The sequence below is a fragment of the Rattus norvegicus genome, chromosome 9 (assembly GCF_021556685.1).
Source record: "Rattus norvegicus strain SHRSP/BbbUtx chromosome 9, alternate assembly SHRSP_T2T, whole genome shotgun sequence".
NCBI classification, from domain to species: Eukaryota; Metazoa; Chordata; class Mammalia; order Rodentia; family Muridae; genus Rattus; species Rattus norvegicus.
The window spans coordinates 12,258,208-12,330,296 of record NC_141542.1 but is presented as its reverse complement, the minus strand read 5'-3'; the positions used below and the strand labels follow the sequence as shown (position 1 = coordinate 12,330,296).

Below are 72,089 nucleotides of genomic sequence, written 5' to 3'. Positions count from 1 at the left end.
TCTTATTTCTTTCATTAGGTATTTGAAGTTTATATTGTAGATGCCATTGTAAATGTGAATATATTCGTGATCTCTTGGTGTATTTGTTGGTGTTGTATAGAAAGGCTCCTGATTTTGTAAGTTGACGTGGTGTCCTGCCATTTTGCTGAAATTGTCTAGACGTTTTCTAGTAGCATTTTGGGATCACTTAAATGTAATATCACATCATCTGCAAATTGAGATAATTTAACTTCTTTTTCTATTTGTACCGCTTTCTTTAATTTCCTTCTCTTGCCACATTATTCTGCCTAGAGAGAAGCATATCTTTAATTTTCATGAATCTGAATCCTTCCATTAAACATGTTTTGTCTTTTTGCCAAGGATCTTCAATTTATACTTGTGAAGTTTTGGTCTCACTTCTCCTTTGAGGTATGTCCATATGCAACCTGTTCCCTTCTGTTTGTGTCTTAGCTAAGGTTTTACTTCTGTAAACAGACATCATAACCAAAACAACTCTTATAGGGACAACATTTAATTGTGGCTGGTTTACAGATTCAGAGTTTCAGTCCCTTATCATCAAGACAGGAGCATGCCAGCATCTAGGCAGTCTTGACACTGGAGGATCTGAGAGTTCTACAGCCTTCTGAAAGCTTCTAGAAGACTGAATTCCAGGCAGGTAAGAGAACAGTCTCTCAAAACCCACCCCCATAGTGACAAACTTCCTCCAAGCCACACTGCCTAATAGTGCCATTCCTCGGCCAAGCATATTCAAACCACCAGTTTGTATGTTTCACTTCACTTTTTTTTTTTTACTTTTTAATTGCTTAGCTTTATTACTTTCATGCCATTTATACTCTTACATATAATTTCAATGCATCCATTGTACATTTATTTATTTATTTATTTATTTTCCATTTTCCAATGGCTGGTGTGTTGGGGTCTGAGACATAGATGGAAGAAAACTGGAGCTGCAATGAATGCAGACTTTTTATTTTTCATTTCCACTGACCAATAAACAGAAGTACAGGTGCACCCAACCCCGGACATGCATTAACTCATCATGAGAAATCTAGGTAGGCTAAGTAAGGTGAGAGAATGTTTGTCACTCCCAAAACTATCTGGAGAGGAAGAGTGGAGGGCTGGCATTGAGATACAATGTGGACAAGCTAAGTGGTCTCCGTCTGAAAGTTGGCATTCATCCACAAACGTTAAAAAAAAAATAAGAAAAGGCTGTAGATTAAAAAAGAAACAGAAAATACTGCTTTCATAAAGATCTGATTGCCTTGGCACTGGCCCTGTGGGCAAAATCAAACACCCTCCTCCCCAGCTGTATCACAGGAGGGATGCTGGGGTTTTTAAAGGATGGAGCCTAGGGGATAGCGGTTCAGGTACAGATGATGTACTTTCAGACAATGGTCTGTAAAATCCAGGACTGACTGGTCAAGGTGACTGAAGGTATATTAGATATTTCCCCACAAAAATACTATTTGGATGCTCCCCGCTCCCTCCCTCCCCGGATGGGACACATCCTCCTATTTTTTTTCTTTTCTTTTCTTTTCTTTTTTTTATTTTTTAATCCCTTGGGCAATACATAGCCTCACTTCCAATTTGAAACAAGTTAGTATAGGATACAGAGACAGAGAGAGCTTGAGACCGGTCCTTTGCGAGTGACCTCTGACGGCCACGCTTTGTTCGGAGCTGGAGACCTGTGCCTGGGGGGCCTAGCCGCGGAACTGGGCGCCTCAGAGGCCGCGAGCGTCTCTGTGGACCAGGGCGCGGGCTCCGCACTGCTAGGTTTAGAATCTGAAGCCGCCTGGGCCGCGTCGCTTTTCGCCTCGCGGCCAGCGGCGGGAGCCTCAGTCTTTTTGGCCTCGCCCCCCTCCTGGGGCGCGCGATCCGGCGCGCGGGTGCCCTAGGCGCTCGGCGCTCGCCTCGCCGGCCTTGGGGGCCTCGCCGCCCATCGCGGGCCCGGGCCAGGCCGCCTCCTGCTCAGGCACTGGCCGGGGCTCGGGCTGCTCCTCCGTGGCGCCCTCGCTCTTCTCGGGCTGGGCCTTGGGCGCCTCCTCCTTACCGGCCGCCTGTTGGTCGGCCTCCTTTTCCTCAGCCCATGCCTCCCCATCTGGAGTGTGCTTGGGCTTCTCTGCGCTCTCCTTGACCTCAGTGGTGTGGGCGGCCGTCTGGGGTTCTCTCTCCTTTGGGGTCCCCTCCTCCTCGGTGCCCGTGCCTTTAGCCTTCTTGTCTTTGTCCTTGGCCTTCTCCTCATTCACATTGTAACCCTTCTTGCTCAGCTTGCCTCCCATCATGGAGTTCCTCTCCTCAGAGGAGCCGATGAGAAGAGTTCACTTCACTTTTTTAAAGTATGTGCTTGAAAGTCACTCAGTCTATTTCATAGCAAGTGTTTATGATTTCTCAAGACTGTGACTGCTAGAGAAATAACTCAGTGGTTAAGAGCATGTGTTCCTCTTGCAAAGGACACAAGTTCATTCAATTCCTGCACCTACATGATAAATCACAACTATAAATCCAATTCCAGGAGGTGTACAAACAAACATACAGGCAGGCACTCACACATTTCAAACAAAAGATGAACAGAAAAGAATGCATATGTATATGGACTTTAATTAGTTCTGGGCCCTTAGTACCTCTACCTGCGAAGAATGAATCAAAGTTTCAGACCTTTTTTCTTCCAGTGGTAGGTACTGAATAATCCTCAAATGATATCTCAAGCAGAAATATGGTACCATCACTTTAGAATATTATGTGGATAATGTATCGTTTTAAGGAATTCTACTTTTAAAAGGTAGTATTTGCTCTATCTCTTTCTCTCTTTGAGTCTTTGAGTGTGTGTGTGTGTGTGTGTGTGTGTGTATGGTGTGTGTGCATGTGTGTGTGTGTGTTATAAAGTGATGTGGATGTGTACAATACACATGTGTGCTATGTTGACTGTCTTGCAAAGGTTATTAAGATTGTATTTAACCATGCCCTTTTGAGTTTTGCATTTGTGTAGTTTTAACATATGTCATATAGGTCCATGGAGGTGAGTGATTAATTATTAGAGTTCTTTAATAATAAATACCACTGATGGGAATACTGAGGGACACTTTTTGGTTCTATGTTAGTGAGGCACATCCGTATTTCATCGAGTAGAAAGGAAGCTGAATGTGCACACTGTAAGTAGCCCAGCAGGTTACACTGCTAACTGTTCTAAGTTAACCTTTAACCTAGGTGTAACACAGATGGAGACTCAAGAGCAATGCAACAGCCTTGTGTATGTGTGAATCATTCACTACACAGAGAGAAGAATGCTGGATGTCTGACTAAAATGCAGTTTAAAGATTCAGTGTGTGGGGAAGTCCCACACCCGCGGATCCCGGCCCGCAGCAGCTCTCTGCTCCCAGACCCGGTGAGAGAGAGACCCAACCGCCTGGTCAGGTGGGCACTCCTGAGGCTGCAGAGCGGAAGAGACCACCAACACTGCTCACCCCTGCCCACATCCCTGGCCCAAGAGGAAACTGTATAAGGCCTCTGGGCTCCCGTGGGGGAGGGCCCAGGAGCGGCAGGACTTCTGCGCCTGAGACACCGCCGGATCCTGAAAGAAACAGACCGGATAAACAGTTCTCTGCACCCAAATCCCGTGGGAGGGAGAGCTAAACCTTCAGAAAGGCAGACAAGCCTGGGAAACCAGAAGAGACTGCTCCCTGCACACACATCTCGGACGCCAGAGGAAAAAGCCAAAGACCATCTGGAACCCTGGTGCACTGAAGCTCCCGGAAGGGGCGGCACAGGTCTTCCTGGTTGCTGCCGCTGCAGAGAGCCCCTAGGCAGCACCCCACGAGCGAACCTGAGCCTCGGGACCACAGGTAAGACCAAATTTTCTGCTGCAAGAAAGCTGCCTGGTGAACTCAAGACACAGGCCCACAGGAACAGCTGAAGACCTGTAGAGAGGAAAAACTACACGCCCGAAAGCAGAACACACTGTCCCCATAACTGACTGAAAGAGAGGAAAACAGGTCTACAGCACTCCTGACACACAGGCTTATAGGTCAGTCTAGCCACTGTCAGAAATAGCAGAACAAAGTAACACTAGAGATAATCTGATGGCGAGAGGCAAGCGCAGGAACCCAAGCAACAGAAACCAAGACTGCATGCCATCATCGGAGCCCAATTCTCCCACCAAAACAAACATGGAATATCCAAACACACCAGAAAAGCAAGATCTAGTTTCAAAATCATATTTGATCATGATGCTGGAGGACTTCAAGAAAGACATGAACACACTTAGGGAAACACAGGAAATCATTAATAAACAAGTAGAAGCCTACAGAGAGGAATGGCAAAAATCCCTGAAAGAATTCCAGGACAACACAATCAAACAGATGAAGGAATTAAAAATGGAAATAGAAGCAATCAAGAAAGAGCACATGGAAACAACCCTGGATATAGAAAACCAAAAGAAGAGACAAGGAGCTGTAGATACAAGCTTCACCAACAGAATACAAGAGATGGAAGAGAGAATCTCAGGAGCAGAAGATTCCATAGAAATCATTGACTCAACTGTCAAAGATAATGTAAAGCGGAAAAAGCTACTGGTCCAAAACATACAGGAAATCCAGGACTCAATGAGAAGATCAAACCTAAGGATAATAGGTATAGAAGAGAGTGAAGACTCCCAGCTCAAAGGACCAGTAAATATCTTCAACAAAATCATAGAAGAAAACTTCCCTAACCTAAAAAAAGAGATACCCATAGGCATACAAGAAGCCTACAGAACTCCAAATAGATTGGACCAGAAAAGAAACACCTCCCGTCACATAATTGTCAAAACACCAAACGCACAAAATAAAGAAAGAATATTAAAAGCAGTAAGGGAAAAAGGTCAAGTAACATATAAAGGGAGACCTATCAGAATCACACCAGACTTCTCGCCAGAAACTATGAAGGCCAGAAGATCCTGGACTGATGTCATACAGACCCTAAGAGAACAAAAATGCCAGCCCAGGTTACTGTATCCAGCAAAACTCTCAATTAACATTGATGGAGAAACCAAGATATTCCATGACAAAACCAAATTTACACAATATCTTTCTACAAATCCAGCACTACAAAGGATAATAAATGGTAAAGCCCAACATAAGGAGGCAAGCTATACCCTAGAAGAAGCAAGAAACTAATCGTCTTGGCAACAAAACAAAGAGAATGAAAGCACACAAACATAACCTCACATCCAAATATGAATATAAAGGGAAACAATAATCACTATTCCTTAATATCTCTCAATATCAATGGCCTCAACTCCCCAATAAAAAGACATAGATTAACAAACTGGATACGCAACGAGGACCCTGCATTCTGCTGCCTACAGGAAACACACCTCAGAGACAAAGACAGACACTACCTCAGAGTGAAAGGCTGGAAAACAACTTTCCAAGCAAATGGTCAGAAGAAGCAAGCTGGAGTAGCCATTCTAATATCAAATAAAATCAATTTCCAACTAAAAGTCATCAAAAAAGATAAGGAAGGACACTTCATATTCATCAAAGGAAAAATCCACCAAGATGAACTCTCAATCCTAAATATCTATGCCCCAAATACAAGGGCACCTACATACGTAAAAGAAACCTTACTAAAGCTCAAAACACACATTGCACCTCACACAATAATAGTGGGAGATTTTAACACCCCACTCTCATCAATGGACAGATCATGGAAACAGAAATTAAACAGTGATGTCGACAGACTAAGAGAAGTCATGAGCCAAATGGACTTAACGGATATTTATAGAACATTCTATCCTAAAGCAAAAGGATATACCTTCTTCTCAGCTCCTCATGGTACTTTCTCCAAAATTGACCATATAATTGGTCAAAAAACGGGCCTCAACAGGTACAAAAAGATAGAAATAATCCCATGCGTGCTATCGGACCACCACGGCCTAAAACTGGTCTTCAATAACAATAAGGGAAGAATGCCCACATATACGTGGAAATTGAACAATGCTCTACTCAATGATAACCTGGTCAAGGAAGAAATAAAGAAAGAAATTAAAAACTTTTTAGAATTTAATGAAAATGAAGATACAACATACTCAAACTTATGGGACACAATGAAAGCTGTGCTAAGAGGAAAACTCATAGCGTTGAGTGCCTGCAGAAAGAAACAGGAAAGAGCATATGTCAGCAGCTTGACAGCACACCTAAAAGCTCTAGAACAAAAAGAAGCAAATACACCCAGGAGGAGTAGAAGGCAGGAAATAATCAAACTCAGAGCTGAAATCAACCAAGTAGAAACAAAAAGGACCATAGAAAGAATCAACAGGACCAAAAGTTGGTTCTTTGAGAAAATCAACAAGATAGATAAACCCTTAGCCAGACTAACGAGAGGACACAGAGAGTGCGTCCAAATTAACAAAATCAGAAATGAAAAGGGAGACATAACCACAGATTCAGAGGAAATTCAAAAAATCATCAGATCTTACTATAAAAACCTATATTCAACAAAATTTGAAAATCTTCAGGAAATGGACAATTTCCTAGACAGATACCAGGTATCAAAGTTAAATCAGGAACAGATAAACCAGTTAAACAACCCCATAACTCCTAAGGAAATAGAAGCAGTCATTAAAGGTCTCCCAACCAAAAAGAGCCCAGGTCCAGATGGGTTTAGTGCAGAATTCTATCAAACCTTCATAGAAGACCTCATACCAATATTATCCAAACTATTCCACAAAATTGAAACAGATGGAGCCCTACCGAATTCCTTCTACGAAGCTACAATTACTCTTATACCTAAACCACACAAAGACACAACAAAGAAAGAGAACTTCAGACCAATTTCCCTTATGAATATCGACGCAAAAATACTCAATAAAATTCTGGCAAACCGAATTCAAGAGCACATCAAAACAATCATCCACCATGATCAAGTAGGCTTCATCCCAGGCATGCAGGGATGGTTTAATATACGGAAAACCATCAACGTGATCCATTATATAAACAAACTGAAAGAACAGAACCACATGATCATTTCATTAGATGCTGAGAAAGCATTTGACAAAATTCAACACCCCTTCATGATAAAAGTCCTGGAAAGAATAGGAATTCAAGGCCCATACCTAAACATAGTAAAAGCCATATACAGCAAACCAGTTGCTAACATTAAACTAAATGGAGAGAAACTTGAAGCAATCCCACTAAAATCAGGGACTAGACAAGGCTGCCCACTCTCTCCCTACTTATTCAATATAGTTCTTGAAGTTCTAGCCAGAGCAATCAGACAACAAAAGGAGATCAAAGGGATACAGATCGGAAAAGAAGAGGTCAAAATATCACTATTTGCAGATGATATGATAGTATATTTAAGTGATCCCAAAAGTTCCACCAGAGAACTACTAAAGCTGATAAACAACTTCAGCAAAGTGGCTGGGTATAAAATTAACTCAAATAAATCAGTTGCCTTCCTCTATACAAAAGAGAAACAAGCCGAGAAAGAAATTAGGGAAACGACACCCTTCATAATAGACCCAAATAATATAAAGTACCTCGGTGTGACTTTAACCAAGCAAGTAAAAGATCTGTACAATAAGAACTTCAAGACACTGAAGAAAGAAATTGAAGAAGACCTCAGAAGATGGAAAGATCTCCCATGCTCATGGATTGGCAGGATTAATATAGTAAAAATGGCCATTTTACCAAAAGCAATCTACAGATTCAATGCAATCCCCATCAAAATACCAATCCAATTCTTCAAAGAGTTAGACAGAACAATTTGCAAATTCATCTGGAATAACAAAAAACCCAGGATAGCTAAAGCTATCCTCAACAATAAAAGGACTTCAGGGGGAATCACTATCCCTGAACTCAAGCAGTATTACAGAGCAATAGTGATAAAAACTGCATGGTATTGGTACAGAGACAGACAGATAGACCAATGGAATAGAATTGAAGACCCAGAAATGAACCCACACACCTATGGTCACTTGATTTTTGACAAAGGAGCCAAAACCATCCAATGGAAAAAAGATAGCATTTTCAGCAAATGGTGCTGGTTCAACTGGAGGGCAACATGTAGAAGAATGCAGATCGATCCATGCTTATCACCCTGTACAAAGCTTAAGTCCAAGTGGATCAAGGACCTCCACATCAAACCAGACACACTCAAACTAATAGAAGAAAAACTAGGGAAGCATCTGGAACACATGGGCACTGGAAAAAATTTCCTGAACAAAACACCAATGGCTTATGCTCTAAGATCAAGAATTGACAAATGGGATCTCATAAAACTGCAAAGCTTCTGTAAGGCAAAGGACACTGTGGTTAGGACAAAACGGCAACCAACAGATTGGGAAAAGATCTTTACCAACCCTACAACAGATAGAGGCCTTATATCCAAAATATACAAAGAACTCAAGAAGTTAGACCGCAGGGAAACAAATAACCCTATTAAAAAATGGGGTTCAGAGCTAAACAAAGAATTCACAGCTGAGGAATGCCGAATGGCTGAGAAACACCTAAAGAAATGTTCAACATCTTTAGTCATAAGGGAAATGCAAATCAAAACAACCCTGAGATTTCACCTCACACCAGTGCGATTGGCTAAGATCAAAAACTCAGGTGACAGCAGATGCTGGCGAGGATGTGGAGAAAGAGGAACACTCCTCCATTGTTGGTGGGATTGCAGACTGGTAAAACCATTCTGGAAATCAGTCTGGAGGTTCCTCAGAAAATTGGACATTCAACTGCCTGAGGATCCAGCTATACCTCTCTTGGGCATATACCCAAAAGATGCCTCAAAATATAAAAGAGACACGTGCTCCACTATGTTCATCGCAGCCTTATTTATAATAGCCAGAAAATGGAAAGAACCCAGATGCCCTTCAAAAGAGGAATGGATACAGAAAATGTGGTACATCTACACAATGGAATATTACTCAGCTATCAAAAACAACGAGTTTATGAAATTCGTAGGCAAATGGTTGGAACTGGAAAATATCATCCTGAGTGAACTAACCCAATCACAGAAAGACATACATGGTATGCACTCATTGATAAGTGGCTATTAGCCCAAATGCTTGAATTACCCTAGATCCCTAGAACAAACGAAACTCAAGACTGATGATCAAAATGTGAATGCTTCACTCCTTCTTTAAATGAGGAAAAAGAATACCCTTGGCAGGGAAGGGAGAGGCAAAGATTAAAACAGAGACTGAAGGAACACCCATTCAGAGCCTGTCCCACATTTGGCCCATACATATACAGCCACCCAATTGGACTAGATGGATGAAGCAAAGAAGTGCAGACCGACAGAAGCCGGATGTAGATCGCTCCTGAGAGACACAGCCAGAATACAGCAAATACAGAGGCGAATGCCAGCAGCAAACCACTGAACTGAGAATAGGTCCCCTATTGAAGGAATCAGAGAAAGAACTGGAAGAGCTTGAAGGGGCTCGAGACCCCAAAAGTACAACAATGCCAAGCAACCAGAGCTTCCAGGGACTAAGCCACTACCTAAAGACTATACATGGACTGACCCTGGACTCTGACCCCATAGGTAGCAATGAACATACTAGTAAGAGCACCAGTGGAAGGGGAAGCCCTGGGTCCTGCTAAGACTGAACCCCCAGTGAACTAGTCTATGGGGGGAGGGCGGCAATGGGGGGAGGGTTGGGAGGGGAACACCCATAAGGAAGGGGAGGGGGGAGGGGGATGTTTGCCCGGAAACCGGGAAAGGGAATAACACTCGAAATGTATATAAGAAATACTCAAGTTAATAAAAAAAAAAAAGAAATTTGTAACAAAAAAAAAAAGAAAAAAAAATCTCCTTATATTTCAGCTACAATAAAAAAAAAAAAAAAAAAAAAAAAAACAAAGACAATCACGAAATTTGCAAGCAAATGGATGGAGCTAGAAAATATCACCCTGCGTGAAGCAACCCAAATCCAGAAGGATGGCATGGTACAGACTCACTTATGAGTGAACGTTAACCATGAAGTACAGGGAAGCCATGCTACACTCCACAGAAGGAGGGTCCGAGGGAGGAGGCCTGAATCTCATTCACAAGAGAAATGGAAGTGGATGGAGGGAGAGAACTGGACAGGAAAGGTAGTGAGGAGGGGAACAGAAATTGGAATCAGGTGTCTGGAGAAGGGATGTGGTAGAACGCTGGCAGTGAGAATGATAATTGGGGGAGGGCATCTCTGGGAGTAACTGGAGACCTGGGATGAGGGAGGTTCTGGGGAGTCTATCCAGGTGACCCTAGCTGAGATTCCTACTAGTGGAGGACATGAAGACTGAAATGACCACCTCCTGTAGCCAGGCAGTACTACCAATGGAGACAGGAAAATAGCAACCCATTTGCAAAACCTTCAATCCAAAATTTGTCCTGCCTACAAGATGCACAGGGATAAAGATGGGACAGAGACTAAGGGACTGGCCAATAAATCACTAGCCCAACTTGAGACACATCTATCCCATGTAAGAAAGCCAATCCTTGACACTATTAGTGATACTCTGTTATGCTTGTAGACAGGAGTCTAACATAACTGTTACCTAAGAGGCTTCATCCAGCAATTAATGAAAACAGATGCAGAGACCCACAGCCAAGTATCAGGAGGTACTCAGGGAGTCTTGTAGAAGTTTCCTAATTCTAAGACCACATACAGCATAGCCTACCTTTGCATCCCTTTCCCCTAACTGGGCTGCCATGTCTAGCCTCAGTGGAAGATGTGCCTATGTGACTTGATTTGCTAAGGCTTGCTGATAACCATCAGAAAAGGCCTCCCCTTTTCTGAGGTGCAGGGTAGAAGGGGTGGGTGGGGGAGGGGAGAGGGAGGACTGGGAGAAAAGGAAGAGAGAAAAGCTGCAATCTATAATAGGGATGCAAAGAAACTAAATAATTAATTTTAAAAAGAAAAAATAATAAAATAAAATACAAGTTTCCAACAATAAATTTGTTTCTTTAATATTAAAAAAAAAAAAAAAAGATTCAGTGTGTGTGTGTGTGTGTGTGTGTGTGTGTGTGTGTGTTCATTTGTTTCTATGGTAGCAAGCACAACATGGATCACCTTATTCCAGTACAACAGAAACTAGTACGGGTACAGAATTGCTCACAGAACTGAGAGAAAAATAACAAGGACAGAGAACAAGGCAAATGTGGGGACCCATAAAAAAAAGTTCCCAAGTGGTCATCGCCAAAGTATCTCTCATAAGTTGAGTGGGTTGCAATTTAGTTTGCTCATAATTCAAATCTGTGAGCAAAGCATATGTTCTACCTAGATGTGGCCATGTGTATACATTTTGGTCAGGGAACAGTGGGGCTCCTGATTGGTACCAAAATCAAATAGGGTGGCATTGTTAAGAATTTGCAAATTTTGTGTTTTAGAGGGAAAACACCCAGACATATTGTAAGAATGAGCTTTCATCTTAAAATTAGGTGTAGGGATACTGGGATACTTCAGACTTCTGTGGCTGCTGACCATGATTTGGCTCATACTCTAGCTTAAGTATGGTTCACCAACTTCAGATGGTTTATGTGATTGTATGACATTTGAATTTCCAGGAACTTTTCATAGGGTACATAAATGTGAGGGCTGGAGAGGGTGTTGGTACTGTTGGTCCTTAATGGGGGTTGTTTATAATTTGTAAGTAGTTGTGATCAAAGAAGAAACAAAAGAAAAATTCAGGCATCTCTATCTCTCTACCCTCTATAACCCTGTTGCCTTATCTAATGTTATGAGGTGAAACCAGAGAGAAGGGGATAAAAAGTGCGAAAAAGAAGAGTCCACAAAATAGCAAAGACCAAAAACATACACACAGAAACATAGCAGTCACACACATACAAAAACACACACAAAGACACATGTGAGTGCTATGATACTGAAAGTATCTTAGGAATTGTACTCATGAGGTTCTATAAGTTAAACATAAAAAAAAAGTTCATTGGGGCCTTAGTGACAAAACCAAATCTCTGCTAAATGATGATTCTCTTAACACCCCCAACTAGGCAAACATGCAAATACGCACCAGGCAAGTCATTAATGGTTCATTTCCTATCAACCAACAGGGTGCTCCAGGTCAAAGCACAATGCAAGGTGGCAGGATTTAGACATCGACACTTCAAGAAAGATAGATCATGGTTTACACTAATGAATTCCTGAGTTAGCACCATCTCTTCCCACTTAGAGACTTGGCATGTTTGGAAACATCTATAGACCTAGGATTTAGAGAAATAATATGTATGGGACCATGAATTTTTCCTGACACTATACAGCCTGTAAATCATAGAAGCGAGACACTCGCGATTGTTTCCAGTCCCTTCTGCCAACCCTCACTGCCTGACATTCAGCAGCAGGACCTCCCTTAAAGGTAACTAAAAGATTCAATGTCTGTAAAGGCCTTGACCACAAGAATTCACATTTTCCTCTTGGGTTATTTGTCTTTTTTCTATCTTTTATGTGACTTCTTTGTAATTAACAACATTAGCTACTTATTACCCCTTATAAATTGTGTCTTTATAATTTGACATATCCAAGTTTCCTATAGAATTTCTCTCTGGAACCGAAAATATATAAATATTTACACTGTTTGAACTGTCACTTCCTGCAGTTTCTTTGTGTTATTTCTTGCAAGGGTTTCTTTGCTCTTAGAGAAATGAATTAACTCATGACTTTGTATTTAACCTGTGGATTTCAGTCACAGACATTCTCAGGAATTCATGTTAATGGTCAACTGGAAAAAGGCATAGCTGTACTTTGTTGAAATGTTACACTGTGCTCAAGTGACCTGAATTCCAGTACTGATGTAAAGCAGTGCTTTGAAATGTTACTTTCTTGTATACATCATATGTATGTATGTGGAGTGGTGCCTATTAATGTTTATGAAGATTTTTCACAAGTGTATAAATGTGAAAGCAAGAAATGTCAACCTTGGGTGCCATTCTTCAAGTGTAAGCCTCCTTGACTTTGTTATTTAAAAAATCACTCACTCACTCTCACACACATACACACATATACATACACACACACCACACTGCATTTGCTACTATGTGCCTGTGGAGGTCAGAGGATAATTTGTGGGAAGCAGGTCTCTCTTCCAACCATGTGAATTCCTGAGGATTGAACTCAGACCATGAAGGTGCATGTCAAGCCCCTTTACCTTGTGAGCCGGTTTACCCTTATAAGTGCACCCTTATAACAGGATGCTCTAAAACTCATGGACATTCACTTTCCTCTACCTCCAGAGTAATAAGATGTCTGGCTTTGAATACTATAAAGGATGAATGGTAAATTCTTCTAAACATTTAGAAAAGAAACTGTGATAGTCCTCTATCCTCCTTTCCATTTTGGCAGAGTTGGGGATTGAACCTAGGACATCCTGTGTCAAATACTCTACCACTGAGCTACAGGTCCTGCTCTCTAATTCCTGTCAGAGGATAGAAGTTGATGGTATCCTTTCTATTCCAGTCTCTGAAGCCAGCCTTTCATAAATACCACATTCAACAAAGAACAGAAACAACAAAGGTATCTGTCACAAACAAACATTCAAAGCATAAAACAAATCAGCACATTGTCCAGATGTGGTTTGGGCAAGCCTGCCATGTCAAGACATAAGTTGCAGAGGAAGAAGGATCGAGAGTTCAAAATGACCTTAACCTTAATAATGAGCCGGAGGACAGCTTAGACACTGCACAATAGGAACTGTCAATGGAACAAAACAACCATAAAGCACATTTCCCTGGACTTCTTATCCTTTACCAAAGCTTTCCAGTACCAGAGGGATTGTTGTGTCTTGAGGGGCTTATCATTGGTTTACAGGGGAAGGAACAATGAAGAAGCAAGAGTATACTGTCCTTCTGTAGCTACTGATGGTGCTGGGTTTCTTAATGGACAGGAGCAGGTAGAATTATCTATACATCAACACAACAAACATGCTGAAAACATCACATGCAGAATATATCAACAATAAATTCTAAAGGAAAAGCCATATCGCACTCTACCACAATCCTAGTATTTGTCCATCAGTCTGTCTGAGTGAAGGCTCCCTCTGGGATTTCTTCATCAATGTTCCTGCCAGCGCTGTCTACAGTTTCAGGCTTTATGGAACACATATCAGGCCTTGGAGTGTGTTCAAACAAGGTATACACCTTCCTAAGCTCCACAGCAATTGGAGAAAAATTTCTAGAAGGATCCAAGGCTCAGCAACACTGGACAGCAGCATGGGACTTCCACACGGTCAGAAGTGGTCAGAGGTCTAGAAACTCAACTTTACTCAACTCACTGCTCAGCTTAGGGCACAGTCATATTCAGGCCTGCAGCCCCATGCCTTTCACAGGACCACACCCACTCCGAGTACCCTGAACAGCCATTTCTGCCATCCCTGCCCTGGGCACACTGGTGGAACCCTGAAACAACACCACCTCAGGATAATAGACCACACACCAAATTGGCTAGGAAGCTTGACCCTTCTAGAATCCTGCCCAACTTCTTGTAATTGCCTGAGGTAGTACTTTCAAATAAAACTACAATCTGGTGGTACCTCTCCCCAGATCCCAAGATCTCAGCTAACACAAGGAGAGTGGTAATTTTCCATAGTATACTGGTAACCAAGTGCTTAGGAATCACATGACTGACCAAAAATCTGTTTCTGTTGTAGTGATTTACTAAGAAATTTATGTAGATATAAGAGTGAAGGATATTTGCATTTTAGGATAATGTTAAGTTAAATTATTTGTAATCCATAATATATAAGCATGAACTGTTACTAAATAAAAATGTGCATTATCTGTGTTGTTCTGTTAACCTTTTGCATGGTGTCAAACAATATAAGGGGTGGGATGAAGACATTCAGATTCCAACTTTTTTTTATTTATTTATTAACTTGAGTATTTCTTATTTACATTTCGAGTGTTATTCCCTGTCCTGGTTTACGGGCCAACATCCCGCTAGCTGCTCCCCCCCTCATCCTCCCCCAATTGCCACCCTCCCCCCAACAATCACGTTCACTGGGTGTTCAGTCTTAGCAGGACCCAGGGCTTTCAAGCTTTCCAGTTCTTTCTCTGATTCCTTCAACGGGGGTCCTGTTCTCAGTTCAGTGGTTTGCTGCTGGCATTCGCCTCTGTATTTGCTGTATTCTGGCTGTGTCTCTCAGGAGAGATCTACATCTGGCTCCTGTCTGCCTGCACTTCTTTGCTTCCTCCATCTTGTCTAATTGGGTGGCTGTATACGTATGGGCCATTTATCAATGAGTGCATACCATGTGTGTTTTTCTGTGATTGGGTTAGCTCACTCAGGATGATATTTTCCAATTCCAACCATTTGCCTATGATTTCATAAAGTCATTGTTTTTGATAGCTGGGTAATATTCCATTGTGTAGTAGAACCCCATTTTCTGTATCCATTCCACTGTTGAAGGGCATCTGGGTTCTTTCCAACTTCTGGCTATTATAAATAAGGCTGCTATGAACATAATGGAGCACGTGTCTTTTTTATATGTTGGGGCATCTTTTGGATATATGCCCAAGAGAGGTATAGCTGGATCCTCAGGCAGTTCAATGTCCAATTTTCTGAGGAACCTCCAGACTGATTTCCAGAATGGTTGTACTAGTCTGCAATCCCACCAACAATGGAGGAGTGTTCCTCTTTATCCACATCCTCGCCAACAGAAAAACACACATGGTATGCACTCATTGATAAGTGGATATTAGCCCAAATGCTCGAATTACCCTAGATGCACAGAACATATGAATCTCAAGAAGGATGACCAAAATCAGAATTCTTCACTCTTTCTTTAAAAGGGGAACAAGAATACCCTTGGCATGGAATAGAGAGGCAAAGTTTAGAACAGACGCAGAAGGAACATCCGTTCAGAGCCTACCCTACATGTGGCCTATACATATACAGCCCCCAAACTAGATAAGATGGATGAAGCAAAGAAGTGTAGGCGGACAGGAACTGGATGTAGATCTCTCCCGAGAGACAGCCAGAATGCACCAAATACATAGGCAAATGCAATCTTAAACCACTGAACTGAGAACGGGACCACCGTTGAAGGAATCGTAGAAAGGACTGAAAGAGCTTGAAGGTGCTTGAGACCCCATATGAAAAACAATACCAACCAACCAGAGCTTACAGGGACTAAGTCAGTACTTAAAGACAATTCATGGACTGACCTTGGGCTCCAACCTCATAGGTAGAAATGAATAGCCTAGTAAGAGCACCAGTGGAAGGGGAAGCTCTTGTTCCTGCCAAGATTGAACATCTAGTGAACTGGATGGTAGGGGGGATTGCGGTAATTGGAGAGGATGGGGAGGGGAACAACCATAAAGAAGGGGAGGGCGAGGGGTTGGGGGATGTTGGCCCATAAACCGGGAAAGGGAATAACAGTTGAACTGTAAATTACCCAAGTTAATAAAGATGAAAATATATATATATATATATATACATGAAATGAAAAAAAAAGAAATTCATGCATTTTTTTATGTTTTCCAGTTTAGTGTAATAAAGATTTTTAAACTATATCTTTATGATTCTCTGAATTTCCTCAGTGTCTGTTGTAATGGCTCTCTTTCACATCTCTAATTTTCCTAATTTTGATTCTCTTTCTTTTCTGGCTAATTTGTCTAAAAGTCTGTCAGGACTGTTGATTTTTTAAATGAAATAGTTCTTAATTTCACTGAGTTTTAGCGTATTGCTTTTTTTGTTTATTTCTATCTTATTAGTTTGATCTCTGTGTTTGACTATTTCTTTCTATCTGTACTTTTGGGGTATTGCTTCTGCTTGTTTTTCTAAAGTGTTCATGTGTATCATTTGCTTATTAATATGAAATCTTTCCAAGAGTTTTTGTGCAGACATGCAGAAAGTCAGAATGACCTGGATAAATAGTCTGCATGCTCTAAGAAAATCAGATGTCAGCCCAGTCTACCTAGTAAAACTATCAAACATAATGAAAGATTAAAGAAAAAATATTTCACAGTAAGGACAAATATCAACAATTTCTGTCCACCAATTCATTTCTACACACGGCACTAGTTATAGACCAAAAGAAGGCACAATGAGTAAATAATCCCAAAATAGGTAGGCAAAAGATGATTAAAAAGTGAGTCAGGAACACAAAAACAACAGAAATTCATAAATACTCAATAATAACTGTTAATATTTTTAATTTCTTAATAAAAAGATACAGAATAAGAGATTGGATTGAAAAGCAGGATCCTGCTCCCTGGAAGAAGCACACTTCTCCATCAAGGACAGTTACCATCTTAGAGTTAAAGAATAGAGAAATGTACTCAAGGGAATGAGGACAAGAAGCAAGCAGGCTAACTATTTGATATCTGACAAATATACTTCCAACAAAAACTAATTAGAAGATATAAGGGAGGAAGCTACATACTCATTAAAGGAAAAAACTACCAACAGGATGTTACAGTTTTAAACATTTCTGTACCAAATGTAAGGGCACCCCCTTTCATACTACAAACACTACTCTATCCAAAATTATATGTCGAGCATCACACAGGCATAGTGACTTCAGGACCTACTTCTAACCAATAAGCAGGCCACCCTGACAAAAGCTAAACAGAAAAACTCTGGAGTTAATTACATCATACATTGAATGGAGCTAATGGGACTCTTACAATGTTTTACCCAATCATTAGACACTAAATTTTATTTTGGCAGTTAATGACATTTTATCCAAAACTAAACACACTATTAGGAGAAAAAGTAAGTCTTCATGAACATAGGAAAATTGAAATAACATCTGACATCTCATCTTGTTAGTGCAATTTTATAATTAACAGTTTCTTGTTTATCTTGGTTATCTTCCAAGTACATGAGACAGAGACTATAAGATTTATTTGATAAGCTTTACAGAACAATATCTGAGTAGCTATTAGTCTATCTAACCCTCTAAGCTAATCTGACTACCTCTCAGGGAAGATTCCCAAGATACTTGCATTTTAGTATTGATTTGGCTCTCTCTGCTCTGGGCACTTTTCCAGGTATCACTCGGACTCTCTCTTTGTGTTGACTTTTCTTTGACCCCTTTCTTTACTCCTCTCCACTCACTGGAATCGGAAGTCCACCTCTGTTCTCTCCCCTGCTCAGTCATTGGCTGATCAGTTTTCATTGACAAATCAGAGAATAAATGGGGAGAAATAAGTATATATCAGCGAGACAGGAGATATTGGAATAAGCATTACAATGCCATGTCTGGATTACAAGAAGTTACGGGAGCAGAGAAATCAACATTTGAATACAGTCATGCCTATCTACTTAGTGTGTTGTGACTGATTTCACAGTAAATAGACAACTGCATACTTGCAAAGTTACCATATGATCGATCAGTAAATCATAACATATTTATCATATGATGCTGCCCAATATATACATCTGGTCTTTAATGTTAAGTTTAAAGTGTACCACAAAAACCATGTGCTAGAAACAATCATCCCACATTCATGCATGAATGCTATTTAGAAGGGTCCTTGAAAAGTAAATAGGATTGGGTGAGAATACATAAGGCAAGAACAAGAATGTTTCCTGTTCTTCACTGTGTGATACCTCTGCCTCAGAGGTCACAAGGTTCTCTATTCTTCATTTCTTGATAAATTACCTAGTCTAGGCTATTTTGTAATAGGAAGAGAAATCAAACTAAGACCCTGCTATGTAGAGGGTGCCACCACTGAAGGTTTTCAGGATAACCATGTTTACCAGCCAGTAAGTGCATCTGAATGGACAGAACCAAGGGAGCACATTGTCCTATTGCACATTCTTTTATCTTACCTGTCTCCAGAATTCCACTGTCTTTTACAGAAGCAGGAGATAGGACTATATACTCAACCCAGGAGTTTTGGGCCATTTCTCTTAAGATTTTGAGAGCGGTAACAACACATGCAGTGTCAAGTTTTAAAAATCTTAAGATTTTTAACACTTCTTTCTTTGAACACTCCTCCATGTCTGATACAGTTCCTAGTAATCAACCAATATTTAATGAATAAATGGCCATCATCACTAATTACTAGAACAATATCAGTATTTCTTTCCATCTTTTTATAGAATTCAAAGCCTCCTATTACCTGTTCATAGAATCTTTTGGCTTTCTAACTAGAACATGTTGCCAGAAGCTACTAGACATCACCAATAGCCCCCTAAAGTCTCAAAAGACATAAGTGTAGTGCACTGTTCTCCCTCCCTTGAACAGAGGCCCTCAAGAAGAATGTTTCTGTCACTTTCCTCCCACGTTGAGAATTAATTCAGCCTGCATGCTCTTTCCTCTAGAGGACAAAAGTCCAACCCTGATTTCAAACATATATGTGGCCAATACTATCAAAAGTAAACTTATTAATCATAATACAACATGGCAACACTGAGGGGTGATTTCCTGAAGAAAGCCACAGCATTCATGCCAAGATGTTCTGGTGCCTCCAGGATGGGGTCAAAGTGTGTGGATTCCTGTGCTGCCAGTTAACCTTGGATCAGGGAATTCACTAATCTGAAGGAGGACCTTTGGAAGAGACTGTTAGAAAAGCAAGACGTGCATCTGTTCTGCTTACTATCCTTAGACACACATACTGCTTGTGCTTAAACACTAACTGTAAGTAATTAAAGATAGCATATAGCACCGACTTTACTTAGTCCTTTAAATGAAATGCCATTAAACACTGAATAGAAAATATGCTGTTAGGCTGAAGAGATGGCTCAGCCATTAAAGGCTAGGCTAACAACCAAAAATGTAAGAAAATAGATTACACATTTTGAAAGATGAATAGGATTGTTGGCTCTTCAATTGACAAGGGCAAATTTCAAATGATGTTGGCTAACAAGAAAAATGTTATTTTTCTTTAAAAGAAGTTGTTTAGAGTAATTTTCTTTTATGTTTGAGGGCTTTACCTGTGTCCACAGAAGCCAGAAGAGGGCATGGGTCCTGTGATTGGATTTACCAATTCTTGTAAGCCATTTCAAGTGTGAAATAGTTGCATGCAGTGTATGCAGAGACACCAGGACACAGGACTATCTACTACAGGGTAATTAACTGGCTTGATGATCTTGTACAGGTGTTATACCGGTAACCACATCTGCTCTGAGTTACTTGATTCTTGCACCAGCTGTGTCATTTCCAGAAGTCAGCATTTTATAGCTGTCCTCTATATCTGCTGGCTCATACACTCTTTTTCTATTTTGTGAGCAATTGGATAGTTCTTCTCTGAACTTGTGCTAAAATTCTGCAGTGAGTCCACCTGATCTTTGGCACTGGTTATTTGGGACATGTTTTATTTTTATTATTTCTCCAGTCTCATTACTAAGTTATGGATCTCTTTAGCTCATTTGTTTTTTATTGGTTTAATTTTGATATGTCAAGTGTTTCTAAAAATTCATCTGTTTCTTTCAGGTATTTTAGATTAGTGGAAAAGAGACTTAAAATATGTTCTTATACTTTTCTTAATTTCATTTATATGTTATAATATTTCCTTTTTCATTTCTCATTTTATTATTTGGGTCTGTAAAAACACACATGCACTTAGGCTTTCATTCAGGGCTTTCTACATGTGAGTTCTTTTTACTTCGCTTAGATTAACATAGAGTTTGCCAAAATATTTTCAGATGAAACTTTTAATTTAATGGATTCTTTGTAAACTTTTTTTTACTTCCATTTCATTAACTTTTGACCTCTTTTCATCTACTGGTTTGGGGTTTGGTTTGTTCAAGGCTTTTGGATGTATCATTAAGTTATTGATTTTTTGATCTCTCAATTAGATTTTCATTAAGCATTCAAAGCTGTAATATTTCATTGTGTTCAGATAGAATGCAGGAAGTTATTTCAATTTTCCTGTGTTTGTTGAAAGTCGCTTTTTGTTCTAATATACGGTGAATATTAGAGAGATTTCTTTGTCTCGTTGAGGAGAAAGTATAATTTTAATGTTCAGGTAGATGTGCTATAAGATATATTTTGTCCTTTTGTGTTGCGATTTCATTCAGTTCCAGTGTTTCTCTGTTTAGTTTGTGTCTGGACAACCTCTCAGTTTTTGACAATGGGATACTAAAGTCATCAAATGTCATTGTGGTGGTTAATCTGTGGATTTAGATCTAATAGACAGTATTTGTTTTATGAATTTGTGTTTAGTGCATTTATGGTTATAAATATTTACAGATTTTCTTTTCTAGAGGCTCCTTTATTCGAACAATGGGCTGTCAGGAGTGACTGAATATTTGAGGACTTTTACCATCTTTTCCCCTGGCTTCTAGCTGCCTGTTTCAACTGTGGCAAGCTGTATACCATTTCTGTTTTCTCATTTATTGGCGTCTGGTTGGTGGCCCACAGTTTGTTGTGTGTTAGAGGAAGCAAATAGAGCTGTTGGAGGGGTGTGTGTCACTTTAGTTCATCACTGTGACCATGAAGGAATCAGTTGTAATCAATGCTCACTAAATACATATGCCAGGTTATTAGAACCTATTGATTTATCTCTTTTGCATTCACCCTCAATACATAGCTGTTCAATTAGCAATATCACTCTTATATGGGATAAAGAGTCTAGAGTGACACTTTGAGTGTGAAAATAGTAGCATGCAACGTAGGATATCTCCACACAGATACTAGGACACAGGGTCTTCTGCTACAGGGCAATTGTGACTTGCGAGTCAACAAACAAAACCTCTTTAGAAAGGAGGTGGTAGAAGACATATCAGCCATGGAGGAATTACAGTATCAAAAGATGAGTTAAGCTTTAATTTCATGGCTAAAGCAAGTTTGGAAGTTGCCAGAAGAGATCTAGTAAGCTCAGTTTGATCTGAGGTTGCCAAGAACAACATCAAGGAATTTAATTTGCCTTCTTCATGCAAATATATATATATATATATATATATATATATATATATATATATCATGGGATGATGTGAGTATAAATAAATATATACATAGTTTCTTCGTCTAAACTTTTGTTCTGTCATTCTTCATATGTGTGCATCAATGAATATGTTCTGGAAAGAAAGGGAAAAAGCCAGCATTTGTAACTACTTAGTCTGTGCTGGGTCTGTCTTTCTCTCTCTCTTTATTTCTTTTTAAATTTTATTTTTCTTGGATATTTTATATATTTACATTCCAAATGTTATCCCCTTTCCCTCTCTCCCATACCTCCTCCCCCTGCTTCTATGAGCATGCTCCCTCTCTTACCCACCCACTCTAACCTCAGAGCACTGGTTCCATGTTTTTAATCTAACAGTACTGATTGGAGGTAGTTAGCATGACTCACATTTTATAGATATAGAAAAGAAATCTCTAAGAAGGTTCCACTGGATACCTGAGACCATGCAGCCAGTATTTTAGTTTCTCCATTACTGAACCCAAGTCTGTTTACTTGCCAACAGAACAGGACCCAAGTAACTAAGACTAGCTCTTGTGGTAGAAGAAAAACAAAGATTCTTTAGACTCGTGTTCTGAAATATCTTTTTAAACTCACTCATGCTTTAAGCTTCTTTTTAATCACAGTCAAGGGGAGATTGGGAATTAGTTTACTTAGTGAATCCTGGTGGTTAATAATTTTTTAGTTTGGCACACCTTAGCATCACGAGTCTTAAAAGGTAAATGAGGTCATGGATGTAAGCCTCATGTGCCAGGTTTGAGTAACTTTATAAGGGCTGCACTCATCTAGGCACAGGGTGCTTTGAGCAAAAGGCTGAATGTGTCAGCTTTTGAGTTATTTTTCTTTTTGAACATAAGCATGGCAATACTCTTGTTTTTCCCACTTTAAACTCTATCAGACTGGAGAGGAAGAAGACCACGTAGCATGGGGACTCTGCAACAAAGCCAGGGCCTGCACATAGTGGGGAACAAGGTGGTCTTAGAGAGGGAGGAGCAGTGTGTTTGCCTCTGTGCATTTCTCTAAACAGCCTTGAGTCTGAAAGTACTTAAGGTAGTGGAGATTTATAGAACAGTGATCCCTAAACAGTGAGACTTACTTCCTCATTTGCCAGATGCCAAAGTTTGTTTCTTGTAGTCGTGACTCTGTTGATTAAAGCTCTAGCTGATCTCGTTGATTGCAGAGCATTTGAGATTGATTGCTAAAGGTTAGGTACATTTGGCATAGTAGAATTTGAGCCTCTGTGCTTGCCATATACCAGAAATACTTTCCTCCTTCCTCTAAATGTACCTTTGTACTTACCGAACACTGGGCAGTCCAGCTTTTAGACTGGTGAAAACTAGAGTTTGAAGGTAAGAACACAGCTTATCTGAAACATTTGGCATAACTTGTTGGTGTATGTTCTTAGTTCTCAGACATACAGGTGCTAATGTGTAAGTGGTGTAACTCAAGTCAGAAAGATCTTAAGTCTTAAGAAACCTAAGAAAAATAATAATAAAAAAAATCTGAAGCTAACATTGGCTGTGGTTAACTTAGAAATTCATGCAGACACCTTTCCACAATACCATCTCTATGTGCATACTGTACTTTTCCCTCACAAAGACTCCCCTCCTGTCAGCCATCTACACTGCTCTGGCTATGACTATTTCTTCACCACACTGGACCCTCTTTCGTCTAAGTCTGTGGACACCATTCAAGCTAGGCCTATAAAAGGAACTGGACCAGGTCTCCTGCTTAGGGAAGTTACTTATATAAGCAAGTAACCATAGCACTGTGGCATAAGATCTGGGAAGTTCTCATGTAAATTTAGATCCTCTTGCAGCTGAGGGTGGAGGACAGTTATGATTTCAAATCGTGTCTGGAGGACAGTGTGAGGACCTGTCTCAGAAAACAAGATGAAAGGTTAACTGTATGGAAAAGACTAGAGATTGTTTCACAAAGGAGGCCACAGGGACCTGGCCTCAGAGGACGAAAAGGAGCCTGCCTGGGAAAGTCTGTGTGTCTATCTGCCTTACTCTAAAAATAGCAGTGACCATAGCTGAGACCACCTATAAGTAGAAGCCCAAGGAAGCACTCTTTTTCTCTTCTAGCCTGCATGCTGTGGGCTGTCAGATGGCAGGTGTATTTCTACCTGTGTGCTCCTTGACCTTCTATGAGGTTATCAGAAGTAGAAAGTGTCATTCTCAGTATTTGATGTACCCAGTCTGCGAGGCACTGGTGCTCAGTAGCACAGGAAGCTGCTTTCAGTTCTTCCCCTGTGATCTCTGCTTCTGCTCAGCAGCAGAAGTGAGGTTTGTGCACACATCAAATTCCAATTCTGGGAACACATTCAAACTTGAGAATCTGATTTCAGCTGGGTGTCTGTGGCTTTTGTATCACTGTAAGATAAGGCATTCAGAAACCTCTATTCCTCCCCAACATTGTCAAGCTGGGCATGGTGCACACTGGGCAAACCTTTACTACAGAACTACACATCAGCCCCCACCTGACTCACTGTACATACTTCCATGGCCTCACTCAGCCCCTCAAATCTACCTTTATACCACACAGACTCTATTAATGAGCTGGTCTCTGTCAACTGAAGATTTTCAGTCCTTACCTCCAGGTCATAATCTTAAACTTATTTAAATTCAGTTACTTGTTTGGTCAAGTAACAAAGAAACACTAAGAGAAATGCATAATTTTCTTTATTTTCCAATGTTCAATGAAACAGCAGGTCTCTGAGCTTTAACTGATCATGCTATTCTGCTCAGTTTTAAAAAAAATTCCTACAAAAAAGTTCCAGATCAAGGTGTCTGTCAGTATGGTTTCTCAAGGCCTTTTCCTCTGCTTGCAGGGGGCCTTCTTTTACTATGTCCACACATGTTGTTCCCTGTGTACATCCCTTGGTATTTCTCTGTATGTCTAAATCTCTTCTAAGAAGAACCCTAATATGATAGAATTGGAGCCTCATCTCAACTTAATGACATCTTCAGGGCCCTGTCTCAAACTATCACATTTTAAAGTAAGAAGATTAGAGCTCAACATGTGAATGTGGAGGCACACAGTTCAGTCCATCATATTCACCAATGATATTGCATTATTAGTTTATGCAAATAGTTTGCTGTTGCTCACAAATTGAGCAATTTAAAATGATGCAACAAGACGTGGTAGTATGTATCTGTAATCGCAGCATTTTGGAGGCAGAGGCAGAGGCAGAGGCAGAGGCAGTGGCAGAGGCAGAGGCAGAGGCAGAGGCAGAGGCAGAGGCAGAGGCAGAGGCAGAGGCAGAGGCAGAGGCAGAGGCAGAGGCAGAGGCAGAGGCAGAGGCAGAAGCATACTTGCAATTTTGTTTAGGAAAACAAAGGATGAATTAATTAACTCAAACTTTTTCCTTTATTCTTATTTTGTTTTGTGCCAGCCTAGGTCTGCTTCTGCCCTTGAGGTATCCAGGTACCATTGTGCACTGAGCAGGACTGAAAAGAACAAAGTTTATTCTGGTAGGTGGATTTCACAGGGTGTCAGTTGGAGTGAATGCAAAGGGATAAATAGCCTTCTTTAGTGATGGTTTTCAGTGAAATAGCTCTCTCTTATTGGGCTTATTAAGGGCTATATATACCTCGGAGAGTAGGTAGGAGTTTTCATACTGAGGGTATATTACTGGCTGGTGTTCATATGTTTGGAATGATCATTTACCTGTGGAGGACTATTTGATTCCTGAACATATCCTTACAGGGAAAGAGGAAGGATAATCTGTAATTTTGCCATGACTACCTCAAGGGTGGCAAAAATGGGGATCATAGGGTTTATGTGCACAGGGAATGCACACCCAGAGCAAGGAGGAAAACAGTCCTACTCCTGCTGGTATCAGGATGAGATTTTCAAGGCTTCGACACATCAACCTTACTCTTGCTCTGGATGGCTCCCTTGGTTGCATGGCATTCCAGACTCACAGGTTTAGAGCTTTGAAACAGTATTACTGTAACCCAGACTGGCCTCAAATTCACACTCTTTCTGCTAGCTTCCCTCATATTGCTTGCCATCATACCCTACTGATTGTTTTAACTGTTTTTGGTCAGAAGTTTGAGCAGATTACAGCAGCTAGGTGAAATGAAGGTCTGTACACCAAGAGGCTTGGGGAAAACATCCCTCCTCAGTTCATCTGCTGAACATCAGCCTTCTGTTCTGTTGTGCAGATGAAGGACTGAGGCTGCTGCCTCCAATTTACTCTCAGCTTCTAAAGGCCTTGAAATCTATTCCCTTTTGTCTATGAGCTGGTAGAGGGAACTGCATCATCAATATACTTTGAGGACTCCCATATCCACCACCAAAGTTCTACTGGAGTTCAAAATGAGAATGTGTTTGGGAACTGTTATACTGAATACCAAAATTTATATTTGAAAAGGACACTGTAGACTTGCAGACTTGCACTCACATGTTGCTAATAGGGGAATGTGCTAGTGGAGATTTGTCTCTACAACCTCGTAGTTCTGGAAGCCATGTTAGGCTTCCTATCTTAATAGATATTTGGTCATTCAAAGATTTCTGGCAGGGTTGAAGACTGATTACAGTCTCATAGACTATCAGGCTGTTTAACTCTGAAAATACATATTTTATTGGATAGTTATCAGATAGTATACAAGCTAGCCAAGATATAATATACATTTTAAGCCTTTCTTAAGCTGGAATGGATAACTAAATGTTCTGTTTAACTAAAAAAGTGATGGACTGGGTGTTGAGTATATCATATGCTTTATAAATTTTAGAATGGTAATAATTGTACTCAATTTATATATAAGTGAAAAGGCTTTTTAACTGGACAAAAAGGGGGAAATGTTCTGGTTTGCCCTGGAGTTATCTGTATTTTGATGCTAACTCCACTGCCCCAAGGACAGCTGCCTAGTCAAGTACTCAGGAATCAGGTGACTTCACTAGAAACTTCTCCCCATTGAATTTGTAAAATACAGGTGAGGGGTAGGTACAGGATAGAAGGAGGCCTGTCATTGGAGGAGAAGGAAGGATGGGTGGGAGAGAAGTTTGAAGGAAGAGGAGGAGACTGGAACAGAAAGGAGAAGAGAGCGAGAGAGAGAGACTCGCTGGCAGGACAATGGACACTGATGTAAAGATCTCGCTCTGTGTATTTACAGGTTGTTACTAATGTTCCTAAGGGATGGATGGTACTGGGATTTGTATGTTTAGGTGGGCAATTATATCTTAACAATTGGCTTGAAAGAGCGTACCCCTGAACGGGGAGCCTCGTCTCTCGCTCCAATCATGGGGTGGGGTGCCACCAGGAATCACGAGTAGCCGGTCTTGATGTAACAGCAAGAGGTAGCTTTTATTAACGAGATCCCTATTAGCGGGATCCTGGGTCGATACGTATCTCACACAGGAGACAGAGGAATCGACCCCGAGCTTCCAAACTCGGGGGTTTATATAGGGGAGGTTAGGGACATTTGCGTGGTTACACATGATTGGTCATTTCAAATGGTGCACACTTACTTTCGGCTCGAAATTACAACAGCAAGGAGTACATGCTATCTAGCAGCTCAGCAGCTCGGGTAGGGTGGCTCATCTCACTCAGGGAGATGACTCACTTCTGGGGAGTGAAGGAAGGGGAGGGGGTGGCTACGGATGATCAGTGTCCTTGGAACTGGTAGCTGGTTTGGCAAGTCCTATCTCTGGCTCTCCCTCAGGCACGTCCGGCACTGCACATCCTGACTCTGACAATGAGTAACCTTTTTAAAACTCTATTTCTACAGGCTCAAAGAAAAAAAAAAGAAAAGGACAAAAATACATTAAGTAATAACAATTTCTGTATTAGTTTTCTTTGTGAATATGGACTTATTGCATGAACATCTTAAATTTCACGCACACTTGTAACTTAGAAGCAATTTTTAAAGAAGTTTTATGAGATTAGTAGACAGATACTAGCTGAGGTCTTTATCAAACCATTGATTTAGAATCTTGTAAGCCTTCTTATATTTAGAGGAATGATTATTACTTATGCTAAACCTGTGATGTGAATTAAAAGGGAAGGACCTAACATGGAAGGTATGTTAGAAATGTCAGTGCTCCAAACTAAGTGAGTGAGCTTACACTTGCCACTTCAGAACCAAGGAGACTGGAGCAGGAGGATTGTACATTCAAGGCTACAGAGGGAGCTATGGGCAATCCTGGGATATGTAGAGATCCTATCTACTCTTACCTTAAAAGAAAAGAAAGGAAGGGGAGATGGCAATACTCTATCTTCCTCTGCTGAAGCTGACTATATCACATCTCAGAGTTTTATGGGAAGTACACCCTCTCTGCTATACTACAACTATAGCTGCTGCTTATATTGGAAATGTTTTCAAGTAAAACCGGGTCTTCATTTTCTAAAAGCACTGCATCCATTCCAGAGAACTCAACTTTCTCTGGGAACCTGTCATCCTGATATTTGGTCTGGCCAGCCTGGACAGTTTTTGTTTCTCTCATTCACTGTAGTTTTCTTTACACAATTACTAGCAATTATTCACTGTTACACTTTCCATAAATATTCTTTCCCTCTAATGTTCTAGGCTTCAAATTATATAAGAACTAAAAACGAGTTGCTTATAATAAATATAATAGTGGTACTCACTACTGTAGCAGTCACTGAACATTACCTTGCTATGCCTCTGAGCAGCAGTGGTAGATGTGCTTTGAAACTACAATAGCCACTTACTCTTGAGTATTAGAAGATCATTCATCCCTCCTATTCATATATTTGTAAGTTTCTAGGTATAGCAACCAACCACAAACAGTGGAACAATGTGTCTCTCTCTGAAAAAAAGACATAAAGTAGACTGTAAGTACATGAGAAGATATTCATTATTAGTCATGAAGGAAAAGCAAAACAAATCTATTGGGATGGAGATTTAAGGGAGATACATGTCAGTGATTAGAGAGTACTATATACTACTGGTAGACTTCTTAAATGATACAGCCACTGTAGGAAAGTTCTATGACAATTTCTCAAAAATGAGAACATACTATTTTGCATATCTGCATTGAGTTATGAACCCAAAAATATGAATGTAGAAGCTTAGGTATTTGTGCATTGTTTATAGTACAATAGTTGAAAGGAGGCACTCCAAGTTCCCGTGGACAAGGAAATGGATAAACAAACCACACTACAAGCAGGCATGCAATAAAAGTTAGCATTAATTGGGAAGAAAATCTGATAGCATGCCACAATACAGCCGATCCTTAAGAATATTCAACTAAATAAAATAGCTATTCACAAGAAGACAAAATGAACTTACTCTAAAGCATCTAGAGTTTAAGGAGATAAAAAGGAAAATAGTGGTAGCCTGGCACTGAGCTTTAGCAGTAGTGGGCTCCTAGCTTCCATCTAGAAAAGTAAAATGTTTTCAGGAGATGGAAGGTGATGGTAGACATAGAACAGCAGGAATATTATTAATGCCACTGAGCCATCCACTTATGATACTTAAGAGTCATTTTCATGTTGTATATGCTTTATCACAGTACTTTAAGAATTCCATTCTGGGCCCCCACCAGCTCACTGCTCCCAAACCCCATGGGAGCGAGAGCTCACCGCCTGGACAGGTGGGCATTCCTGAGACTGCAGAGTGGAAGAGACCACCAACAGTGCGCACACCTGCCCATATCCCTGGCACCAGAGAAAACTGTATACGGCCTCTGGGTTCCTGGAAATAAGCGCACAGGAGCAGCAGGTCCCCTGCCCCTGAGACACCACCGGAACCTGAAGGGACCGACCAGATAAACAGTTCTCCGCACCCAAATCTCATGGGTGGGAGAGCTAAATCTTCAGAAAGGCAGACACGCCTGGGAAACCTGAGGAGACTACACTCTGCTCACATTACTAATTCCAGAGGAAAAAACAAATGCCATCTGGAACCCTGGTGCATGGAAGCTCCCGGAAAGGGCTGTGCAGATAATCCTGGTTGCTGTCCCCCCGGGGAGCTCATAAGCAACACCCCATTAGCAAACTTGAGCCTCAGGACCACAGGTAAGACAAACCTTCCTGCTCCAAGCGACGTGCCTGGTGGACTCAAGACACAGGGCACAGGAATAGCTGAAGACCTGTAGATAGGAAAAACTACACGTCCGAAATCAGAACACTCTGTTCCCATAACTGGCTGAAAGAAAAAAAGGAAAACAGGTCTACAGCACTCCTGATACACAGGTTTATAGGACAGTCTAGCCACTGTCAGAAATAGCAGAACAAAGTAACACTAGAGATAATCTGATGGCGAGAGGCAAGCGCAGGAATCCAAGCAACAGAAACGAAGAATACATGTCATCATCAGAGCCCAATTCTCCCACCAAAACAAACACGGAATATGCAAACACACCAGAAAAGCAAGATCTAGTTTCAAAATCATATTTGATCATGATGCTGGAGGACTTCAAGAAAGACGTGAAGAACTCCCTTAGAGAAACACAGGAAAACATAAATAAACAAGTAGAAGCCTAAAGAGAGGAATCACAAAAATCCCTGAAAGAATTCCAGGAAAACACAATCAAACAGTTGAAGGAATTAAAAATGGAAATAGAAGCAAACAAGAAAGAACACATAGAAACATCCCCAGATATAGAAAACCAAAAGAAGAGACAAGGAGCCGTAGATACAAGCTTCACCAACAGAATAAAAGAGATAGAAGAGAGAATCTCAGGAGCAGAAGATTCCATAGAAATCATCGACTCAACTGTCAAAGATAATGTAAAGCAGAAAAAGCTACTGGTCCAAAACATACAGGGAATCCAGGACTGAATGAGAAGATAAAATCTAAGGATAATAGGTATAGAAGAGAGTGAAGACTCCCAGCTCAAAGGAACAGTAAATATCTTCAACAAAATCATAGAAGAAATCTTCCCTAACCTAAAAAAAGAGATACCCATAGGCGTAAAAGAAGCCTACAGAACTCCAAATAGATTGGACCAGAAAAGAAACACCTCCCGTCACATAATAGTCAAAACACCAAACACACAAAATAAAGAAAGAATATTAAAAGCAGTAAGGGGAAAAGGTCAAGTAACATATAAAGGCAGACCTATCAGAATCACACCAGACTTTTCTCCAGAAACTATGAAAGCCAGAAGATCCTGAACAGATGTCATACAGACCCTAAGAGAACACAAATGCCAGCCCAGGTTACTGTATCCTGCAAAACTCTCAATTAACATAGATGGAGAAAGCAAGATATTCCATGACAAAACCAAATTTAAACAATATCTTTATACAAATCCAGCACTATAAAGGGTAATAAATGGTAAAGCCCAACATAAGGAGGCAAGCTACACCCTAGAAGAAGCAAGAAACTAATCATCTTGGCAACAAAACAAAGAGAAGAAAAGCACAACAACATAACCTCACATCCAAATATGAATGTAACAGGAAGCAATAATCACTATTCCTTAATATCTCTCAACATCAATGGCCTCAACTCCCCAATAAAAAGACATAGATTAACAAACTGGATACGCAACGAGGACCCTGCATTCTGCTGCCTACAGGAAACACACCTCCGAGAAAAACACAGACACCACCTCAGAGTGAAAGGCTCAAAACAACTTGCCAAGCAAATGGTCAGAAGAAGCAAGCTGGAGTAGCCGGATGTAGATCTCTCCTGAGAGACACAGCCAGAATACAGCAAATACAGAGGCGAATGCCAGCAGCAAACCACTGAACTGAGAACAGAACCCCCGTTGAAGGAATCAGAGAAAGAACTGGAAGAACCTGAAGGGGCTCGAGACCCCATATGAACAACAATGCCAAGCAACCAGAGCTTCTAGGGACTAAGCCACTACCTAAACTTTATATATGGACTGACCCTGGACTCTGACCTCATAGGTAGCACTGAATATCCTAGTAAGATCACCAGTGTAAGGGGAAGCCCTGGGTCCTGCTAAGATTGAACCCCAGTGAACTAGATTGTTGGGGGGAGGGCGGCAATGGGGGGAGGATGGGGAGGGGAACACCCATAAAGAAGGGGAGGGGGAGTTTCCTTGCTAAACATAATCCCTTATGTTGGCCCGTAAACCAGGAAAGGGAATAAGACTGGAACTGTAAATAATACTCAAGTTAATAAAAAAAAATAGAGAAAGAAAAAAGAATTCCATTCTGATCTTTTCTCACAGGAACTAAACCTTCTTCCCTGAGACATCATGGCCCTGGCCCCAGAATTGAGCAGACAGACAAAACTGAAAGAGGTCGCAGGGATCCCACTGATGGATCCAACTGTCAACAACTGGAGTCAGATTCAGACCTTCAAGGCAAAGCCAGATGACCTCCTCATCTGTACTTACCCTAAATCAGGTAACCTGGTAGAGTAGTAGCCCCAGCCTCATCCTCTGAGCTATCTGAACTCCTCACCTAAGTTAGAACTACCTACAGTTAGAAGCTGGCTCTTTTTGTCCCACAATGGGTGCTACTTCACATGTCTTATCCCTGGGATCTTGAAGCTTAGTCTGTACCATTCATTTTTCTTGGGAAGAGGTGAGATTTGTCTCTACTTTTTTACCTTTCCCAGAGATCCAAAGTATTTCTTCTATAGCTAACAAGATCCTGGTTAGAACAGAAGGTAAAGCCAACATCTGCATCCACACCCCTTCATTAGTATATTTGAAGAATAATCTTCTAACTCAATCTTTATGGTCTTCCCAGGGACAACATGGATTCAAGAAATTGTCAACATGATTGAGCAGAATGGGGATGTAGAGAAGTGCCAGAGAACCATCATTCAACACCGACACCCTTTTATTGAGTGGGCTCAGCCACCCCAGCCTTCAGGTAAGAGACCCTGATTCCATATATGTTCCTCTTCTGTCTAATCTCTGTCCTTGTCCCTTCATCTTCTCTTTTTCTTTCCTATCCTGTCTCTCTCCCTCCCCCTATTTGTCTTTTGGAACAGCATCATGCTGTATATTAGTCCGGCTTTGAACTCACTGAGATTCTCCTGCTTCTGCCTCCTGAGTGTTGGGTTAAATGTATATGCCACCCTTTCCAGATCCATTTCTTTTCTGTATTTCTACCAAATGTGAATCAGCAAGGAAGATAGATGCATATGAAGGCAAAATTCTGCCTAATGTTCTCATTATACCTTTGCTCTGGTCATGTGTAACTGCAGAATAGAGGAAGGAACAGAAATCTACTCATCAGCAGCTCACACCCATCTGCGTTCAGTACTTTACTTTCATAACCAAGTGGTTTCTGGACAGTGTCTTATGATTCAAAACACACACACACACGCACACACACACATACACACAAACAGAAACACAAACACATGCATGCACACACATATACACACATACACATATAAACATGTGCACACATACACACACATACACACATGCACACACATATGCATGCATATAAATACACACACATACACATGTACATACATACATATGCACACACACACACACACACACACACGAGGAGGCAATTACTTTGTTCAATTGAAAAGCTATTTTTCACGTAACTTTAACTGAACATTTTTCTTTTCATACATAGTTTCTAGTCTTGAGATTTCCTTGCTAAACATAATCCCTTATTGTTGTGAAATCAACTTTATCAAATTCTTAGTTCAAGAGCAGTGTGTGGCCAGACTCTTCACCAAAATATAACATAATAACCTCCAGCCCATCTCTCCATAGAGCAGTTCTGCGACCTCATGAGTGGGCCTCCACACTCTACTCTTTTTTTGGCACTGTGCTCTTCCAAAATTTCCCCAGAATTGTCTGTGAAGCTTTGCTTACAGCATTTTAGGGCTTTTAAGCTCAAATTTCAGGACACATTATAAATCTGTCATGAAGCTCATCACATTGAGTCTATAGTTAGGAGCACAGACAGATGCTAATGTTTTGCTCACCTTTTTCTATTTAGTTTAATTTCCCATTGGGCTGCCAATCTGTGGGTGAACCTTTCTGGAAACGGTATTATGGATATACACACCCAGAGATACAGTTCATAGTCCAGTCAAGTTGACAATGGAAAGTAAGCATTATACCTTGTCACCTTCCAGACCTCATATCATAGAAGTAAGGTGGAACGCAAGTTTACAGCATGCCCTTCCGCTGTATGTTTATAGTTAAATGCCACTTATTATCAGTCACAATTCTAGTTTTTTAAAAGTATCTCTGCTCCTTGTTTGACAGGTTTTCAGATTATTCATATAAGAGAATCTTTACCATTTTCTGTGGATCACAGTCCAGATTCAAATGTGCCACCTAACAGAATGATTTCATGCAATCTTTGAAGCAATGCAGGACTAATTCTCTAACTTCTCCACTGCCATTATTTGAATAGCCTGATTGCTAGATTAAAGGAAAGACCTTAGGGACAGTCTGCAATATCTTTATTTCATCTTACCCCATTTTAACTCAATGATTCACAGAGAAAGTCCCTACAAGGTTTGTAAATAGAAGTGCAGAAATTACAAATCATGTATCAGAAAGGATGTAATAGAAGAAACATCACTGCACATAACCAGAGAGAAGTTTTTGATATGGCTGGAAGGGAGGTGAAAAGAGTCTGCTCACTGTTTCTTATCAGCTCTGGCTCAATAGGACAAATTTGGTTATTCTTGGCTTCAAGGTCATTATCCTCAAAATGATAAAGTGAATTCCTTGAGGTTCCAATAAGAGACTTCAGGTTTGGGTGTTGAGAGGGACACTAAGAGGAGTTTCCTTAGAGATGTAAGTCTTGTTAGGAGAATTGTTAACCCCATGGTCATACAGATAGCAGCATGAAAGAGCACTGATGAGAATCCAAGCAACATGGTAAAATATGGGAAGTCCATTCTTATAGGTCTCAGAGGAATTGGGGGGTTTCATGAACTCAGGCTGACTAATTCCTATAGAGAACGAAAAGGAGGAGGAGGAGGAGGAAGGGGGAGGAGGAGGAGGAAAGGGGAGAAGGAAGAGGAGGAGGGGGAGGAGGAGGAGGAGGAGGAGGAGGAGGAGGAGGAATAATCTCAAGGTAGGAATGTACAACTCCAGTGATGTGTGTGGGACACATCTATTGAAGTTGAACATGCTACACAGGTGTGGGATGTGTTGTCATTAGTGGCTTTCTGTTCTCCTTGGGTCTGGTAGTTTGGGCATCTAAATTTTCTTAAAGAAGGAAGAATAGAGTCTTTCTTCCTCCTATAATTTGAGAACCAAGTGAATCTCTTAGTCTATAGATTTTAGACAAGGACATATACGTTCCTAGTGCTGGGTCGCTATTTCCTTTATAGAAAGTACAGGCTGTGCCTGTGGTGTGTGTGTGTGCTGAGGAACAGTCCTGTTTGGATTTTCTTAATAACACATACTTATCGAAGCCTCCATCCCATTTTCTACAAACTGACAGTAAATTCACTCGAAGGGAGCATCCAGGTCTTAAGCTATGTAAGCCTACAAACACGAAAGCAAAACCAATAATCCTTCTTCCACCACCCCCAATCCCCAAGGCAAAAATACGAGAATCCCTGTGTGGATGCTGGATTCCCTGAGCAGCACCTGGAGTGGATATTTCATGTGCTGAGCATACTGTGCAATCATCTCCTGAATTGTGTTACAGGTGTGGACAAAGCCAATGCGATGCCAGCTCCAAGGATATTAAGGACCCATCTTCCCCCTCAGCTGCTGCCACCGTCTTTCTGGACAAACAACTGTAAGGTAAGACAGTAGCAGTTCCTATCGGGACTGGAGCAGGGAGCCCAGAGCCTCAGGCCTTCACAGCCTGAGTGAGTATAGCTTCCTTAGCAGTACGCTGTACCTCTGAGACCTCATACTGTGCAGTAAAGTCAAACACCATGCTAGATTTAGTAGAGTGGTTCCCCAGAGGCTTTCAAATGTGATGTGAAGGCCGAGGGCAGACTGAGGTACTGGGGATCATGTGTTCTTCAGTGAAGCAGACTGGGAGTGGGGAACGGGAACCATAGGCTGTAGGCTATAGGAGGGCTTATGGAGTGGAGCACAAAGAAGACTGAGCAGATCAAGTGCAAAGGACTGATGTTCAAAGGGTAAATCCCAGTGGAGCTGCAGAGGAGGCTTGGATGGAGCCTCAGAAGCCTCCAGGCTGCTTTCACTCTTTCTAGGATTATGTCATGTGTCCCAGTGTCTTGTCTATTGTGTTCCTGACACATTGAGGGTGTTTGACCATGATAGGAGTATACCATAGGTATACCAAGGAGTATGCCAAGGGTACAGAATTCGTGCAGTGAGTGGAGCTGAAATTCAAGGATGAGTCAATGGCTTTTCTAAGAATAATCTTTTTCTTTTTTAAATGGAAATAGTGAAAGAAAGATAAAAAGGGACTAGAGAAATGGGCTCAGTGCTTAAGTGTATTGACTGTTCTTCCAGAGGACAAAGGTTCAGATACTAGCTCACAACTGTCTGTAACTTCAGTACTAGGGGATATGATGCCCTCTTCTGTTTTGTATGGGTACTGCTTGCACATGGGTCATGATCATACAAGCAGGCAATGCATCAATATAAATAAAACCATCACATAATTTAAGCTTTAAGGATTGTTTTGAAAGGACTAAAGTATTTATAGATAGCAGAAATATTGGTGGAGTTCCTACAATCAAATTACTTGTATTGTCCGTAAAGGTGGGTGACGAATGCCAATTCTATTCCTGGCATTACTGAGACCAGCTATCATGAAATCACTGAGGAATACCTCTTGATATTATCTGAGATCAAATAAGCTGAGGAAATTCCCAAGTTACAAAAAAATAAAACTGAAATAAAATTAAGAAAAGCATAATTATCATGGACCTGTGCAGTGGTATTTGATCCCCTGGATAATTCAGCAACATTAGCTTTAATGTTTGCACAGGGATTGAAACAGAACATGAACACAAGGAGATAAGAGAATGAGGAGAGAGCATAGGTATCATGGGTCATCATCTTCCATGTATATGTAGGTGGAGGAGTTGAGCTCTGTGGTACTGAGAACCGTCTTCAATGGGTATATTTTCAGTTTTGAATGAGTGAGGTTATTAAGTATATAAAACAAGCCAGAGAAAATGAACAAATAGAAAGCAGCAGGCAAATGGAAGGGTGGAGAGAGAGAGAGAGAGAGAGAGAGAGAGAGAGAGAGAAAGAGAGAGGGGGGAGGGAGGGAGGGAGGGAGAGAGAGAGAGAGAGAGAGAGAGAGAGAGAGAGAGAGAGAGAGAGATAACAAACAACAAATCAGGTCCTCAAGCAGAAATTGCCTGGACAAGCCCTCTTGAATCTGACACTTGTTGTTCCCAGCACAGAGATTCTCAGGCAGAGCATAGAGTGTCCCTGGGCAAGGCTTCCAGGTCAAGGAACAAATCACAGTAGAAAGATAATATTACAAAGGGAGGACTCACAAACATCTAGCAAAAACTACTGATGAATCTCCACTGGGATAGCCAGTCAATTTACTCATAAAATACCCAGGCTGATCAGAATATTCCTCCAAGTAAAGGACAGGTAGGAAAGAGATAACATCAGGAGATCCTGTGCTCACACCATTTTCAAGAAACTGAGGAAGTTTAAGCATCAGCTGGAGTTTCACACTGAGGTTTCTCTCTATGGCTAAGGTTTCCAAGAGCTGATCTTCTAGTATCTCTTTCCCAATGGGCTAAACAAAGTAACACCTTTACAAAAGAGTTCACCTTCCAGATGTTCTCAGTAACTAGTTTTTTACTTGGGCTATTTTTCTCTTCTCTTCCCTCCTTGTCACAGAGTTCATGGAGTAGTCTCTCCCCAGATAAGGGATCTTGGAGTACACTTAGAAAAATATATTTGGTGTTGAAGTGCGTATGGAGTAACCCAACTTCTGAAGCCAGCTTCTCAGTGAATTCAAACAACAGAAGGAAATTTACCAATATAGTATACATTGTAGGTGGTAAAGAAGACTGTAGGCAACTTCTGGGTAGTCTTGTGTCATCTGTCAAAGGTTTTAAAGATTAATTCCCTATTCTTACCCTGGACTATAAGCTCTTACAAATCAGCATAAGATGACCCCAGTACCAGAAACACCAGTATATCTAACAGAAATACACATGATCTTATCTGAAGAGTCATCTCAGCTCAGATCCCCAGATTACTACTGTGATCATGATCATACATTACAACATACATACATACATACATACATACATACATACATACATACAACATACATAAGGAAAGAGACCTTCATGAGGGTGTCTGCTAAAGAACAGTTCAAGTTGGCTCCTAAAAACTTCTGACAAACCTGTTATATGCAAAAATAAGAAAATGTTAATGCGGCTGCTCCCAAACCCCGTGGGAGAGAGACTTCACCGCCTGGACAGGTAGGCACTCCTGAGACTTCAGAGCAGAAGAGACCACCAACATTGCCCAACCCTGCCCACATCCCTGGCCCTAGAGGAAACTGTATATGACCTCTGGGTTCCCTTGGATAAGGGCACAGCAGCAGCGGGTCAAGTGCGTCTGAGACACCCGCAGAACCTGAAGGGACCGACCAGATAAACAGTTCTCTACACCCAAATCCTGTGGGAGGGAGAGCTAAACTTTCAGAGAGGCAGACAAGCCTGGGAAACCAGAAGAGACTGCACTCTGCACACATTACTGATTCCAGAGGAAAACACCAAACGCCATCTGGAACCCTGGTGCACGGAAGCTCCTGGAAAGGGCAGCACAGAGCTTCCTAGTTGCTACCCCCACAAAGAGCTCGTAGGCAGCACCCCACAAGCAAACTTGAGCCTCAGCACCACAGGTAAGACAAACCTTCCTACTCCAAGCGACCTGCCTAGTGAACTCAGGACACAGGCCCACAGGAAGAGCTAAAGACCTGTAGATAGGAAAAACTACACGCCCGAAAGCAGAACACTCTGTTCCCATAACTGACTGAAAGAAAACAGGAAAACAGGTCTACAACACCCCTGAAACACAGGATTATAGGACAGTCTAGCCACTGTCAGAAATAGCAGAACAAAGTAACACCAGAGATAATCTGATGGTGAGAGGCAAGCGCACGAACCCAAGGAACAGAAACCAAGACTACATGGCATCATCGGAGCCCAATTCTTCCACCAAAGCAAACACTGAATATCCAAACACGCCAGAAAAGCAAGATCTAGTTTCAAAATCATATTTGATCATGACGCTGGAGGACTTCAAGAAAGATGTGAAGAACTCCCTTAGAGAAACACAGGAAAACATAAATAAACAAGTAGAAGCCTACAGAGAGGAATCACAAAAATCCCTGAAAGAATTCCAGGAAAACACAATCAAACAGTTGAAGGAATTAAAAATGGAAATAGAAGCAATCAAGAAAGAACACATGTAAACAACCCCGGATATAGGAAACCAAAAGAAGAGACAAGGAGCTGTAGATACAAGCTTCACCAACAGAATACAAGAGATGGAAGAGAGAATCTCAGGAGCAGAAGATTCTATAGAAATCATTGACTCAACTGTCAAAGATAATGTAAAGCAGAAAAAGCTACTGGTCCAAAACATACAGGAAATCCAGGACTCAATGAGAAGATCAAACCTAAGGATAATAGTTGTAGAAGAGAGTGAAGACTCCCAACTTAAAGGACCAGTAAATATATTCAACAAAATCATAGAAGAAAACTTCCCTAACCTAAAGAAGGAAATACCCATAGGCATACAAGAAGCCCACAGAACTCCAAATAGATTGGACCAGAAAAGAAACTCCTCCCGTCACATAATAGTCAAAACACCAAACGCACAAAATAAAGAAAGAATATTAAAAGCAGTAAGGGAAAAAGGTCAAGTAACATATAAAGGCAGACCTATCAGAATCACACCAGACTTTTCTCCAGAAACTATGAAAGCCTGAAGATCCTGGACAGATGTCATACAGACCCTAAGAGAACACAAATGGCAGCCCAGGTTACTGTATCCAGCAAAACATAGATGGAGAAACCAAGATATTCCATGACAAAACCAAATTTAAACAATATCTTTCTACAAATCCAGCACTAAAAATGATAATTAATGGTAAAACCCAACATAAGGAGGCAAGCTACACCCTAGAAGAAGCAAGAAACTAATCGCCTTGGCAACAAAACAAAGAGAAGAAAAAGCACACAAACATAACCTCATATCCAAATATGAATATAACAGGAAGCAATAATCACTATTCCTTAATATCTCTCAACATCAATGGACTCATCTCCCCAATAAAAAGACATAGATTAACAAACTGGATACGCAACAAGGTCCCTGCATTCTACTGCCTACAAGAAACACACCTCAGAGACAAAGACAGACACTACCTCAGAGTGAAAGGCTGGAAAACAACTTGCCGAGCAAATGGTCAGAAGAAGCACGCTGGAGTAGCCATTCTAATATCAAATAAAATCAATTTTCAACTAAAAGTCATCAAAAAAGATAAGGAAGGACACTTCATGTTCATCAAAGGAAAAATCCACTAAGATGAACTCCAATCCTAAATATCTATGCCCCAAATACAAGGGCACCTACATACGTAAAAGAAACCTTACTAAAGCTCAAAACACACATTGCACCTCACACAATAATAGTAGGAGATTTCAACACCCCACTCCCATCAATGGACAGATCATGCAAACAGAAATTAAACAGAGACAAAGACAGACTAAGATAAGTCACGAACCAAATGGACTTAACAGATATTTATAGAACATTCTATCCTAAAGGAAAAGTATATACCTTCTTCTCAGCTCCTCATGGTACTTTCTCCAAAATTGACCATATAATTGGTCAAAAAACGGGCCTCAACAGGTACAGAAAGATAGAAATCATCCCATGCGAGCTATCAGACCATCACGGCCTAAAGCTGGTCTTCAATAACAAAAAGGGAAGAATGCCCACATATACGTGGAAGTTGAACAATGCTCTACTCAACGATAACCTGGTCAAGGAAGAAATAAAGAAAGATATTAAAGACTTCTTAGAATTTAATGCAAATGAAGGTACAACATACCCAAACTTATGGGACACAATGAAAGCTGTGCTAAGAGGAAAACTCATACCTCTGAGTGCCTGCAGAAAGAAACAGGAAAGAGCATATGTCACCAGCTTGACATCACACCTAAAAGCTCTAGAACACAAAGAAGCAAATACACCCAGGAGAAGTAGAAAGCAGGAAATAATCAAACTCAGAGCTGAAATCAACCAAGTAGAAACAAAAAGGACCAGAGAAAGGATCAACAGTACCAAAAGTTGGATCTTTGAGAAAATCAACAAGATAGATAAACCCTTAGCCAGACTAACGAGAGGACACAGAGAGTGTGTCCAAATTAACAAAATCAGAAATGAAAAGGGAGACATAACTACAGATTCAGAGGAAATTCAAAAAATCATCAGATCTTACTATAAAAGCTTATATTCAACAAAACTTGAAAATCTGCAGGATATGGACAATTTCCTAGACAGATAGCAGGTACCGAAGTTAAATCAGGAACAGATAAACCAGTTAAACAACCCCATAACTCCTAAGGAAATAGAAGCAGTCATTAAAGGTCTCCCAACCAAAAAGAGCCCAGATCCAGACGAGTTTAGTGCAGAATTCTATCATACCTTCATAGAAGACCTCGTACCAATATTATCCAAACTATTCCACAAAATTGAAACAGATGGAGCACTACCAAATTCCTTCTATGAAGCCACAATTACTCTTATACCTAAACCACACAAAGACCCAACAAAGAAAGAGAACTTCAGACCAATTTCCCTTATGAATATCGACGTAAAAATACTCAATAAAATTCTGGCAAACCGAATACAAGAGCACATCAAAACAATCACCCATCATGATCAAGTCGGCTTCATCCCAGGCATGCAGGGATGGTTTAATATACAGAAAACTGATTTATTTCAGTTAATTTTATACCCAGCCACTATGCTGAAGTTGTCTATCAGCTTCAGTAGTTCTCTGGTGGAACTTTCAACCACCATGATTTTTTCAACGTGATCCATTATATAAACAAACTGAAAGAACAAAAGCACATGATCATTTCATTAGATGCTGAGAAAGCATTTGACAAAATTCCACACCCTTTCATGATAAAAGTCCTGGAAAGAATAGGAATTCAAGGCCCATACCTAAACATAGTAAAAGCCATTTACAGCAAACCAGTTGCTAACATTAAACTAAATGGAGAGAAACTTGAAGCAGTCCCACTAAAATCAGGGACTAGACAAGGTTGCCCACTCTCTCCCTACTTATTCAATATAGTTCTTGAAGTTCTAGCCAGAGCTATCAGAAAACAAAAGGAGGTCAAGGGGATACAGATCGGAAAAGAAGAAGTCAAAATATCAGAGCTATCAGAAAACAAAAGGAGGTCAAGGGGATAGAGATCGGAAAAGAAGAAGTCAAAATATCACTATTTGCAGATGATATGATAGTATATTTAAGTGATCCCAAAAGTTCCACCAGAGAACTACTGAAGCTGATAGACAACTTCAGCATAGTGGCTGGGTATAAAATTAACTGAAATAAATCAGTAGCCTTCCTCTACACAAAAGAGAAACAAGCCGAGAAAGAAATTAGGGAAACGACACCCTTCATAATAGACCCAAATAATATAAAGTACCTCAGTGTGACTTTAAACAAGCAAGTAAAAGATCTGTACAATAAGAACTTCAAGAACCTGAAGAAAGAAATTGAAGAAGACCTCAGAAGATGGAAAGGTCTCCCATGCTCATGGATTGGCAGGACTAATATAGTAAAAATGGCCATTTTACCAAAAGCGATCTACAGATTCAATGCAATCCCCATCAAAATACCAATCCATTTCTTCAAAGAGTTAGACAGAACAATTTGCAAATTCATCTGGAATAAGAAAAAACCCAGGATAGCTAAAACTATCCTCAACAATAAAAGGACTTCAGGGGGAATCACTATCCCTGAACTCAAGCAGTATTACAGAGCAATAGTGATAAAAACTGCATGGTATTGGTACAGAGACAAACAGATAGACCAATGGAACAGAATTGAAGACCCAGAAATGAACCCACACACCTATGGGCACTTGATTTTTGATAAAGGAGCCAAAAGCAGCCAATGGAAAAAAGATAGCATTTTCAGCAAATGGTGCTGGTTCAACTGGAGGTCAACATGGAGAAGAATGCAGATCAATCAATGCTTATCACCCTGTACAAAGCTTAAGTCCAAGTGGATCAAGGACCTCCACATCAAACTAGATACACTCAAACTAATAGAAGAAAAACTAGGGAAGCATCTGGAACACATGGGCACTGGAAAAAATTTCCTGAACAAAACACCAGTGGCTTACGCTCTAAGATCAAGAATCGACAACTGGGATCTCATAAAACTGCAAAGCTTCTGTAAGGCAAAGGACACTGTGGTTAGGACAAAACGGCAACCAACAGATTGGGAAAAGATCTTTACCAATCCTACAACAGATAGAGGCCTTATATCCAAAATATACAAAGAACTCAAGAAGTTAGACCGCAGGGAGACAAATAACCCTATTAAAAAATGGGGTTCAGAGCTAAACAAAGAATTCACAGCTGAGGAACGCTGAATGGCTGAGAAACACCTAAAGAAATGTTCAACATCTTTAGTCATAAGGGAAATGCAAATCAAAACAACCCTGAGATTTCACCTCACACCAGTGAGAATGGCTAAGATCAAAACCTCAGGTGACAGCAAATGCTGGCAAGGATGGGGAGAAAGAGGAACACTCCTCCATTGTTGGTGGGATTGCAGACTGGTACAACCATTCTGGAAATCAGTATGGAGGTTCCTCGGAAAATTGGACATTGAACTGCCTGAGGATCCAGCTATACCTCTCTTGGGCATATACCCAAAAGATGCCGCAACAGATAAAAAAGACACGTGCTCCACTATTTTATAGCCTTATTTATAATAGCCAGAAGCTGGAAAGAACCCAGATGCCCTTCAACAGAGGAATGGATACAGAAAGTGTGGTACACCTACACAATGGAATATTACTCAGCTATCAAACACAATGACTTTATGAAATTTGTAGGCAAATGGTTGGAACTGGAAAATATCATCCTGAGTGAGATAACCCAATCACAGAAAAACACACATGGTATGCACTCATTGATAAGTGGCTATTAGCCCAAATGCTTGAATTACCCTAGATGCCTAGAACACTTGAAACTCAATACGGGTGATCAAAATGTGAAATCTTCACTCCTTCTTTGAAAGGGGAACAAGAATATCCTTGGCAGGGAATAGAGAAGCAAAGATTAAAACAGAACCAGAGGAACACCCATTCAGAGCCTGCCACACATGTGGCCCATACATATACAGCCACCCAATTAGACAAGATGGATGAAGCAAAGAAGTGCAGGCAGACAGGAGCTGGATGTAGATCTCCTCTGAGAGACACAGCCAGAATACAGCAAATACAGAGGCGAATGCCAGCAGCAAACCACTGAACTGAGAATAGGACCTTCATTGAAGAAATCAGAGAAAGAACTGAAAAGCTTGAAGGGTCTCGAGACACCATATGAACAACAATGCCAAGCAACCAGAGCATCCAGGGACTAAGCCACTACCTAAAGACTATACATGGACTGACCCTGTACTCTGACCAAATAGATAGCATTGAATACCCTAGTAAGATCATCAGTGTAAGGGGAAGCCCTGGATCCTGCTAAGACTGAACCCCCAGTGAACGTGATTACTGGAGGGAGGGCGGCAATGGTGGGAGGATGCGGAGGGGAACACCAATAAAGAAGGGGAGGGGGAGGGATTAGGGGGATGTTGGCCCGTAAACCGGGAAAGGGAATAACACTCCAAATGGAAATAAGAAATACTCAAGTTAAAAAAGTAAATAAATAAATAAACAAACAAAAAAAGTGACAAAAAAAGAAAATGTTAATGCTGTACCAAATAGATCATTGTATCAAATATGACATAAAGAAAGAAGATGTGACTTTAGGTTGAATCATCAAATAAAGCAATGGTGTTTTATAATTGCTTACACATATATGTATATATCATCATATATTATATACATTATATATTATATATACATATTTAACGATTTATATATACAACACAGAAAATTAAAAACCAGAACGAGCCTAACCCTCAGACTGTGTGCATCAGAATAGAGAAATGTATGGACTTGGAAAGGGATGAATGAGGGCTGAGGAAAGGTGAGAGTTATGCCATGTGGCTGGAAAGCACATCCCTGAAAAGGAAAGATAAAACTCCTAAAATGTCAGTCAATACTGAGGTGAAAGACAGCCTGAGTACAAAGTGCAAGAATTAAATTAAAAAATAAATAAATAATCTGACACTTTAGAAAATTCTTTCCATTGGTGCACAGCAGCATTTTGACTTGGAGAATACATGGGCAAGATAACAAAGTCTCCCAACAGGGTCCTTATTGAAATGCACCTAGTGTTTGCTTATTCTGTGTAGAAACACACAGATTTTAAAGTGATCATCATGGAAGAAAGTGTGTGCTCATATCAAGTAGGATCCACGGTGCTGCTCCACGCCAAAACAGCAGGTGGAGCAATTGCTTTCTCAGAAATCAGGCTGAGGTTTCTGGAAGGCTCAGTGGCTCTGTAGTTGATTCAGAGTATGTAGAGGAAGAGTTTGCCCCTGATAACAAAAGGGAAATCAAGAATTGAGATAAATTTTAATGAGTTAGGGCTGGGCTGGGAGTACCATAATTGGTGACATTGCTCTAGGCTGAGTCTCAGTGCCAGGGCAGGAGAGCTGAGCATTCCCCAAAAGGACTCACCCAGAGGGACAACTAGGGAGTTCCAATATTTGTGTTCCTTTAACTCACCTCTCTTCTTCTCCAAAGTACCTTTATGTGGCTCGAAACGCCAAAGACTGCATGGTTTCCTACTACCACTTCTACAGAATGTGCCAGGTGCTCCCCAATCCAGGCACCTGGAATGAGTATTTTGAAACCTTCATCAATGGAAAAGGTAAATAAAAATGCATTGTCCCTCTGTGGTTTTACCCCGATTAGGCTGAGCTGAGAGAACAACCCCTGACAGTTGATCCCCCAGAGTTTCCTGTGCCTCCTATCCTGGCCTCTATTTGGGGATTCCCGACCTATAGACTTTCCTCAGCCTGTGTGACCCTGTCATAATATCAGGGTGCAAGTGATTGTGCATAATCAATATGAAGCCACTTTAATTCTCATATTAAAGAAAAGCCCCCAATACTGACAGAAACTACGTGACCTCAGAATCGAGCAGCTCAGTGATGCTGGGAAATATCTAATACAGAATTTTTCCTTCTCTGATGTACCTGAAGCCAGAAAAAAGAAAAAAAGAAAGAAAGAAAGAGAGAGAGAGAGACAGAGAGACAGAGACAGAGACAGAGAGTGAGACAGAGAGAGAGAGAGAAAAAAAGAAAGAAAGAAAGAAAGAAAGAAAGAGAGAGAGAGAAAGAGAGAGAGAGAGAGAGAGAAAGAAAAAGAAAAAAGGAAAGTCAAACTTTCCTGACTTGGAAGGTTTGTGTCCATGAAAACAATTCTTGTTTTTCACAGTAAGTTGGGGATCTTGGTTTGACCATGTGAAAGGATGGTGGGAAATTCGAGACAGATACCAGATTCTCTTCCTCTTCTATGAAGACATGAAGAGGGTAAGTAAATTACTTCTTCAGCATCAGGAACAGGGAAGCTGCTTTAGGAATGTGGTTCTGACAGAGATGTCTGGAAAAATGTGATAGTGTGAAAACTCTTTTCCAGTCCAACTAATGCTACCCTCACTCACAGGACCCAAAGCGTGAAATCCAGAAGGTAATGCAGTTCATGGGCAAGAATTTGGATGAAGAGGTCGTGGATAAAATAGTCCTGGAGACATCGTTTGAGAAAATGAAAGACAATCCTTTGACAAATTTTTCTACAATCCCCAAGACTATCATGGACCAGTCCATTTCCCCTTTCATGAGAAAAGGTCTGTGGGGCTTATTTATCTCTAATTCTGAGGCAGTCCCTCTCCAATCCACATATTGTGATTCTAAGAAAGCTAGAGATTTGTTCCTAGTGTACAAGAAGCTCTACAAAGCAAGTCTTACAGATAACTAAGACAGACTCCCCTTGGTGCACACCTCCTTGGGATCCCTGCCTGCGGTTAGACTCATCAGAGCTGACATCTAGTTTGATTCTGTCTCCAAATCATGACTCATGACACTTTCAGGACTTTCAGCATGTATTACTGAGACCCAGGCCCTTAATGCTTCCTAGATTTTGAAAGAAAAAAATCTGATTATCCCTGGTGATTCACTTTTAAGTGGGGAATGTTATTTTTTAAAGTTAGTATACTCAGTAACTTTCTAAAACTCAACAGTTCGATGATTTCACACAGATCCTCAGTAAACCCACTTTCCAAAAAGGTAGGTACAGAATGAAACCCATCCCACTGTCTCATTAACATCTGCACTTTTTTCCACTGCTATGCAACCAGGACTAGGTTTTATAAACAGCTGCAGAACTTTTTTTCTTTTACTTTCAGCACAGGAGTTAATCCATTGCCCTTGCAGTATTCCCTCTTTTCTCTCTTAGACTTTGGTAAGGTTTGAGAAGCACCCTTTTTCCCAGTCTATCCATGTCCACTCTTCTCTGCACTCACTTGTGTTTGCTTCTTTGCTTGCTTGCTTTGGCCATAAAAACACAACTAAGAATACCATGACAGAAACCTGTTCACTAACACAAACCGTGATTACCTTACATACTTTTGCTTACCAGAATATGAGCTATCCCTCCAGGAAAAGAAATACTGACCTCTACGCATGACTGTCTATACAGGACTCATGGATATCCTGTTATTCTTCCAAGTATTTCTCTTATTCTAGATATTGTGTCCATATTTTTATGATTAATGCTACAATGAACATTTCTTGTTCATCAAGTTGGATAATTTTCTTTAAGAATCACAAGTGTTACAGTGATTATCTCTCTAAAATTATTTAAAATAATAAAAATAGAATCTCGTTCCAATAACATAATCTACTAAAAACAATTCATAGAAATAAACGATGCAGTTCAATACATTCTTACAAACAAATAAAACTAAGTGATCAAAGTAAAAAGAATTCCATCAGCTTGGTTGATATCCTGCCATATCCTTTGCAGGCAATCTTTCCTTCAGAAGAAAATATTCCCATTTCTCACTGTAAGTTGGTTTTGTTTGTTCTTAGGTGGCATATACTTGGAGTGTCACAATATGTATTTTCTTATGCCCCAGATCTCTGGCCAGTATAACATCTTAAGATCTCCTTGTATGGCTATATGTCTACCATTCCTTCATTTTTATAATTGTTACTACCTAATATGTGTGTGTAGCACAGTAGAGCCAAGATTCTGGGTCACATTGAATTGATTGATTTTATTTAGATGCCAGAGCCCCTGCACAAAGAAAACTAAACCCCCTTCTCATTAAGGAGAGGTAAAGTGGTGAGGAATTGAGCTCCTCTCAGGACAGCACCAATGTGGGTACTGCACACTCCAGTCAGGGATACAGTCTGTCAACCACACACTGATGCTTTTGTCTGGCCTTTGTCCTTTAGGAATTGTGGGTGATTGGAAAAACCACTTTACTGTGGCCCAGAATGAGAGGTTTGATGAAATCTATGAGCAAAAGTTGGATGGAACCTCTCTAAACTTCTGCACGGAACTCTGATCAAGATGAGAAGATAGACATCAAGGACAGGAGTCCGTCTGCAAGCCTCAATCCAGCCAAAGGAAGATCAGAAAGCAAACTGTAAATGCCAAGGACTGTGACACCGACTCTGTTATTACTGACATCACATTACAATTCACAAAATCATATTATGTCCAGTGTATACTTTCTCCACTATTCAGTACAAATCAGTAAGATGGCTTAATAAGCTAATAAATAAACAAACTTGAATAGTATAAATTTTATGATGACATCTTTCTAGGAGGTATAGCCTATATTCTAACTCTAAATAACTATCTTATGCACAAAAACACAAATATTAGAAATCATCTAAATGAATGTACAGAAATTCCTAATGTCTTTCTGCTCAATCGGTATTTTTCATGGTTACAGTGGGAAGACTCAGTTTGTAGACAACTTGTTGCAACATGCTCACTGGAACATTTTCTACCTGGTAGGAGGAAATTGAGGGAAGGACTTCAAGGAGATGTCAGAAATCCAAATCTTAATAAACAGAATCCTAGTTCTGGAGCATAAAAGAAACAGAAGAAAGGCATGAGGGTGACCTTTGGAAAGCACAAATTGTGTCTTGAAAAAAGCAGAATGGATGCTTGGTGTTCAACTTGCAGCCAGTTGAGTTTTGATCTCCTGTCATCTCTTCTGAGGAACAGCTTGTACTTTTGCCCACTTTAGCAGAGTCCATCTGCATTTGCTTGCCAGCATACTTCCTTCCACCTCCCACTCGCTCCATGTCTTGGGCATCCTTTTACTCCCAGTAACCAGGCAATATGGAGAACACAGCATGTTGCACGATGGCTCGGAAGACGGAAAGGCAAACACGTTTCGGGTCACAAATTCTCAGCACTTACCCTTTCACTTTAGTTGCAGATGTCAGCACTGCTAAGCTGAGATCAGCAGGAGCAGCCTGTGGTATGAGCAGGATATATATGTGAGTTCAGGGTACCTAGCATGAGCTAGAATGACATTTGCTTTCTATCACTCAAATGTACACTTTCTCCTAAATGTTGAGGACGTGGGCACAGCATGTGTTACTACCAGCAAGAGCTATGAGAAGGTGTAGTAGAAGTTAGTGGATGGAAGCTAAGAAACTGGAACATGGCCTAGAAGAAAATGAGTGCTCCTGGCCCTGGGTCTTCCTTTCCCTTGTTTCTTGGCCATGAAAAATTCAATAAAATGAGGTGGTTAGTTTTGCTTTGCCATTTACCCTCACCATGATATTCTGTCCATCTCTCCACAGAATGTAAATTCCAAACCCAAGAGCTAAAATAAAGCTTCTGTCTTTATAAGTTGCTTTCCCCAGATATTGTTATAATGAAAGAAAGCTCACTAATACATTCCCAATGATGTGGTTATAAAATACTAGAAAAGTCTGAAATTTTGTTGAACTTATAGACAATCGCTTGGTTACTGCCGAAATCTAACCATATGTGTATAGTTAATTAACAATGTCTATTATATTAAAAAATTATATCCTAATTGTATTGTAAATTTTTATTGTTTGCTTCTAAGTCTTGAAATTATTCAAAGTTTCTCTAGGTAGAGAGTCCCCTCTTACAATCCAAACTAAACTGAAGTCCCTACATCTGCCTCCTTTCAGGGTTAAGTTCATAAGAGCCCAGAGTCACTCTAGCCTATAAAAGGAATGACTCTGGTCTCCAACCATCTACTGGTTAACTGTAGATTTAAGGTAAACTTTGGAAACATAATAGTGTCGAACTTAAGCCTCTTTTGGCTTTATTTTTCTGGGAGTTTCCTTTGTATTCAGAAATTAAAATAGCAGAACTTGAAAGAGATAAATGGTAAAACATACTATGTTGGCTTTGTACACGATTGTATTCATAATTTACCCATTGGCAATTTTTAACTATTACTTTTAGAGAAAAGAATTAATCAAGTAAATGAAACATTACATCAGAAGAGTAGTTAAGTAACTGTTAGAACGTTTATAAACATTTTAGTTTTACTAGCATTGACTTATGATTATTTTACTAGCACATCTCTATATACACAAAATTCAATAAAAGAGTTTCAGTTACTCCATTTGTTTGCTATCAATCATTTATTTATTTCTGCTCATGATAAATACTGATAACAGACTGGGTGCAGGAAAATGGATAGTAAAAATGATTCAGTCCAGTTTAAGAATGAGCCAATTAATAAGCTCATGCAACCTTCCTCGGCAGACCTCTCTTACATCTGGTATCACTAAAACCTTGAGGTCTCCAATGCTTTTTGTACTTCATGGTTACAGCTTTACTCTTGGATTTTGGGGGTACTGTTGAGGATCAGGGATCCATCCCCTTCTGTGGCAGTCTCAGTTCAGACTGACACCTTTTAAACAAATGTGCATGTTCAGAAGTTGAAGTCTGCTATAGGTGGAGTTTTTCCTCAGTGTATGTTCATATCATCCCACAGCAGAGCAGGGGATTACAGGTAACAATCTCAGCCTCTTTTTCAGCATACACCTTAGCTGAAATTTTCACTTTGTCTTTTCCTAGTCAGTAATCTGCAGATTTTTTTCCAATCTGTCTATCCAACAGTTGCTCTTTTTCACCACAGATGTAGACAAGAGAGTTCAGAAGAAGCCACAGCATAGCCTAAATGCTCTCTTGTCTTGAAATTACCTGTGCCAACTAATTAGTTCCTAATTATTTGATTTAATTTTCAGTTTAAGTGCTCAATTCTTAGCATCCATTCGTGAATTCAAGTACACCTAAGTTCATAATAGAAGCATTTTTACAGCTTTACTCATATATTGACCCTTAAACACAGATAGTAGGAGACTTCAATACCCTACTCAGTTGACATGTCATACAGACAAAACTAAATAGAGAAATACCAGAGCTAACTGACATCGAAAACTAAATGGATCTGACAAATATTTACAGAACATTTCACCCAAATACAAAGTAATATACTTTCTTCTTTGCACATCATAGAACTTTCTCCAAAATTGATCACATACTTAGACGCAAAGTCTTCACATACAAGAAAGTTGAAATAACTCTCTACATTCTGTCTATCACAAGAGAAGCTGGATACCAACAATAGAAAAATGAAACAAAAAACTAAAAGACAGAAATCTTTACAAACTCATGGTAAAAGAACAGGTCACTACTGAATGAAAGCAAGTCAAGCTAGAAATTAAGAAAGAAATTAAACACTTTCTAGAATTGAATGAAAATGGTTACTCTACATGTTCACACTTAAAGGACACAATAAAGACAGTTCTCAGAGGAACTAAGTGCTTCACAGGGTTGTTAAGAGCTGTTATATTAGAAACTGTGAGCATACCTGAAAGCTATAGCATAAAAGAAAGAAATCACAACCAAAAGAAGGAGATGGCAAGAAATAATCAAAGTCAGGGCTGAAGTAAATAAATTTGGAACAAATACAAAGAATCAATGTAACAAAAGGTTGATTTTTTGACAAAATCAGCAAGATTGACAAACTCTTAGTCAAATTAAATAAAAGGCAGAGAGAAAATATCCAAAGTACCATGATTAGAAATGAAAAGAGAGAGATAACAACAGAAACTGAGAAAATCCAGAGAATCATAAGGAAATATATTAAAAACTTGCACTCCACAATTTGGAAAATCTTTTAAAAAAAGAATTTTCTTTTTCTAAATTTCATTTATTTTATTGGATATTTTATGTGTTTAAATTTCAAATGTTATCCCCTTTCTCAGTACAACCCCTTTGCCATCACTCCTAATGCTCCCCTTCCCATCCACCCACTATGCTTCACTACACTGGCATTCCTCTACACTAGGAAATGAGCCTTCACAAGACAAAGGTCTTCTCTTCCTTTTGATACCAGTCGATGCATTCCTCTGCTACATATGCAGCTGGATCCATGGGTCTCCCCACATGTACTCTTCTCTCTGCCCTAGAGCACTAAGGTTACTGGATTATTCTGTATGTCCTGGGAATGGGAATTTATACCCCCAATGCTTAAACAGCAAATACTATACAATCTCCATAGCACAATTTGTACAAAGCCCTCAACAAATCTACTAAAAATCAGCAGTGTTTTCCATACATACAGGTGTTTGCTTGAAAATCCAATTCAAATTTGTTCAGCACTTTTCTAAAGAGGACACCTCTACCACAATCTTCAAAAGCCTGTATTAGTCCCAACACTTGCAATTTTGTTTAATCAGTACACTTGTTAACATTTTCCACATTGCACAGCACATCAGTAAAATTATTTGGATAACTGACATGGGGAAAAAGACACTAGAGAGTACACAATTCTGAAAGAACAAGCATAAACGATATAGGTATTCTCTCCAGGAACAACTTATCTAAGAAAGTAGCATGGTGCTGGAAGTAGTTTGAAATATTTGAGGCTTATGAAAAACATGAAAGAGACACAAAATATCACTGAGCATGCTTTGTATCTGGGACATAACACTATTCTCCCTATGGAATATCAACCTCGTCTAAGTTAAAGGTTCATGTCAGGATAAATGTAAGGTATTTGTTATCAAAGCTGATCATTCCCAGAACTGAGGTCAATTCCCAGAAATTGAGTTTAATTCTCAGAACCCTTATGATGGAAGAAGAAAACAACTTCTGAAAAATTGTCTTTTGACTTCTAAATGTCTGCCTTGGCATTGGTGCCCCCACGACAGTATAAATTGTAAAAATCCCAAAACATAGAAATGAATGCCAAATGAACATAACATGGCCAAATAATTTTCTGGCATTAAATGGAAACAAAATTCAGGAAGAAGCTAAAACAAAAGCTATATAGGGGAGAAGATTAATTCTATCCAGTTTATATTTTCATTGGAAAACTTGCAAATACATCTATTGTTTATTCTCTCCAAATCTGTCTTCTTCTTGGCTGTGTTTGTGAATTTTGTCTATTCAAAATATGTCCTTAATATACGGTTTATAACTTCCCTTAAAACTGGGCTCACAAACCTCTTGATTTTGCTATTTTTGAATGATTACTATTTATTCAATTACATTAACTATGATTTAAATGCTCTTCTAAGCTGTAAAAGAAGTCTTTAGACAATAGTTTAAGACAAAGTCTGTGTTGTACATGTCAAGAAAGGGCATGTGTCCTGTATATATGTCCAGCCTTCTCCAGACATGGTGGTTTATAGATTTAAAATCTATAAATTATGTGGATAAACTCACACAGAACACACACACACACACACACACACACACAGACAGAGAGAGAGAGAGAGAGAGAGAGAAAGAGAGAGAGAGAGACATTCTAATTAAAAAGTGCCATGCCACTCTAGAAAATAACTGTCACAGGTTTCACAGCTCTGTGCAAACACTAGCCAACATAAGAAACCCATGTTTACCATGAGCTGCCAGCATTTTAACTATTTCCACATTTGCAATGTGTGGTTTACATTGCAAATAGAGAGTAAAAACCTCTAGCAAAAATAATTGTATAATATTTTTACTATGAACAAGGTATAATAAGACCACAATTTTAAAATGTCAAATAAATCACTCAATCACAATCTAGTATTTTTCAGTCTACCCCCATGTAGACTCATTCTGGGGACTCTGCCCTCCAGTGTTCCCTCTCAACTGCCCCTCAGGTTTAGGATTTTGGGGATGCATACTAGACCTTGGACCAGGTGAGGAGCTGGGATACACATCCCTAGGCTCCACTGCGGGTGCAGGCAAATTCTGAAAAGGACCCATGGCTCAGCACCTCAGGTCACTATGAGACACGCAAAAAGGTATTACAGTCCTAGAAACATAAATCTGTTTCACTCGCCCTTCCAGATGAGCACATGGACCCCATACAGTCCTGAGGTCCCATTCTTTTCACAGGGCTACATCCCTTTCCAGCACCCTGAACTTCCACATTAGCCAGCCATGCCCTTGCATTCAGCTATGCCCCTGAAACAACCACTTCTCAGGCAAAGAGATCTTACCCAGAATTGTCAAAGAAGTACCTATCCCAATTTGTGGAAGAGACTGGGGTATTATACTCAACTAAAACCTTGCACCTTGTGGATCATTTTCTCCCGACCGCCAAACTGCACAACACCAAATGTGGCATTTTTCCTGAGCATACTGGTCACCAAGAGAGGTTGGAGTGGGTGGGTGGGAGTGGGAGCATCTTCAAAGAGGCAAGAGGAGTGGGGAGGGGATGCGGGAGAAGGAGAATGGAGATAACATTTGAAATGTAAATACATAAAATATCCAAGAAGCATAAAATCAATTAAATAAATAAATAAATAAATAAATAAATAAATAAATATTTTTTAAAAAGAGCTTAGGAGTCAAATGAATGACTCCTGTGATGATTTACTAAGTAAATCATATAGAGATGAATCTAAAAAAAAGTCTTCATTTTAGGAGAATGTTAATTTCCATTATTCATAATTAATAATCCCTAAACACAAATTGTTAATGAATAAAAATGTATACTACATGGTTTTTTATTGTTATTTGGTTGGTTGGTTGGTTGATTGATTGGTTGATTGGTTTCGGTGAGGAGTTAGACATCATGAAGAATGGCAGTATGAGGATGTGCAAACAATGACTTTAATATATGTGCTGGGTAGTTTTTGTCAACATGGCACAAACTAGAGTCACCTGGAAGAAGAAACTCCAGTCGAGGAATTATGTCCATCAGATTGGTTTTTTTGCAGGTCTGTGGAGCATTTAATTCATGATTGATATGGAGGGTACTGCCAAATGTTTGTGCCACCCCTTGGCAGGAGGTCCTGGTTTCTCTAAAGCACACCCAGACAATATGGAAAGCAGGGCAGCAACCAATGTAACTCCATGTTCTCCTCTTCATTCCTGTCTAAAGTTACTGTGTAGGCATTACTTCATGATAGCCTAGCTTGTGAGATGAAATAAACTCTTTTTTCTCACCTTCCTTACTTTTAGTCAGTATTTTCTTAAAGCAACAGAGCATCAAGCTATTCCATGTATCTAGACTTAGATGTATACTTGGCACCATCAGAGCCCAGTTCTTCCACCAAAGCAAATACTGAATATCCAAACACACCAGAAAAGCAAGATTTGGATTTAAAATTATATCTCATAATGATAGAGGACTTTAAGAAGGACACAAATAACTCCCTTAAAGACATACAGAACAACACAAGTAGAACAAGTAGAAACCCTTGAAGAAGAAACACAAAAATCCCTTAAAATACAAACAAGTAAAGGGATTGAACAAAATCATCCAAAATTAAAAATGAAACTAGAAACAATAAAGAAAGCAAAAAGGAAGACAACCCAGGAGATAGAAAACCTAGGAAAGAGATCAGGAGCCACAGATGCAAGCATCACCAACAGACTACAAGAGATAGAAGAGAGAATCTCAGGGGCAGAAGATACCATTAAAAAAAACATCACAATTGTCAAAGATAATGAAAAATGCAAAAAGCACCTATCCCAAAACATTCAGGAAATCTGGGACACAATGAGAAGATCAAACCAAAGGATAATAGGTATAGAAGAGTGCAAAGCTCCCCAAGTAAAAGGATCAGTAAATATCTTCAAAAAATTATGGAAGAAAACTTCACTAACCTAAAGAAAGAGATGCAATAAGCATCAACATAAAAGAAGCCTACAGAACTCCAAATAGATTGGGCCAGAAAAGAAATTCTTCCCATCACATAATAGTCAAAACATCAAATGCACAAAACAAAGAAAGAATATTAAAGGCAGTAAGGGAAAAAGGTCAACTAACATATAAAGGTAGACCTATGAGAATTACACCAGACTTCTCACCACAGATTATGAAAGCCAGAAGATCTTGGGCAGATATCATATGGAACTTAAGATAACACAAATGCGAGCCAAGGCAACTATATCCAGCAAAAATTTCAATTAACATAGATGGAGAAACCAAGATATTCCATGATAAAACCAAACCTACACAATATATTTCTACAAATCCATCCCTACAAAGGATAAGAGATAGAAAATTCCAAAACAAGGAGGGAAAGTACACCCTAGAAAAAGTAAAAAACTAAAAGAAGAGAGACACACAAACATAATTCCACCTCTAACAACAAAATAATAGGAAACAACAATCAAAACTCCTTAATACTTCTCCAAATCAATGGACTCAATTCCCCAATAAAAAGACATAGACTAACAGACTGGATATGTAAAGAGGAACCAGAATTTTGCTGCATACAGAAAACACACCTCAGTGACAAAGATAGCCACTATTAGAGTATAAGGCTGGAAAACAATTTTCCAAGCAAATAATCCAAAAAACAAGCTGGAGTACACATTTTAATATTGAATAAAATCGACTTTCAACTGAAAGTCATCCAAAAAAATAAGGAAGGACACTTCATATACATCAAAGGAATAATCCACCAAGATGAACTCTCAATCCTGAATATGTATGCTCCAAATGCAAGGGTACCTACATTCATAAAACAAACCTTACTAAAGCTCAAATCACATATTATACCTCACAAACTAATAGTAGCAGATTTCAATACCTCACTCTCATCCATCGACAGATCGTGGAAAGAGCAATTAAACAGACATACAGAAACTGACAGAAGTTATGAACCAAATGAATTTAACAGATATTTATAGAACATTTCATCCTAAGACAAAAGAATATACCTTCCTTTCAGCACCTCATGGTCCTTTCTCAAAAACTGACCATATACTGAGTCACAAAACAGGCCTCAACAGATACAAGAAGATTGAAATAACCCCATACATGGTATCAGATCACCATAATCTAAGGCTGGTATTTAATAACAACAAAAACGACAGAAAGCCTGCATATACATGGAAGTTGAGCAATGTTTTACTCAATGGTCAAGGAAGAAATGAAGAAATATATTAAAAACTTTTTAGAATGTAATGAAAATTAGGGCACAACATACCCAAACTTATGGGACACAATGAAAGCAGTGCTAAGAGGAAAACTCATAGTTGAGTGCCTCCAAAAAGAAACAGGAGAGAGCATACATCAGCAGCTTGACAGCACACCTAAAATCTCTAGAACAAAAAGAAGCAAATACACCCAAGAGGAGTAGATGACAGGAAATAATCAAACTCAGGGCTCAAATCAACCAACTTATACAAAGAATCAACAAAACCAGGAACTGGTTCTTTGAGGAAATCAACAAGATAGATAAACCCTTAGCCTGACTATCCAAAGGGCATAGAGAGTGTATCCAAATTAACAAAATCAGAAATGAAATAGGAGAAATAACAATAGATTCTGAGGAAATTCAAAAGATCATCAGATCCTACTACAAAACCCTATATTCAAGAAAACGGGAAAAATCTGGATGAAATACACAATTTTCTAGATCGATAACAGGTACCAAACTTAAATCAGGATTAGATAAACCATCTAAACAGGCCCATAATAAGTAAAGAAATAGAAGCAGTCATTAAAAATCTCCCAACCAAAAAATGCTCAGTACCAGATGGATTTAGTGTAGAATTTTATGAGACCTTCATAGAAGACTTTATACCAATACTGGCCAAACTGTTTCACAAAATAAAAACAGAAGGAACACTATACAATTCCTTCTATGAAACCACAATTAAGCTTATACCTGAACCACACAAAGACCCAACAAAGAAAGAGAACTTCACACCAATTCCCCTTATGAATATTGATGTAAAAATACTCAATAAAATTCTCGCAAACCAAATCCCAAAACACATAAAAATGATCATCCATCAGGATCAATGAGGTTTCATCCCAGGAATGCAGGAATGGTTCAATACACAGAAATCCATCAACATATTCAACTATGTGAACAAACTCAAAGAAAAAACCCACATGATCATTTCATTAGATGCTGAGAAAGCATTTGACATAATTCACCAGCATGAATCATTGGCTCCAGATCCAGCTAAATGTCTCTAAGATGATATATTTCAATAGCAAGAAATGAAATGCATAAATCTGATGGGGACTTTGTGTACCCTTGCTACTCAGTGAGGGGCATTGCTCCATGTAGACTTTTACCCGATAGGAGAGAAATCAGATGAGTACCAGGACCCCACATCCAGTACCTCCTTCCTTCCCTATCTGCTGGAGGGAATAGGAGCAGGGGCAGTCAGTCCAGCTATTTGTAGCAGGGTCTTCACAAAGATCATCTCAAAACATTCCACAGGTATTCACCTCATAGAGGACAAAACTGAGTCCTTGAGATGCTCTGTACCTTGCTTTTTTGGACAGATCAGTTTTGGTTGGGACAGTGTTTTAAGTTCTACCCAGTAAACCTTTTGACCTTATGTAACCAGTGCACCTGGCTTCTTTGGAGACTCAGAGGCCAAATCCAGATCTCTCATTGACTGTCCTTTCTCTTCTAATATTTTCAGACTCTTTTGGACATATGCTATTGTGGAGGTTTACTTTCAACATGTATGCATTTAGTCTCATGTAAACATATGTGAGTTGTGGTGCAAGAATTAGGTGCATATGTTTAGACATTTTGGTGAGGAACACTTTACCTCCTTTGCTTCTAGGGCCTGATTTCTGAAAAGTAACAGGGCATCAGTGAGAAATCATTAACTTGTAGTCAGAGGTGACAGAAGAGACAATGATGATGTCATTGTAGCGACTTTCACACTGGAAGACACTAAATTTTATATCTGTCTCAGTCCTGATTCCACTAAAAAAAATAAGCCTACTGTTATCTGCCAGGGTTACAGGTATTGGGCTTGGGGAATGTGAAACTCTTGGCCAGCTTCTTCATTGATCCATAATATTTCTTCTCTTGTAGGTCCCTGGCCACATCCTGAAGCTCATTTCCACTTCCCAATCCCAGGACCTTCACACTCAACACTTGTCCAGAGATGAAGGATAGCATGTCACACCACCCTTCTGCTGGGAGACCAGCAGGCCATTGCATGAGCTTTAAAGGATCATAGAGGCTCTACACAGCATCAGAAAGACATGTTGTGAATAACAATGAAATGGTTTCTATTCCATCATCTACCTATAGACTACCATCCTCACTTCTCAGTAGTATCTGGGAATAAAGACCCCCTGTGAAAGCCTTTCGGGAGATGAGATCCCCAATTCATTTTCATGCTTTCTACAGTGCAGAAATGTCATCTATGTCCTCTTGGATTACCAAGAAAACTGGCCTTATCAGATGAGGAACGTGTCTCAGTAGAGTCTTGAGAAGGGAATGCACAACTGTTGGGCCTCTAGACTAGATCTGAGAAAGGCAATGTCCATGGACCAATTATGCCTGGCTACAACTAAGCTGAAGAGGGTGAACTGGAGGTCATCCTATTAGACAATTTCTCACTGAAAAATTCTATTTAAATACTGAAGTATTCAAGAATTCCAACATAACTTACGTAAATTGTCATTAAGAAAACTTTAAAACTTGGTTGATAGAAATATAAAGTTGTTAACATGAGGGAACTTTTGCACTTCATCTATAGACTTAGCCAAATCTAGTATGATGCTCAAATACCAAATGTAACAAATTACTGGAAGAGGGCAGAAAAGATTCCTCAAGACCCTGCACTTCTGGTTCTAGCACTTTCCACACAAAGCCTCCAAGAAACAGAAAGTGCTACAAGGAAGGAACAAAGACTGAACACATGAGATTGACCACAAAAACCAGCAACAGATCACCTAATTCAAGTCAGCTAGTTCTGTCAAAGGCACACAGGCAAATCAAGGCAGATAACATTGTTTATCCACAAGGGTTGCAAAAGAAGCATAAAAAAGCAAGTAGGAAAGCCATTGAAATAATGAACACTGTCACCAATATTACACTGTCCCAAAATCTAAAACTATAGTGTTCATATAAAAGTTACCTAAGAGAATTACCTAACTGTGACGTTGTGGAGAGGATTATTCAGTTATGTTATAACATAACACAGAAAAGGTGAACTATGGACACAGGAGCTCTGCATTTACCAGACAAGAAAATACAGAATGTGGAGCCTGGCTTGTTCAAACACCGCCTTAGGACATCTAGAGTGAGCCTCATCACTGTAACACCCAGGTGCCACAAATTCCTATCCTATGCCAAGATACTGATTTACTATTTAGCAGTACCAAGGGAATGTCCTGGCAGACAGGCAGATGTGCTTTGTTTGCTGCTGTTTTACACTCAAGACTCCCTTATCCACTTCCAAGATTTCTCCACAGGAATGTGGGATAGAAGAATGATCACAACCCAAAGCTGTGTTGTCCCTTCCAGCTCTTACTGTTAGCTTTGCTTTTGACTTCCAAATACCTCAGGAAAGTAGAAGAGTGAGGTAAAAGATGGGAAAGACATGGAACATTCTGTAGCTTGAGTGTCTCAATGCTGCTTCTCCTAGAAAACAGAAAGCCTAGAGCTGCACGTGTCCTATGAATTCTCTATACACACTGCTAGTTATCAACCCGTGCAGACATCCTCCTGCTCCCCCACAAAGACTTCAAGTTACCAGGCTCTGCTGGACACAGCACAGCTCCAACACTAGTAGGTACCAGCCCATGCAAATACTTGTGGCCCTATACCACATATACCTCTAGATATTAGGTCTTAACTGAGACCTTTTTCCATGCACACACAAACACATACCAAAACTCCACAAACATTACAATGTATCAGGTCTGGATGCCTCTCTCTCTCCACCACTCTATTCAATACATACCAGCAAGTCAGGACTTGACACATATGTCCTCCAGCTGCTCTGCTCAAATACCATTAGTAGTATTTGCCCCAGCTTGAAGTCCCATCCCCCAAAACCATCTCCTCAAATGTATTGCTCATCTAGAACCAGCTGAATATTTCCCCACAAAGCCCCATGTAACATACTCTATGACAAGCCTTTCTGTTCACCAACCATGCAGTTCTACATGAGCTGTGTATCAGCAGTTGTTAGGCACCCTCCATAACCCCACATACTGAACCATTTCTTGGGGCCCTACTAGACACAAAGGTCATCTCATTGCCACCCAAAGCACACTGCTATTTAATGGACCATGCTAGGTAATACCCTGCTATAACCTTGCAGCACAAATGGAAGGGCACCTACATTCATAAAAGAAACTTTATTAAGCTCAAAGAACACATTGCAACCCACTCTAATAATGGACATAACATGGAAAGAGAAACTAAACACAGACACAGAGAAACTAACAGATGTTATGAACCAAATGGATTTAACATATCTATAAACATTTCATCCTAAAAAAAAAGAATAGACCACCTTTGCAGCACCTCATGGTACCTCCTCCAAAACTGACCATATAATCAGACACAAAACAGGACTCAACAGATACAAGAAGATTGAAATAATCCCATGTTCCCTATCAGATCACCATGGACTAAAGCTGGCCTTCAATAAGAGCAAAAATGATAGAAAGCCCACATACACATGGAAGCTGAACAACACTCTACCCGATGGTAATTTGGTCAAGGAAGAAATAAAGAAATTAAAGACTTTATAATTTAATGAAAACGAAGGCACAACATAACCAAACTTATGAGACACAATGAAAGCAGTGCTGTGGAAAACTCATAGATCTGAGGGCCTCTAAAAGAAAACTGGAGGGAGCATACACTAGCAGCTTGACAGCACACCTAAAAGTTCTAGAACAAAAAGAAGCAAATGCGACCCGCGGATCCCGGCCCGCAGCAGCTCTCTGCTCCCAAACCCCGTGGGAGAGATCTCACCGCCTGGCCAGGTGGGCACTCCTGAGGCTGCAGAGCGGAGGAGACCACCAACACTGCCCACCCCTGCCCACATCCCTGGCCCAAGAGGAAACTGTATAAGGCCTCTGGGTTCCCGTAGGGGAGGGCCCAGGAGCGGCAGGACCCCTGCGACTGAGACACCACTGGAACCTGAAGGAAACCGACCAGATAAACAGTTCTCTGCACCCAAATCCCGTGGGAGGGAGAGCTAAACCTACAGAGAGGCAGACACGACTGGGAAACCAGAAGAAACTGCACTCTGCACACACATCTCGGACGCCAGAGGAAAACACCAAACACCATCTGGAACGCTAGTGCACAGAAGCTCCCGGAAAGGGCGGCGCATATCTTCCTGGTTGCTGCCGCCGCAGAGAGCTCCTGGGCAGCACCCCGCGAGCAAACTTGAGCCTCGGGACCACAGGTAAGACAAACTTTTCTGCTACAAGTGACCTGCCTGGTGAATTCAAGACACAGGCCCACAGGAACAGCTGAAGACCTGTAGAGAGGAAAAACTACACGCCCGAAAGCAGAACACTCTGTCCCCATAACTGGCTGAAAGAAAACAGGAAAACAGGTCTACAGCACTCCTAACACACAGGCTTATAGAACAGTCTAGCCACTGTCAGAAATAGCAGAACAAACTAACACTAGAGATAATCTGATGGCGAGAGGCAAGCACAGGAACCCAAGCAACAGAAACCAAGACTACATGGCATCATCGGAGCCCAAGTCTCCCACCAAAATAAACATGGAATATCCAAACACACAAGAAAAGCAAGATCTAGTTTCAAAATCATATTTGATCATGATGCTGGAGGACTTCAAGAAAGACGTGGAGAACTCCCTTAGAGAACAAGTAGAAGCCTACAGAGAGGAATCGCAAAAATCCCTGAAAGAATTCCAGGAAAACATAAATAAACAAGTAGAAACCCATAGAGAGGAGACACAAAAATCCCTGAAAGAATTCCAGGAAAACACAATCAAACAGTTGAAGGAATTAAAAATGGAAATAGAAGCAATCAAGAAAGAACACATGGAAACAACCCTGGACATAGAAAATCAGAAGAAAAGACAAGGAGCTGTAGATACGAGCTTCACCAACAGAATACAAGAGATGGAAGAGAGAATCTCGGGAGCAGAAGATTCCATAGAAATCATTGACTCAACTGTCAAAGATAATGTAAAGCAGAAAAAGCTACTGGTCCAAAACATACAGGAAATCCAGGACTCAATGAGAAGATCAAACCTAAGGATAATAGGTATAGAAGAGAGTGAAGACTCCCAGCTCAAAGGACCAGTAAATATCTTCAACAAAATCATAGAAGAAAACTTCCCTAACCTAAAAAAAGAGATACCCATAGGCATACAAGAAGCCTACAGAACTCCAAATAGATTGGACCAGAAAAGAAACACCTCCCGTCACATAATAGTCAAAACACCAAACGCGCAAAATAAACAAAGAATATTAAAAGCAGTAAGGGAAAAAGGTCAAGTAACATATAAAGGCAGACCTAGCAGAATCACACCAGACTTTTCGCCAGAAACTATGAAGGCCAGAAGATCCTGGACAGATGTCATACAGACCCTAAGAGAACACAAATGCCAGCCCAGGTTACTGTATCCTGCAAAAGTCTCAATTAACATAGATGGAGAAACAAAGATATTCCATGACAAAACCAAATTTAAACAATATCTTTCTACAAATCCAGCACTACAAAGGATAATAAAGGGAAAAGCCCAACATAAGGAGGCAAGCTATACCCTAGAAGAAGCAAGAAACTAATCGTCTTGGCAACAAAACAAAGAGAAGAAAAGCACACAAACATAACCTCACATCCAAATATGAATATAACAGGAAGCAATAATAACTATTCCTTAGTATCTCTCAACATCAATGGCCTCAACTCCCCAATAAAAAGACATAGATTAACAAACTGGATACGCAACGAGGACCCTGCATTCTGCTGCCTACAGGAAACACACCTCAGAGACAAAGACAGACACTACCTCAAAGTGAAAGGCTGGAAAAAAACTTTCCAAGCAAATGGTCAGAAGAAGCAAGCTGAAGTAGCCATTCTAATATCAAATACAATAATCCACCATGATCAAGTAGGCTTCATCCCAGGCATGCAGGGATGGTTTAATATACGGAAAACCATCAACGTGATGCATTATATAAACAAACTGAAAGAACAAAACCACATGGTCATTTCATTAGATGCTGAGAAAGCATTTGACAAAATTCAACACCCATTCATGATAAAAGTCCTGGAAAGAATAGGAATGAAAGGCCCATACCTAAACATAGTAAAAGCCATATACAGCAAACCAGTTGCTAACATTAAACTAAATGGAGAGAAACTTGAAGCAATCCTACTAAAATCAGGGACTAGACAAGGCTGCCCACACTCTCCCTACTTATTCAATAGACTTCTTGGAGTTCTAGCCAGAGCGATCAGACAACAAAAGGAGGTCAAGGGGATACAGATCGGAAAAGAAGAGGTCAAAATATCACTATTTGCAGATGATATGGTAGTTTATTTAAGTGATCCCAAAAGTTCCACCAGAGTACTACTAAAGGTGATAAACAACTTCAGCAAAGTGGCTGGGTATAAAATTAACTCAGATAAATCAGTAGCCTTCCTCTACACAAAAGAGAAACAAGCCGAGAAAGAAATTAGGGAAACGACACCCTTCATAATAGACCCAAATTATATAAAGTACCTCGGTGTGACTTTAACCAAGCAAGTAAAAGATCTGTACAATCAGAACGTCAAGACTCTGAAGAAAGAAATTGAAGAAGACCTCAGAAGATGGAAAGATCTCCCATGCTCATGGATTGGCAGGATTAATATAGTAAAAATGGCCATTTTACCAAAAGCAATCTACAGATTCAATGCAATACCCATCAAAATACCAATCCAATTCTTCAAAGAGTTAGACAGAACAATTTGCAAATTCATCTGGAATAACAAAAAACCCAGGATAGCTAAAACAATCCTCAACAATAAAAGGACTTCAGGGGGAATCACTATCCCTGAACTCAAGCAGTATTACAGAGCAATAGTGATAAAAACTGCATGGTATTGGTACAGAGACAGACAGATAGACCAATGGAATAGAATTGAAGACCCAGAAATGAACCCACATAACTATGGTCACTTGATTTTTGACAAAGGAGCCAAAAGCAGCCAATGGAAAAAAGATAGCATTTTCAGCAAATGGTGCTGGTTCAACTGGAGGTCAACATGTTGAAGAATGCAGATTGATCCATGCTTATCACCCTGTACAAAGCTTAAGTCCAAGTGGATCAAGGACCTCCACATCAAACCTGATACACTCAAACTAATAGAAGAAAAACTAGGGAAGCATCTGGAACACATGGGCACTGGAAAAAAATTCCTGAACAAAACACCAGTGTCTTATGCTCTAAGATCAAGAATCGACAAATGGGATCTCATAAAACTGCAAAGCTTCTGTAAGGCAAAGGACACTGTGGTTAGGACAAATCGGCAACCAACAGATTGGGAAAATATCTTTACCAATCCTACAACAGATAGAGGCCTTATATCCAAAATATACAAAGAACTCAAGAAGTTAGACCGCAGGGAGACAAATAACCCTATTAAAAAATGGGGTTCAGAGCTAAACAAAGATTTCACAGCTGAGGAATGCCGAATGGCTGAGAAGCACCTAAAGAAATGTTCAACATCTTTAGTCATAAGGGAAATGCAAATCAAAACAACCCTGAGATTTCACCTCACACCAGTGAGAATGGCTAAGATCAAAAACTCAGGTGACAGCAGATGCTGGCGAGGATGCGGAGAAAGAGGAACACTCCTCCATTGTTGGTGTGATTGCAGACTGGTACAACCATTCTGGAAATCAGTCTGGAGGTTCCTCTGAAAATTGGACATTGAACTGCCTGAGGTTCCAGCTATACCTCTCTTGGGCATATACCCAAAAGATGCCCCAACATATAAAAAAGACACGTGCTCCACTATGTTCATCGCAGCCTTTTTTATAATAGCCAGAAGCTGGAAAGAACCCAGATGCCCTTCAACATAGGAATGGATACAGAAAATGTGGTACATCTACACAATGGAATATTACTCAGCTATCAAAAACAACGGCTTTATGAAATTCGTAGGCAAATGGTTGGAACTGGAAAATTTCATCCTGAGTGAGCTAACCCAATCAAAGAAGACATACATGGAATGCACTCAGTGATAAGTGGCTATTAGCCCAAATGCTTGAATTACCCTAGATGCCTAGAACAAATGAAACTCAAGACGGATGATCAAAATGTGAATGCTTCACTCCTTCTCTAAAAGGGGAACAAGAATACCCTTGGCAGGGAAGAGAGAGGCAAAGATTAAAACAGAGACTGAAGGAACTACCATTCAGAGCCTGCCCCACATCTGGCCCATACATATACAGCCACCCAATTAGACAAGATGGATGAAGCAAAGAAGTGCAGACTGACAGGAGCCGGATGTAGATCGCTCCTGAGAGACACAGCCAGAATACAGCAAATACAGAGGCGAATGCCAGCAGCAAACTACTGAACTGAGAATAGGACCCCCGTTGAAGGAATCAGAGAAAGAACTGGAAGAGCTTGAAGGGGCTCGAGACCCCATATGTACAACAATGCCAAGCAACCAGAGCTTCCAGGGACTAAGCCACTACCTAAAGACTATACATGGACTGACCCTGGACTCTGACCTCATAGGTAGCAATGAATATTCTAGTAAGAGCACCAGTGGAAGGGGAAGCCCTGTGTCCTGCAAAGACTGAACCCCCAGTGAACGAGACTGTTGGGGGGAGGGCGGCAACGGGGGGAGGGTTGGGAGGGGAACACCCATCATGAAGGGGAGGGGGGAGGGGATGTTTGCCCGGAAACCAAAAAATTATTATTAAGTATTAAACAAATTTTAAAAAAAAGAAGCAAATGCACTCATGAGGAGGACAAGGCTGGAAATAATCCAAGTCAGTGCTGAAATCAACCAAGTAGAAACAAAAATCACTATACAAAAAAATCAACAAAGTCAGGAGCTGGTTCTTTAAGAAAATCAACAAGATAGATAAGCCCCTAGCCAGACTAATCAGAGGGCACAGAGACAGTATCTGAATTAACAAAATTAGAAATGAATAGGAAGACATGACATCAGAAACTGAGGAAGTTCAAAAAGTCATCAGATCCTATTACAAAAGCCTATTCTCAACCAATTGGAAAATCTGGAAGGAATGAACCATTTTCTAGACACATACCAGGTACCAAAGTTAAATCAGGACCAGGTAAACCATCTAAATAACTGCATAAGCCCTAAAGAAATAGCAGCCATTAAAAGTTTCCCAACCAAACAGAGGCCAGTACCAGATGGGTTAGTGCAGAATTCTGTCAGACCCACAAAGAAGACCTAATACCCTTCACACTATTCCACAAAATAGAAACAAATGGAAAAATACCCAACTCCTTCTATGGAGCAATAATTGTGCTTATACCAAAACTACACAAAGACCCAACAAGAGGATTTCAGACCAATTTCCCTTATGAATATTGATGGAAAAATAATGAATAAAATTATTGAAAACCAAATCCAAGAACTTATCAAAAGTTCCATCCATCATCATCAAGTTGGCTTCATCCCAGGAACGCAGAAATAGTTCAGTATATGTAAATACATCAATATAATTTGCTATGTAAACAAATTTAAAGGAATAAACCACTTAATCATCCCAATAGATGCTGAGAAATCATTTCACAAAATTCAACACCTCTTCATGATAAAAGTCTTGAAAAGATCAGGAACTCAAAGCTCATACCTAAACATAGTAAAATCAATAAATGGCAAAACAGTAGCCAACATCAAACTAAATGGAGAGAAACTTGAAATAATCCCACTAAAATCAAGAAGTAGACAAGGATGCCCACTCTCTTCCTACCTATTCAATATAGTACTCGACGTCCTAGCCAAAGCAATCAGACAATGAAAGGAGGTCAAAGGGATACAATTTGGAAAGTAAGAAGTCAAAATATAACTATTTTCAGATGATATGTTAGTATACTTAGAGCCCACAAAAATTCCAGAAGAGATCCTAAACCTGATAAACAACTTCAGCAAAGTGGCTGGATATAAAATTAACTCAAACAAATGAGTAGCCTTCTTCTATTCAAAGAATTAACAGGCTGAGAAAAAAATTAGGAAAATGATTCCCTTCACAATAGTCCCAAATAATGTAAAATACCTCAGTGTTACTCTAACCAAGTAAGTGAAAGATTTGTATGGCAAGGACTTTAAGTCTCTGAAGAAAGAAATTGAAGAAGATCTCAGAAGATTGAAAGTCCTCCCATGCTCATGGATTGGCAGGATTAATACAGTAAAAATGGTCATGTTGCTAAAAGCAAACTACAGATTCAGTGCAATCCCCATCAAAAACCTGACTCAATTCTTCATAGAGTTAGAAAGAGTCATTTGCAATCTCATTTGTTATAACAAAAAACACAGGGTAGCAAAAAATATCATCAACAATATAAAAACTTCTTGGAGGAATCACTATTCCTGACCTCAAGCTGTATTACAGAGCAAGAGTGATAAAAAATGTATGGTATTGGTAAAGAGACAGGCAGGTATATCAATGGAATAGAATTGAAGACCCAGAAATGAACCCACACATCTATGGTCACTTGATCTTTGACAAAGGAGCTAAATCCATCCACTGGAAAAAAGGATAGCATTTTCAACAAGTGGCACTGGTTCAACTGGAAGTCAGCATGTACAATCAAACCATTCTTGTCACACTGTACAGAGATCAAGCACAAGTGGATCAAGGGCCTCCATATAAAACCAAATACACTCAAACTAATAGAAGAAAAAGTAGGGAAGATTCTCATACACGTGGGCACAGTGGAAAATTTCCTTTTTTTTATTAACTTGAGTATTTCTTATATACATTTCGAGTGTTATTCCCTTTCCCGGTATCCGGGCAAACATCCCCCTCCCACCTCCCCTTCCTTATGGGTGTTCCTCTCCCAACCCTCCCCCCATTGCCGCCCTCCCCCCAACAGTCTAGATCACTGGGGGTTCAGTCTTAGCAGGACCCAGGGCTTCCCCTTCCACTGGTGCTCTTACTAGGTTATTCATTGCTACCTATGAGGTCAGAGTCCAGGGTCAGTCCATGTATAGTCTTTAGGTAGTGGCTTAGTCCCTGGAAGCTCTGGTTGCTCGGCATTGTTGTACATATGGGGTCTCGAGCCCCTTCAAGCTCTTCCAGTTCTTTCTCTGATTCCTTCAACGGGGGTCTTATTCTCAGTTCAGTGGTTTGCTGCTGGCATTCACCTCTGTATTTGCTGTATTCTGGCTGTGTCTCTCAGGAGCGATCTACATCCGGCTCCTGTTGGTCTGCACTTCTTTGCTTCATCCATCTTGTCTAATTGGGTGGCTGTATATGTATGGGGCACATGTGGGGCAGGCTCTGAATGGGTGTTCCTTCAGTCTCTGTTTTAATCTTTGCCTCTCTCTTCCCTGCCAAGGGTATTCTTGTTCCCCTTTTAAAGAAGGAGTGAAGCATTCACATTTTGATCATCCGTCTTGAGTTTCATTTGTTCTAGGCATCTGACAATTTCCTAAAGAAAACAACAATGGCTTATGCTCTAAGATCAAGAATTGACAAATGGGACTTCTTAAATTTGCAAAGCTTCTGTAAGGCAAAGGATACTGTCATTAGGACAAAATGTCAACCAACAGATTAGGAAAAGATCTTTACCAACCCTACATCAGACAGAGGGCTAATATCCAATATATATGAAGAACTCAAAAAGTTAGACTCCTCAGAATCAAATATTCCTATTAAAAATTAGGATACAGAGCTAAACAAAGACTTCTCAACTGAGAAATATTGAATGATTGAGAAGTACCTAAAGATATGGTCAACATCCTTAGTCATCAGGGAAATGCAAATCAAAACAACACTGAGATTCCACCTCACACCATTCAGAATGGCTAAGATCAAAAATTCAGGTGACAACAGATGCTGGTGGAAATGTGGACAAAGAGGAATACTCCGCTATTGTGGGTGGGATTGCAAGCTGGTACAACCATGCTGGAAATCAGTCTGGCAGCTTCTCAGAAAATTGGACATAGTACTACCTGAGGACCAAGCTATAGAACTCCTGGGCATACACCCAAAAGATGGTCCAACGTATAACAATGACACATGCTCCACTATGTTCACTGCAGTCTTATTTATTATAGCCAGAGGCTGTAAAGACACCCCTCAACAGAGAAATAGATACAGAAAATATCATAATCTATAGAAGGTGTACTACTCAACTATTAAAATCAATGACTTCATGAAATTCATAAGCAAATGGATGGAACTTGACAATATCCTGAGTGAGGTAACCCAATCACAAAATAATATACATGATATGTACTCACTGCTAAGTGGATATTAGCCCCAAAGCTTGGATTACTCAAGATACAGTCTACAGGCAACATGAAGCTCAAGAAGAAGGACAACAAAAGTGTGGGTACTTCAGTCCTTCTTAGAAGAGGAAGCAAAAATATTCATAGAAAGAGATATGGTGGGAAAGTTTGGAGCAGAGACTGAAGGAAAGGCCATCCAGAAACTGCCCCACCTGAGGATCCAGCCCATATACATACAGCCACCAAATCAAGACAATATTTCTGATGCCAAGAAGTGCATGCCAAGAAGAGCCTGATATAGATGTCTCCTGAGAGGCTTTGCCAATGCATGACAAATACAGAGGCAAATGCTTGCAGCCAACCATTGAACTGAGAAATGGGGCCCTGATGGAGGAGTTAGAGAAAAGATCAAAGGAGCTAAATGGATTTGCAACCCCATAAGAACAACAACCAACCAACCAGAGCTCCTAGGGACTAAACCTCCACTCAAAGAGTATACATGAACTCTAGCTGCATATGTAGTAGACAGTAGGCTTGCTGGGCAACAATGGGAGGTAAAGCTCTTGGTCCTGCTAAGGCTCAAGCCCCCAGTGTAAGGAAATATCAGGGCATGGAGGTGGGAAGGGATGGCTGGATGGGTGGGGGAACAACTTCATAGAAGAAGGGGAAGGGGACATTTGATAGGGGAAATGGGATAACATTTGAAATATAAATAAATTTTTAAAATCCAATAAAAATATTTATACTTAGTACCCATAATAAATTAATACATGTAGTATATATGTATATAGTATGTGAAATATATTTAATGTTTATGCTAATTATGAATATTTTAATATATTCTAATTATACTAAAATGGATAATTACACTATTTTATAATTACAATTTATTTACTGTATTACATGCTTAAATTATAATAATAGTTACAAAACAAGTATAATAAGATATACTAAATATATATTATACACATATATATATATCGCATAATCAATTTCATTATGCCATTTCTATGCATGCCTAAAATGGACTTTGATCATTTCTCTTGTAGCATTTCACTCCCTCCACAATGTCTTTGTAACTATGACTTTTACAAAAGCTTAGCCTTCTTTTTCCACATGACCAAAAAAGACAATATATATCCTATTTCTGTTTGTGAAACTGCTTTGTTTCCTGTAAAACTTCCTTTCTTTCTAGCTACTTTCTTAATGACAGGAGAGTTCACTAGTCCCTGTGCTGAGTAAGAACCCTTTGAGTCTCATTATATGTTATGATGTTATTTAACTTTTGGTTACAAATTATCCTTCTGTCCCTGAGTGGGAGGATTTTGAAAGTGAAAGAAGGGCTCTGTAGTGTGTTACTGAAATGGATGTGAAGTATCAAGTACTCTCATTGGTGATTTTCCTATCTCTGATCATCAGGAAAGGGAACTTGTGCTTTCTCTTTTCTTTGTGCTTAGTTGATTATGGGATCATTTGTGCTACCACAGGAATGAGTTCCAATGTAAACATTTGTGTTCTATTTCACCAGGTATTTTCTGTAACTTTGGTGTATATTT

General features: G+C 40.0%; 1 protein-coding gene and 1 pseudogene across 10 annotated transcripts; one reads left to right on the top strand and one right to left on the bottom strand.

The window, feature by feature from the left end:
* Window positions 1-1,597: 1,597 nt before the first annotated feature.
* Window positions 1,598-2,820, bottom strand: LOC148003310 (brain acid soluble protein 1-like; annotated as a pseudogene).
* Window positions 2,821-19,309: 16,489 nt separating this feature from the next.
* On the top strand, window positions 19,310-50,490 carry Sult1c2a (sulfotransferase family 1C member 2A). Of its 10 annotated transcripts, none has more exon segments than NM_001428986.1 (10): window positions 23,134-23,177; window positions 25,226-25,304; window positions 31,951-32,128; window positions 32,477-32,602; window positions 35,378-35,475; window positions 37,522-37,668; window positions 45,600-45,726; window positions 46,296-46,390; window positions 46,524-46,704; window positions 48,317-50,489. In NM_001428986.1, coding segments are annotated over 8 exon segments (1,038 nt in total). In that variant the 5' UTR covers window positions 23,134-23,177; window positions 25,226-25,304; window positions 31,951-31,977; the 3' UTR covers window positions 48,430-50,489.
* The last annotated feature ends 21,599 nt before the right edge of the window (window positions 50,491-72,089 follow it).

Coding starts and splice junctions, on each gene's coding strand:
- Sult1c2a (XM_087565701.1), top strand. CDS start 31,978: ATGGCCCTGGCCCCAGAATTGAGCAGACAGACAAAACTGAAAGAGGTC. Junction 45,727..46,295: donor AACCTTCATCAATGGAAAAG/GTAAATAAAAAT, acceptor TGTTTTTCACAG/TAAGTTGGGGATCTTGGTTT. Junction 46,391..46,523: donor TCTATGAAGACATGAAGAGG/GTAAGTAAATTA, acceptor CCTCACTCACAG/GACCCAAAGCGTGAAATCCA.